This window comes from Phocoena sinus, chromosome 8 (assembly GCF_008692025.1).
Source record: "Phocoena sinus isolate mPhoSin1 chromosome 8, mPhoSin1.pri, whole genome shotgun sequence".
Classification (NCBI taxonomy): Eukaryota; Metazoa; Chordata; class Mammalia; order Artiodactyla; family Phocoenidae; genus Phocoena; species Phocoena sinus.
In genome coordinates, this window is record NC_045770.1 from 12,818,966 (window position 1) to 12,890,403 (window position 71,438).

Genomic DNA, 71,438 nt, shown 5'->3' on the forward strand with positions numbered 1-71,438 from the left:
AGATCCATCCTGGTTGGTGTCATTCAGTTATCAGTGCCAGGAAGGCGGTCTGGGCAAGTCCTTCTAATATCAGGACCCCCGGGGACGCTGGAACTAACTGAGTGTCTCAGTTATCCAGCCCGGTGCAGGAAACAACCATGACATTATTTTCAGCAATTTCTGGGATAGCTGGGCTCCGCTGGGCAGCTCTTCTGCTCCATGCGGTGTCAGGTTGGCTCATTCATGAGGCTGTAATTAGCTGGGGCTGGAACATCCAAAATGGCTTCACTGCCACATCTGGCACCTGCCATGGCTGAAGGGCTGCCCGGCTTCTCCCTGTCCACGTACCACACTGAGCTGCGTGATCTGTCGGCAGCCAATGGGCCAGCACGTCTCTGCATGGCTACTGGATCCTAGAAGGCATCGATGTATTCCATTGGCGAAAGCAAGTCTCAGGGCCAGCCCAGGTCCAGGGGAGGGGGAATAAACTTCACCTCTTGATGGAGAGGGGCGGATGTATTCAGGGATGGGAGACATTTTCGTGGCCATCTTTGCAGACAATCTACCACACTGAGGCTGCCTGAGAAAAGGGTTGGGTTTGAAGTCAGATGACTGGAGTTTGAGTCTCGTTTTCCCCCTTTCTTTTGAGAGACTTGGGCAAGTGAGGAGACCTCTGAGTTGTGGCTCCCTCTCCTGTAACTTTCCCTCCACCAGCTGTCATGAATGTGGATTTAGTGAGACCATGCATGGCAAAGCACTTGGCCAGTGACAGCCTGCTCCCAGAGGGGCAAGGGATCACTCTGGCCTTCCCCATCTCCCGCCCCATGACCCACTGTGGCCTTGGCTAATCAGTAGACTTCTCTGCTTCTGGGTCTTAAAATATACTTTTTTTTTTTTTTTTTTTTTTTTCATTTAAAATGCTTTCATTCCTCTTGGGCTGCATGGCTTCCAGTTTTGCTTTCAGGCTCTGCTTTCCAGTACTTCACCAGGATGCATCTCCATCTCACCCCTGTAGTATGCCATTTGGGGGCTAAGATTCAACTGTGCCTTGCATCCAGGGCAGAGCTGCACCTGCCTAGAGGGTTCTGCTTGCCCTAATGCTTGCAGTGGCTCTGTATGAACTAGGGGTGACTATACCTGGTGCCGGCCCTGGTACGACTTGAGAGGCCAGAAGTGGGGACCTGCCAGCCATCAGCCTGCTGAGCGCCTCCTCGCTCCGGGCTTCTTAGCCACATTCAGCTGCATGTGATGGAGCCTTCTCTGCTTAACGTCGGGGTTAAGGACTCTGCCCTGTTTATCCACCAGCAATGGCCTCCAACCTCCTCGGCTTCCTTCCTGGCCCTCTCAACCCCACGCCCAGCTGCTGCCTGTCACCCACTGTCCTCCCTGACACAGAAATGAGTTTTATAAACTCCTCCTTGACTGAAGAGCCACTTTAGAGAATTTAAAACACCACCACTCTCTCCTAATGAGAGGGGAGAAGAGACGCAAAGGCACTAAATTCTCTAGAGCTTTCTTGTTGCGTTCTGATGTCACTCCCTCTGGAAATATTTCTCTCCCCGCAACACACAAAATATTGGCTGGGGAGCGTCACTACCTATTTTAGAATCATCCCCTTGAGCACTTCTAGGATTTCCCAACTCTACACAGTGTCAATACCATCGGCTTCAAAAGTTGGGGCTGGGGATGTAAACTGGAGCTGGTGCTGGACTTCATGTGTGCCAGATACTCAACATGTCCCCACCTCTGAGCTGGGCCCTGGCGAAGGAAGTGAAACAACTCAGGACAAGGACACTGGCCATGTCAGCACACCCAGATGGAGTCACTGGTGCCCTGGTCATCAAAAAAGATGTCAGCTGGCCTAGACACATCATAAGGCCAGTTTGCCTTTCCCCATGGAGCATCCCAGGCACCCCTGAAAGTCCAAAGTTGCAACGTTTAACACTCCCTACCCTGCCTGCCTATGGTGATCCAGTTAGTCTTTGTTTTCTGGACCTACCCCTCTGGCTCCCTACTATTTGGAAACCAGCCTGCCTGGTAGCACCTTATGTCCACCTGACCAAGCAGCAGAGCTTCACCTGCAGAAGCTCCAGGCCATTGCCACTGTGCTCTAAGCATCACCCACCATCCAAACATCCGCCATCCAAACACCCGCCATGTCCCTCGCCGCCAGAGCCCCTCCTGCCTCTCCTGCACCCTCCCCATCGTCCGGAGCCAGCCTCTGTAACTGGGTCCCTTCCCTGCCCCACCCTGCCTGTCCCAGCTCCCTTCTCCTCCCCACCAGCCTGTGGGGCTGGGGTCCCCTCTAGTCTCCCTCCCAAAATGTCCTCTCATCTTTCACATCTCAGTGCATGTGAGACCTGAATTCAGGTAGCCTGCATCTCTTGCTTAGATTGAGAAAACAGCCTCTGACACATCTCCCGACTTCCAGCTATGCCCATGGAATGCACCTTTTGTAATGAAGCCAGAGGAATCTTTCTGATACCTCAGGCTGGCATGTCCTTCCCCACCCGGACCACTTAGATGCCTGTCTTTCCATGGCCTTCATGCCACCCCTGACCGGCCCACTCACCTCACTGCTCTCACCCCTTCTTGCACATGCTGGGCCAGACTGAGCCATCCCCCCTCTGCCCCTGACTTTCTCTCACCTCTGGAGTGTTAAGTACTGGGTTCAAATCCCATTACTAGCAGTGTGACCTTGTCATTGGGTGAGGTTAATCAGAAACCTAATTGACCAAACAGATGCAAGCTATTTTAGACAGAATGGATAAACAACAAGGTCCTACTGTATAGCACAGGGAACTATATTCAATAGCCCATAATAAGCCATAATGGAAAAGAATATGAAAAAGAATATATATATACATATATATATGTGTGTGTGTGTGTGTGTGTGTATATATATATCTGAATCACTTTGCTGTACAGCAGAAATTAACACAACATTGTAAATCAACTATACTTCAGTAAAATAATTTTTAGAAAAGAAACCTAATTGACCAGAAGAGGTGAATTTAGCCTTGGAGGTTGAAGATAATAATAGTGATGGTTATGATAGTAATAATGACAGCTAATGCTTAGATTGTGCAAATTAATTAAGCAAAATATTTAACCTTTCAGAGCCTCAGCTTCTTCATCTGTAGAATGGGGATGGTGGTGTTGATGTGAGGCTTAAAAGAAATAATGTCTGCAGAACCTCTATTTCACGCCTGGAAATGGCAAATATTCAATAAAAGTGAGCTATTGTTATCATCTTGCCAAATCGACTACCTGGAACTCTAGTCAGGCTCCCACTATTGCCTTGGCTGGACCTTCCCCTCCTCCACCTGCCTGGATACTTCCTGCTCATCTTTCAAGTCTTATTTTAGATGTCACTTCCTCCAGGAAGTCTTCTGGGACCCCTTTGGTGATGTACTGCTGCTCTGAGCCTGTTGTGGGATGGACCTCTTATACTAAGTCCTGATGGTAGCTTACTTGCCTGCTCCCCCTGCTAGCCTGTGAGCCCCTTGAGAGCAGGGCCTGCGTCTTCCTGGCATGGTCATCTCATACCTGGTACAATACCTGTAGCAGGTGAACAGGAAACATTGACCTAGCATGCTTCATGTCCACGCATGCTGGTCCTCAGGGCAGGACCAGCCCTGTCCTTGAGATCTTCTTCTTTTAGATGGGAAGGCAAGAATAATAAGCATCAACACTGGTGAATGGTATAAGATGGTGCACACGTGCGTTACAGAGCGAGCAGGGCGGACAATCAGCCGGCCGAGTGCTCAGGGAAGGGAGCTGTCATCACTGTCGGCATATTGAATATTGTTTGAAATAAGCGGGCCATCGACTGGGACATGGAAATTGCTTTTGTCACACAGAAAGTTTCATTGCCCTGGTACTTGATGTAACAGGATTTAACTTACTATATGAAGCACTTATAGGACCTTTGTGATTCCCAAGCACTTCCCATACATTTATGAAATGCATAGTGTAAAAAAAAAAAATCTCAATTGTTTGGAGATTGGCAGCTCCAATTTTCTGCAGCAAGTCTTCAGTGATCAACCTTCCAGTGAGGGCCTGGGATTTCAGCTTCACAGGCCCATCCAAAGTGGGTTCGGGCCTCTGGTCAGAAAGAAAGAGTGCCTGCTGGGACACAGGTGGGCCCACCTGCCTGGAACGATGCCTCTGGTTTCTCTGAGGACAGGAGAGGCCGGTACATCTCAGCACTGACTCTGGGTAAAGGTAGATTCCCATCCACCAGTTCCTCCCCCACTTGCTGAGGGATACACCATGCTCCAGGAAGAGGCTGCTACTCTTCTGTCTCCTGCAGGAAATGAACCCCATGGGCCATTTCAGCACACCTCTGCTGGGGACTTCGGGGGCACCCAAATGCAGGCAGTTCATACTCCAGATCAGCTGTCCCTGTGCCAACGGGCACTCAGTACCCAACCTTACCATTCTGTTTGGTGTGACTTGTCACATGCTGCCGGCCCAGCAACCAGGCTTTCTTGTTACCTAGCTTGGTCTCAGTGTGCTGTCACCCACAGTCCATATTCTGCCCCCTTACAGATCAGTGCCAGGCACATAGCAAAAGCACCGCCTAAGTGTGAGCCGCCACAAGCATCGTTATCATCATCACCTTCTACAAAATCCAGATCTCAACTCATCTCTTCTGAGCAGGTGTCTGAGTGACTTCCCCTAATGATAACGGATTATTCTTATTTGGAATTTTTAGTTTGCAAAGCACTTTCACGTATATTATCTTAGGTAAAGAGCTGGGACAGGGAGTGTCATTCACATTTTCCTAATGGTGACAAGAGTTTCTGAAAAGTTAAGTGCCTTTGCGTGAGTCACATGGGCCAAAGTCAGTGACTGTGCTGATCTCAAACACAGAGCTCTGACTCTTGAGGTGCACAGTCTTTTTAGACCACGGTTCACAGTAGGAAATAAATTTTATCAAGGCTCAGTACAAACACACACACACACACACACACACCAAAAAACTGAAACAAAATTTCATAAAACGATACTTCTCTTACTACATGCAAAGTACCCTCCTCCCTTCCCCCCCCCACCCCCTCCTCTCCTCTCCCCTCCCTTCCCCTCCCATCCTTCTCTGTCTATTCTCTCCCCACTAGTAGGGCAAACCTCCTGTTTTACTCCATATCTAGAGCTCTTCCCACCCCTTTCTCCCACCCCCAGGTCTGCTTCTCACCTGAATTTTTTTCCCTTCACCCACTTCCTCAACCCTGATTCACTACTTTGCATTTGTCTGTATGTTGCTTTGCAAGTATTTTAAAGCCTGGTCGTGTCACTCCCAATATAGATTATAGAGGAGGTGAGGTCAGGGACTGTTTTATACTGTCTCTGCACCCCTCTCGATGGCAGCTCGGGCCTGAGCCCACAGAGAGGGCTCCACGCTGTCTGGTGGGCTGCAGCCCCTCCTCATTCCTCAGCACGACGGTATGTGGAGAGCCCGCCCGGCCAGTCCAGCTCTCCTCCAGGGCTCTTCGAAGGACCTTGGCTAGACTCTGACAGGTGTGTATCTCACTGATTAATTTAGGCCCCTTTCAAACCTTGACACCTGCTGGTACCAAATGTTTATCGAGCAGAAGGTATTGGAAATGCAGCATCTAGCGATAGCAGGACTCTGACCGGATGGAGAAGGAGAGAAAGGACGAGGGAGGGGTGGGGGAAGGGAGGCGCCAGGCTGAGTTTCAGCTTCAGGACGACTCTCAGGGTGAGATACAGGCGGTTCCGCGTGGGACATTCACCAAGGTGATCCTCCTGTGGCCTCCTCAGCAGAGCAAACTTGGGTGCGCCCAGCGCTCAGCTTTGCCCCCATGGAAACACTCACACACCCCCGCCTTTTCCCCAGCCAGCCTCCGCTAGGAGGGTCCCAGGACCAAAGCTGCTCATCTGGGCAGGGCTTCCCAAAGACTCCACGAAGACTTGTGCACCTTCACTGCAGCCTGGTGAGGGAGGTGTTAGTACCCTCTTTGCTCAGACAGGCAAACTGAGGCTGTTCGGTGATATCAAAAAAGCAGTGAAGAGCAGAGGTCAGGTGCCCTTTGCTCTCAGAGCTACGTCTGCTTAGAGTTCTGGGTCTCAACTTGGGGCAAAGAAAATAATTCTACTGCCTGGGTCCGACCCCCAGATATTCTGACTTCACCCATGTGCGTGTGGCCTGGGAATCCGCCATGTGTAGGAACCACGAATATGCAACAAGGTTAGGAGTGATGATTTAGATGCTATTAGAAGGTGTGTGTGTGTGTGTGTAAAAGCATCTTCCCAGGCTGATACCAGCACAGGTGTAGCCAACAGATTCAGTGACCTTGGGCCCTCGGGGCACCAGGTGGACTGAGATGGCTCTGGGGTCTTGCCCCTGGAAGGGAAGGAGCTGCACCACCATAGCGCACACTGTCTCTGGAATGCCATCCTGTTTCTGTGACTGCTCTTATGTCCCCGGTGAGTCACAGTCACAGTCACGACCTGTGCAGGAGAACTACAGATCCGATGGCAAGCGTCCTTCTTAACACCTTAGCTTCTTCCTCCGGGAAACTCATAAAGACAGTAAGCTCAGTGAGGGCAGAGAACCAGTCCCAGTCATCATTGCCTGTGTCGTGGCACCAAGGAGGGGCTCTGCAGATCTTGGTGGAATGTTGAGTGGAGGAAACCCAGAGCCAAAAAACCTGCTTAGCCCTGTTTTACAAACAGGGAGATGGATCTGGAGAGGGAAGGGTAATGATGATAATAATTTGTGGAATAATTGATGGGCCAGCCACAAAGTGAGATGCTCTTCCTACATCAGCTCCCCTAATCTTCCAACTGCACTGTGCATAGGCATCATTAGCTCCCATTTTACAGATGAGGAAACTGAGGCTCAGAGAGGTCAAAATTTTGCCAGAGGTTACACAGCAAGTAAGGGGTCAGATACACTGTGCCAGGCTGCCCCAGAGCTTTTATTTTGTTATTTATTTAGTTATTTTGGCTGCTCCAGGTCATACTTGTGGCACGTAGGATCTCCATTGCGGCATGCAGGATCTTTTAGTTGTGGCACGTGACCTCTTAGCTGCAGCATGCATGCAGGATCTAGTTCCCTGACCAGGGATCGAACCCGGGCCCCCCGCATTGGGAGCGCAGAGTCTTACCCACTGGACCACCAGGGAAGCCCCTACGAGTGACTTTAAATTCTTGGTTTTCCCCTTTTCACCAGCTTCTGAATGATTAACAAATTTCAAAGCAAATCATGCAGGGATCAGCGTAGACCTCTTATTTCGATAAACAACGTCTTCTCTGGAAACAGCGGAGAGTGGTCTTCAGGGAGCAGTCGCCTGGGCTGCAGGAATAAGGGGGAGTCTATTACCGAGAAGAACCCACACGCAGCCCCTGGGGACTGGCGGCCTCTGACCTCAGCGTCCTTTTTCATCTCTAATTTCTGTGATTCTGGAATTCCGCTTAAGCCTCATGCAGTGCCCTGAATCACTCCTGAGCTGAACTTTCGCTAAAGAATGTCAAGGTGTTCAATCACGCCCGGTGGTGATTAGGAAGAAGGCGCGGAACAACCTGTTTCTGAGTCCCTGCTCTCCTGGGTGCAGGGCTGGAAAAGGATGTGAGGACATAGTCGGGTCTTGTCCAGGACCTGCGCTTGCACAGCCAGAATCCCAGCACTCTCTTGACCTCTCGGAGCCCCCGTTGACCTGGCCCAGGATGTGCTGACCAGCAAGCAGGTGGCCCCTGCCCTGGAAAAGTGTTATTTTTCACTCCCTGCTTGTTCTCTCGTTGCTTGCTTTCTCTTAGGCTCTGACTTATCTCTTGTAGGTCAAAGGCTAAGGAATTCAGATTCAGAATGAGATTACAATGTATTTTAGAAACCAGACAGGGATGGATTTAAGTTGAATTCAGGACTGTGTGGAGGGAGTAGCAATGGCATTTTCTACAACCTGGGATCCCCTTGGGCTCGCTATCCAAGCTTTGAAGGTGGGCAGTGGCCAGGCCTGCCGACTCTGCAGGAAGATTCCCGGAGTTGAGGTTGAGCCTTGAGTTCAAAGCTAGTCGTTACTCGGGTAACCTTGGAAAAATGACTTTGCATCTCTAAATCTCAGCGTAATTATCTATAAGTGGACTTAATAATAAATACTACTTCAACTAATTAACATGGGAACCGCTCAACACTAGGTATGTGACAGCACTTTGACAAGTGAAATATACTATCCAAATGTTAGTTAGGCTTTGTACTTTCAAAATGCCTCCTTTATTTAAAAAAAAAAAATGTCTTCTCCTGGAGTGGGGTGAGGACATTCCCCCATGTTGGATTCCTTCTCCCACTTTTACCAGGACCCTTGTCCGCCACGAGTGTTCAGGCAAGAATGAGGGCGTGGTAGGGACAGGGGCCAGGGGAACCCTCAGGTCATTCAGGCCTCCCTGCAACCTTAAATCGCAATCTTCCTCTTGGTGGAGGAGACTCAAATCACGTGAGAGGCCCTGGGAGAGAGGGGGCGTCCAGAGCAAGGAGGTGTGGGGTCCCAGTGCCCGCTTAGCCCCCATCCCAGTCCAGCAGAGGCCCTGGCCAGAGCCTTCGGAAGCTGCCGAAGCTCCAGGAGGGAGGCCCTCCCAGCACTGCGTAGCTGGGCCCTGAGCCCCTCTCCTGAATAAATGCCCCCCCATGAGGTTACACCTGCACCCTTGACCTTTGGAGGGTCCCAACAAGTCTGAATGGATTCCTGAGGGGCCAGTAGCCAAGGGCACCTGTGTGTACATGGGTGGGTGTACTCGGCTAATTCCAGACACTCTTGATCTCTTGTAGCTCATGCACGGGTGCCAGCTCCACACCAGGTACCAGGTGTGCTCCCGGGGCAGAGGGATGGATGGGCTAGAGGCCCATCCCAGAATGGGTTTCCACCTACAAGTAGCCTCCTTTGTGGCTGCTGGGGAGGAACGCAGAGAGAGCAGGTATAATGGGGAAACGCCAACTTATGAATGACTCCAGAGGCTGTAATTAACTGGTTCTCAGCTGCTGTATTTTAAGACACAAATATCGTCACCAGACGTTTCACAGCCACCCCAGAAGCTTGCTCCTCTCAGAAGCCCCCTCTTCCTTGAAGGTGGGACTTCCCTTCTCAGGTAGACCTAGGCGTCCAGGATGACCTGCGTCTTACAGCTCCCTCTTCTGTGCTGAAAACTGGCTGAAGAGGTATCATGGGGCTGGAGCCTGGATCCCCACCCTTCACAGACCTGCTGGGTGGCTGGAGGCACCTGGCATCCACGGGCCCCTTCTAAAGCCCAGAAACAGCCAGGATGGACTCCTTCCTGCTGCAGAGCAAGAAAGGGCGCACCTCGGTGGTGGTGAGTTCTTTTCTCAGGCAGACTGTGAATTCATGAGTCAGAGAAGTGGAAGAGTCTTTAATGCTCCTGACTCTGCTACCTCATTGTGTAGGTGGGAAAAAATAAGGCATAGAGAGAGCACTGACCTGCCTAAAGCCAGACAGCTGGTGTGGAAGAACCAGGAAGCAAACTCAGGGCCTTTGGCTGAGGGCTGGCTCTCAGGAAGCTGGGGTTCATTCCCACCTGAGGAATGTGGGACAGCCATGTAGACACACCGGGCCCAGGATAGCCTTGAACTTTGAGATTCTGGACATCACGAGAGATGTCCAGATTCATGGAGATATATGGCATGTTTATCACCCCAACAACAACTTCCTGGCTTAAAACAATTTTCTATTATCTTTCATAGTTGTGTGTGTTGACCAGGCTCAGCTGGATGGTTTCTGTTGGGGCCTCTCACACAGTGACTGTCAGATGGAGGCTGGATGGGTTTAGCCATCCCAGACGGTTTCTTCACTCACACCTGGTGCCTCAGTCGGGATGGCTGGAACAGCTGGAACAGCTGGGGACTGGCTGGGCTTCTCCACACAGCCGGCTTGGGCTTCCTCACAGCATAGCCGTCTCAGGGTACTCAGCCTACTTACATGGTGGTGGGCTTCCCCCAGAGTGAGCACTCTAGGAGGCCCAGAGGAATCGGCAAGACTGCTAGGACTCAGCTTCAGAAGTCACATGGCATCACATCCACCGCAATTCACTGGTCAAGAGCAAATTACGGGGCTAGCTTACATCCACGGGAAGGGGCCACACAAGGGCGTGAATGCCGGCAGGCATCACTGGGAACCAGCTCTTGCAATAAGAAACACACAGGCTAGAATAAATAAAAAGAGAGTGGCCTTTTGTCTCACCAGGGAAAAGGTTTTCTACATAACTTGGTTCCCTAATTGATATTTTGCTCAGGGCCTCCCTCTTTCTACTCCTAACTTCCCCTCCCCTAGCCTCCTATCTCCTTCTGCTGTCCCCAGTGCCACCTCATTTGGCTTAGTGGAAAGGAAATGGACTTTGAAATGAGACTGCTATGCTTTTGAATCTCAGTGCCATTACTTATTAGCTGTGTGACCTTGAACAGTTGAAGCCTCAGTTTATCCATCCTGAAAATGGGGAAAAAATAATTGCAGCGACCATCTTATCTTCTTAGAAAGTGGTTGAGCTAGTGAAGGGCACTCACACATGGGCACAGTCCCAGCACAGGTAAATCCCTCTGTGAGGGTCCCCTTCCTCACTGACTCATCTCAGAGGACCCAGAACCTGGAGGTAGCAGATTCGCAGATGTCCCTCACCAATGTACCCACAGCTCTTTCTTGATGGATATCAAACAGAACCTCCTCCTCCATCGGCTGCCCCTCATCCCTGCCACCAAAAGCAGCTTGAGGAAAAAGGGAAAATTCATCCTCTTCACAGGTTGTTTGCTTCCCTCCATGTCAAACAAACCGGTTTGACAGACTTCTCCCTGTCTGAAGTATCAGGCTATCTGAGAGCTGCATTAGACCCAGCTTGAGTAAACGTCATTTATTTTGGAACTACTTCCTGGTTTCTTTTCATTCAGAGGAATCTAGTCTCGGTGTCAGAAAACCTGGTTTGAGTCCTAGCTCTGCTAGCAACTTGCGCTGTGGTCCTGGCCAAATCTTAAAGCTCAGTTTCCTTATCTGAAAGGTGTGGATGCTAATAATTAACTTCTTCAGAAAAAAATGAGATAGTGTATTTGAGAGGGACTTGGGGACTACAGAGTGCTATATGAACACGTGGGATTTTTACTATCAAAACCACTGTTTGGGCCCAAGCTGATGAGAAAGAGAGGAAGGAGAGAGGGAGGGAGGGAGAAATCATCACAATAACCTTAGAAAATAAGTTACTGCGGGAATTCCCTGGTGGCGCAGTGAATACGAATCCACCTGCCAATGCAGGGGACATGGGTTCAATCTCTGGTCCGGGAAGATCCCACATGCCATGCAGCAACTAAGCCCGTGTGCCACAACTACTGAGCCTGCACTTTACAGCCCGCAAACCACAACTACTGAGCCCACATGCCACAACTACTGAAGCCCGTGCACCTAGAGCCCATGCTCCGCAACAAGAGAAGCCACCGCAATGAGAAGCCCGCGCACCACAGTGAATAGTAGCCCCCGCTCACGGCAGTTAGAGAAATCCTGTGCAGAGCAAAGAAGACCCAACACAGCCAAAAGTAAAAAAGAAGAAAGAAAGAAAATAAGTTACTGAGATTATTTCCATTTTACAGATGAGAAAACTGAGCCACAAAGGCATGCAATAGCTTCCCCAAGTTCACACAGCATGTGGTAGTGTTCCAGAGCTAGAATTCCCAATGCTGTCCCTGTGGGTCCCACCTGTGCTGGGCCCTCAAAATAGAAGACGAGAAAGACCCTGTTCTTGGTCCCAGGTAGCTTACCTCCTGGGAGAAGAGGATTCAAGCTGGAATGCTTGTCTTGGACTTGCTATTAGAGACAATTCTGGCCTCCAGGAGAGTTTTTCTTGGCAGTGACCCACTGAAAGGAGAAGTTATCAACAGAGAAAAATAGCCATTACGGATTTGACCAGAGCAGAACATTTTTAAATGTATCCATCCACAAAATTACATTTTTGGGAAGATAGTCTGTGTTTGCTAAACAGCTGAGAATCTGAAAAAAAGAATACTTCCCATGGCAAAGAAGAAAAATATTATGAATGTGTTTGCAGTGCTCTATGATTTAAAAAATGACTCCATCAATTCTCATCATGTTTCACATGAAATGGGAAGGGAAGGGAAGCTGTCTTTGCAGGACCCTCTTTGTGTAAGGAGCACAGGGGTGCTGGGTGCTTCCGCTTTACTGTTCACTGCCCCTCCTTCAGAACCGGAGCCCTGTCCTGGACCTTGAGGGTCACCCTCCTCCTACAGCCCCTCTCTGCACCCCAAGCTTCAGGTTTCTTCCCCTTCGCTTCTTATCACCGTCGTGCACACTGGCTTTAGCCAACAGAGAACAAATCACTTTTTGCACATTTCAGCCTTCCTGCTCAGACCATCCACAGGAGTGGTGGAAACAAGGGACAACCTCCCACGGGAACTAAGTCCTCCTGTGTGTCAAGCACGGTGTGATGTGCTGTGTATTCATGATTTCATTTCATCCACAATTAGTGCTATTATTATTTCCATTTTCAGATGTGGAATGGAGGCTTGTAGAGCTTAAATAATTTGCCCAAACCTACATAGCCAATCAATGGTGGCACCAGGATTCAAACCCAGGTCTGTCTGACTCCACGGCTCATGTCCTTAACCATCATGCTACACTGTCCCTACTCAGAAGAAGGAAGACTCCAATTATTTTTAAATGTTCTATTGAAGTGTAATCCACTTAACGATATTACATTGGTTTCAGGTGTCAGAATAAAACTGTTTTAGAAGGCATCCGTACATTTGTCTGGTGACGCAAGGTGTAGAGTAACTTCATTCATTCAATCATTCTTTTCATTTATTGGCTCATGAATCCATGTATTGATTCCTATGACATATAATAGCTATACATCTAGGAGTATATTTCTGCCGAGTGCCTGAAAGTGTGGGCTCTGGGGTCAGACCACAAGAGTTCAAATCCCAGCTTCACCGTTTACTAGCTCTGGGACTTCGGGCAAGTTCCTTAATCATTTTGTGCCTTAACACAGTGTTTGGCACACAGTAAATATACCAGAATGTTAGCCTTCATTTTTATTCCCCATAACAGGTACTGTGCTAGGCACTGCCAAAAACCAAAAGACTATGGCACAAGAGTGAAAAGTGACTTTATTCCCTGAGTCTTAGGGTAGCACTGAAACTTCGGAATGATGGGGTGCTGATTGGATTTTGTTTTAGGATTTTTCATCTGGATCTGGTTGTGCATAAGTTGGATCAAAGGACAGGGAGACTGGCTAAGAGACTGCAGTAATAGTGCCAGTGACAGCTCATTCCAATATGGTAGCCTAGACAGAAGACAGGACAGGACGTGGGGACTTATTGGACTAGGGCTGTCATATAGTGGGGAGCAGTGTCCTAGAAGAGTGAGGCTTCCAGCCCAGAGAAGTGGGAGAACTCAGAGGCCACCAACAGAAACAGGGAACAGAGGAGGAGAGGCCACTGGGAGGAAAGATATTGATGAAGTCTCTACCTTTGCAGAACCAGGACGGGGAGGCTGCCCTTGCCTGTTCAAGGCTCTGGACTGTTGTCTGGACTCTTTTACCTCTTGGGTATTGGTCAAAAGACGACCCCGCTCAGAGGTTGGGCCATGACCAGAGTCCCCCTGGAGCCCCCCAGGGTAGACCCAATTTGGAACTTGGCTTTCGCACCACTAACCCTGTGTTTCATCCATGTAACCCAGCTGTCATTTTCTTGCTCCTTGCTGCCCTGTCTGCCTTTCATATTTTTGGATCAGAAGCCAATAAAGGGAAAGCATTATTGGGACCTCAACCTGCCCTACTAGAGTGAGAAGCCCCTTTCAGGCCCAAGGAGGTACAGGGGCCAGGCCTAGGAAGTCCAGTAGGGAGTGAACTGCAGCTCCACCCCCTTTGCCCCCCAAAGAGAAAGGGCTCACACCCTGCTGGGAGAGGTCCGGGGTGTCACGGACAGTGGGTAGTCAGGTGTAGGGTTGGGGCTGAGGTTGGAGCCGCTGAAGGGCCAAGGGCTGAAGCTTCAGGTCCAGTGCAGGGGATGGTAGACTGAGGACACCGGGGAGAAGCAACTCTAGGTTATTGGATCCCCAGGCATGGTGAGCGAGGGAGCTAGCATCTCAAGATGCCCCTTCCACTTTCTTTATATCCCCAATCCCTAGCGCAGCCCCCGGCACCTAGTAAATGCTCGATCAATCTATTGACTGAATGAAGAAATGAATGAACAAATGCCAGATTCCCAAGCCTTTTCCACTTGTGGTGGGAGCAGGACTGACTGCCTACTTGGCCCTGAGTAGGGAGGGAGGCGTGAGAAGCAGCCTCTGCCTGTTGATGAGCTAGAAGCAGAGCCTCCATTCTGAGGGGCCCGTAACAGCGGCAGGATGCTGCAGGAGTGTCCGTGGCAGGGACGGCCGGGGTGGGGGACGCGCCAGGCTGCCTGCCAAAGAAAGTCAGCTGCTGGCCAGCTTGGCTCCCCAGCCAGAGGTTGCAGACCCTGGGATAGATGGCGGCATTGGATATGCAAATCTATGCAAATGGTGTCACAGAAATGCTCTCAGGTTCCCAGAGAAAGGCTGTTAATATCCACCACTGGGCAGCTGGCCTCTGGCAGCAAGTCATTATATCACCATCCTGTGGTAAACATCCCCAAACCTCCCTAAAATCCTGCTGGATGTGGGTCTCACTTCAGGCCACTGGAGACAGAAGGATGGAGCAGCAATGGAATTTCAAATGTGCTGTATTGTTTGATCTACGCTGATGTCGTCTGAGATGAGCCAGTGACCTCAGATCAGGGTCTGAAGAGCTGGCCATGGGCAGTGTGAGCTCTGGGCTTTTCTCTGAGGATGAATGAAGCTTGGGGCTTCGGGGTTCCGGACTCCTGAGGGAGGATGAGACAGAAGGAAAAGGCAGGGAGGCTGGGGTTGAGAGCTATCTCACCCCAAACCTAAAGAGGAGGTGGGCTTGAGGTCAGAGCCAGGACCTTGCACTTGCAGAGGCCAGAGAGGCCGAGGTGAGATGGCTGAGCTGAGGGAGTCTTAGCAGAGGAGGAGCTAGAGGCTGGAGATGGCAGAGGCCGGGAGAGGTGGGTGTGCAATGAGCCCCGCCATGTAGATAATGGGGGGCCCAGGACTCCCTCATGTGCACTCACTCCCTCATTCATTCTTTCCATGGCTGTCACTGTGCTCACTGCTGGGGAAGGTGCGGCGAACATGTTGTGGACCTGTGGGCTGGTGGGAGAATGGATGCTAAGCAAATCGCTAAGAGTACTGGGTCAAAGGAGAGGTGGGATGCCATAGAGAACAGGCATGTCCAGTCTAGTCTCAAGCGGTGAGGAGGGCTTCCTGGGGGACCTGAGGCCCAAGCTAGGACCTGGCAGATAAATCAGAGTTGACTAAATGGGAGGCTGGGATGAGGGTCGGGTGGGGAAGCATTCCAGGCAGAGAGACATAAGTGCAAAGGACCTGGGGTGGGAAGAGGCAGGAGGCTCCCTGGAAGCTGAAAGATGACGCAGGTGGCTGAGCGAGGGGGAGGGGTACAGGATGAGGGTCAAGGGTAGGCAGAGGCCAGGATACACTATAGGCGACGCTCAGGACATTGGGCTTGATCCTAAGGCAGTGGGAAGCCATTCAAGGGTTTTTTTGAATCAAGCGGGTGTTGTGATCAGATTGATGACTTCAAGATGTCCCTGTACCTGCTGGAGAATGAATAGGGGGCAGGAAAAGCTATCAAAATCGTGCCCTTGGATGACCTGTGCAATGTTGCCGTGGTCATTGTAGGATGAGGTTCTGCTGGATGTGAGACATAAGAACTTGGATCTTAGGAACAAGGTCCTGAGCAAAACCTCTTCTTCCATGTCCCCTGGTGGTGGCATAAAAAATTAACCACGGTCCCTAACCAGAAGACAAAATCCGCTGTCCTCTTCTCTTCTTCTTTGTCCCTGCTCAGGGTAGGAGGGGAGGGGGACTTGCCTGCCTGTCTGGCCCCCTGCCCTGCCTCCTGCCTGTTCTCTTCCCCAGGGCACCTCCCTGGAACTACCCCTCTGACACTCACCTATGGTGGAAATCACCCCTCCAAGTACCCGTCCCAGTGTCACGCGCAGCCGTGCCAAGAAGGACCTGGGAGGCGGGAGGTGGGGGGGGGGGAAGAAGAACCGGCCCAGATTGACCTCCATTGCCCGTGCTCCTTCTTTTGTGATTTGGGTGTTTATCCTTCCTTGGGTCAGCCCTGCTGCCCCAGGTACTTCCCACGCTCCTGCCAACAAACAGAGACTGAAGCGGGGCAAGACAGGCTTTCAAGGAAGTGCTCCCTGGCCAGCAATATCTTACTCTGTGGTTACAGACAACACAGACAGGCGTGTCTATGGGCCATATAAACAAGAGGCAACATGTGACACTAAACTCAAGATTAAAAGGAACCGTCAACTGGAGCTGACTGTGCTCATCCAGGTGTCACCAGAAACAGCTGTACGCCGTCTGCCAGTGGGTACCACCAGCTGGAGCAGCTCTCCCCAACACCCTGGTTTTGCTTTTCTCCATGGCAGGAAGGCAGCGCTGAGGTTGGAGGCCAACCCGAGTGACAGGGATGATGGAGGCCGAGGTGGCAGCTGAGGGGAGGAGGCGGTGTCACCTCTCCCTCCCCACCCCCCAGGCCTTGTTTATGCTAACAAAGGCGAGGAATGAATTACTGATAAGTGGCCTCTTTTAAAGGGAAATTATTCAAGAGAGCTGGTGAGATTCTGCAGACATTCATCTTCCCAGCTCTGTAAAGCTGGCTCGGAGATGGGGAAAGGTAAGGGAGATGATTCATGACCATGGCCCTCCATCCATCACTCGGGGTGTCCTCAGTAATGGGGAAGCAGGATTGATGGGCCCCGGGTCCCGGGTTGGCAGTGTGCTGGGAATCCACCGGCTCCATCTCATTAGCTGGGGCAACAAGACCACGAATCACTGGGACTTGAGAACCTGGCACCCAACTTGATGCCAAGGGACAGTCACCGGGAGTGGCAGGAGGAGGTGGGTTCACTTTGCCAGAAAATGCCCTCAGCCCTGTGCAGGTTGATCCTGGAGAGGGGGATGCCTGCTGAGGGACCGTGCAGGAGACCATGAGCGCTCACTGGTCTGGGAGTCAGGAGACGAGGCCCGGCTCTGCCTCTTTCCCCTCCTGACCCCAGCTTCATAAAATGAACAGATTAGAAATCACAAACCACTGGGCCCCATGGGCTATATTCAGGCTTGTTTTCTTGAACCTGCATGGCGTAGGACCATATCGTGTTTGAAATCCTATTTGGGGGAATTCCCTAGCAGTCCAGTTGTTAGGAAACCGTGTTTCTGCTGCAGGGGACACGGGTTCGATCCCTGGATGGGGAACTGAGATCCTGAACGTGTGGCATGGCAAAAAAAAACCCAACAAATCTGAATTTGTTGTCAACTTTAAAAGAAAACTCAGATAACTGGCTTTTTGGGGGGAAATATCCGATCTAGCCATTAGCTGGGGCTGAGTACAGCTGCCCCCCTGATGAGGGAGGCACCCCACCACCACCTTTGTCATCCAGCCCCCATCCCCTCATCTCTGATTCTGTACCACGGTCCATTCTCTCAGCCTCATCTGTCTCCAGTTTCTAAAGCCTTTGCTGCTCCCAGTTCCGGAGGTGGCCTCCGCCAGACTTCACTCAGGTAAAGCCAGTCAGTGCGTTGCTTGATGCCTGCCCTGTGTGCCGTGGGCCCCCTGCCCCACGTCCCTGGGCTTCCCCCTTGATGTTGAGGTGCAGACCCCACTCAGCAACCACATGTGCGCAGCCTAAAAGGGCTGGGGAGTTAATGCTCAGAGAGCCGAAACTTTGATCAGTGGAAAGTGGAGGCTAGTGGAAGATTCTTCCGTCCGTCTCCTTCCCAGGAGATGCCCCTGAGACATATAACTTCTTGAAATGCTCTTGCAGGATTGAGCAGTCAGTTGCACGTGGCAGACGCCAGCTCAGCCGTGTGTCCCCATAGTGGCTCTCCCCTTCCCTGCCTCCCTCTCCCCCCCTCCCCCAGGGCTTGCACTCCCTAATAAAGGGGACCACACGGGCCTCTGCCTCAGGCCCTGCCTGCTGGGAAGCCCAGGTGAAGACACTGGTATCAGATGGGACCCTGGACAGCAGCCCCTCTAGGTGGGATTCTAGAAGTGGATTACTGGCTGGGGTTCTGGCATTAGGAAGCCCATCGCTAGGGATCGGTAGGATGGTAATAACCCTGGCATCACAATGATGAAAGCTCTCACCTGTGGAACCCCGGGCAGAGGTGCAGGTGGAAGGTGAGACCTCAGGGTATGCAGTGACCATGGTGTCTGGACAGCGTGGTGATCATAATGATGGTGAAGCGTGAGGCTTTTGGTCGGCTGCATTTCGAAAGCCTTGAAAAGAAAGAAGAGTTAGGCTCTTGCTAGCTCGAGAATGGGCCCTGGAAACCTGGGATGGGAATGAATGTGTGGGTGAGACTGAGAATCTCAAATCCCTGGGGCCCTGGACCCTTCAGGCTGGCAGGTGCAGTCATCTTCCCCTTGACAGAGAGAGAAAAGTTCTCTGGCTTGGAGAACGTGCAGTGGCTCCCTGAGGCAGGCGCCTCCCAAAATGATTCCTGTTCCTCAAAATCTGCCCCCCCCCCCCCCCACCATTTGTTGCCTCCAGGGCAACGACCTAGATCAAGTCTCAGTACTCAGAAAGGACAGCCCTGTTTCAGAAGGAAATAGCTTATATGGGGAAGTAATTGTAGGCTGTGACCCCTGGGAGCTGCCAGAACTAGGGAAGCACAGGACACGTGGACTCGAGGGTGTAGGGCAGAGGAAGTGGGAGGGGAGAGAAGGCTTCACGGGAGAATTTACTGATATGGGAACACTCACCTTGGACTCAGGATCAAGTGTTAGGACCCAGAGCTGGTCATAACAGTATGATGGGATGGCTTCTTAGAACCTGGCCATGGCAATGGGCTATGAAAAATGAGTAGAAATGCCAGAACTTCCTCGACATAGCATTGAAGAGGGGTCGGAAGGTTCAGGAAGGTGAGGTTTTTATAATGGGCTTTCTATGTACGACCTGGGAATTTACCAGTTGACAATTGTTATAGGTTGAATTGTGTCCCCCAAAAGGTATGTTGAAACCCTAATTCCCTGCACCTGTGGATGTAATCTTGTGTGGAAATAGGATCTTTGCAGATGTAACCAAGTTAAAATGAGGTCATTAGGGTGACCCCTAATACGACTTGTGTCCCTATAAGTAAAGGAGAGGACACACAGAGAAGCAAAGGCAGAGACTGGAGTTATGTGGCCACAATCCAAGGAACTGGGAGAGGTAAAGAAGGATCCTCACCTAGGGCTTTGGAGGGAGCTTGGCCCTGCCAACACCTTGAGTTCAGACGTCTGGCCTCCAGAACTGTGAGAGAATCAATCTCTCTTGTTTAAAGCCACCCAGTTGTGGTACTTGGCTACGGCAGCCCTAGGCAAATACTACTGCTGTTTTCTCCAGGGGCCCCGAGAGGAACCTCCCTCACAAAGGCAATAATAAGGGATGCCCTGGTGGGGCAGGGGTGAGGGGGCACCAGCACTTAGAGAAAGTCCATGGTGGCTGCCCTCAACAGGCTGGGACTGATGGTGGAACTCGGCTCCCTGTTCCCAATGGGCCTGATAGGATTCTGCACCAGCAGAGGCCAGGTGGTGGCACTTCAGCATGAGAGGCACATGGGCAGCCAGGTGACAGTAGAAACCGGGGCACCTTGACGTGCAGGGGTTCTTGGCAATGGCCAATCAGCCATGGTGTGAGAAAGATGGGCAACCAGTGAGGGTGTTGCTTAACTTGTTTCATTTTTCAAAATATAAAGAAATGGTGAACAGAAGGATGACATCGAACCCTCACATGGTTTCCAGATGTAAGTTAGTTCACAGACCCAGTGTCCATTGATTGAAAGGGAAGAGGGTCCTCTTGAGGAAGGACCATACAAAGCCATCACAGTTGAGATGATAAATATTCCCCCAATCCCTTCCCAGAGGACCTACAGCCATTTGCTAAGGTAACTACATATGGAAGGAAGGACAGTACCTACATTTCCAAGGACTGTTAGTTGCAGGTGCTGACCTAACACTGACAGCAAGGGATCCGACCCGCCATCACGGGCTTCCAGCTAGCGAGGAGGCATCTTGGAGCAAAGGTGGCAAAGGTACATTGGTCCAAGTCAGTCTTCTGGAGGATCCATGGGCCAACCCTGGGGTTATTTCCCTGTCCCTGAGTGTATAACTGGAACGGCTATACCAAGGAGCTGGCAGAGACCTCACACTTGGCTTCACAAATGTGAATGAGGGCCATTATGGTAGGATGGGCCAAGTGGGGGGCCCTGAAACTTCCCTCCAGCTCAGTGCCAGCCAAGATAGTAAATCAGAAGAATTATTGCCACATTCTGGGAGAAATTGCAAAGATTAATGCCACCATTAAAAACTTAGAGGATGTCGAGTTTGTGCTCCCCGTCATAGACTCATTCAGTTCACCATTCTGGCCCTGCTCAAACCAAATTGATCACAGGGAAGGACCGTGGCCAAGCATGCACTTAACCAGGTGGCGACCCTGATTGTAGCTTCTGTGCCACATGTGGTCATTTTACTAGAGCAGGTCAAACAGCTTCTGACATTTGTATGAGGCTACCGATCAAGCAAATGCCTTCTTCTCCATTCATTTTCACGTGACGGGGACAGATTTGCTGTCTTACCTGAGGGCTGTGCTAATTCTCTTATTCTCTGTCATAGTGTAGTCCAAAGGGACTCCAATCATCTTGAATTCTGTAGAACATCACACTGGTTCACGACGTTGATCGCTTCATGCAGGTCATACCTGGTAAGCACAAGATGGAAAACGCTGAATGCCCTAGAAAGATACTTGTGAACTGGAGGTGGAAGATAACCACACGGAAATCTAGGGACCTGCCATGCCACGCTGGTGACATTTTTAGGGATCCAGCAGTCTGGAGAATTCCAGGATGTCCCCTCTAACATAAAAGACATATTGTTGCATCGCATACCTCCTGCCACTAAGAAAGGGACACAGTGCTTTGGGGGAGCCTCTTTGGATTTTTGAGGTAGATTACAGCACATTTGGAAATACTTCTCTGACCCATTTGTTGAGTGACTTGAAAACTACAAGGTGTGAGTGGGGCCCAAAGCAGAAAAGGGTTCTGCTTGGGGTTCTGCCTCTGGTGCAAGCAGCCCGGCCCTGGGACTGTATATCCCTACAGACCAGAGAGTGCGGCTGGTACATGGTTGGTAAGGATGCTGTGAGGAGTCTTGGCAAAGCACCAGGAGGAAAGCTGCAGTGCACACGCCCTGGAGCCCTGGAGTACAGCTGTGCCTTCTGAAGCTCCTTTTGGTGTGACCTTAGGCCCTGGTAGAGACCAAGGCCACGCAGTACCAGTCGCCCGTGAGACATGAGCTTCTCGCGAGGGGCCAGCTTCGTATCAGATCATGGAGTCGTGGAGTCAAGTGGGCAGAGTCCATTGTGTGGTGGAAACGGTATATTCAGGAAGGGGTCCACATAGGATCAAAGGGCACAAATAAATTAAATGAACAGTTGACCAGATCCCCATGTCATTGACCTGTAATATACCAACACACACCCCCCAACTCACACTCACGAACTCATGGTGGGTTTCCTGTCACTGACCAACAGAGGGGGAAAGAACTGGGGCCTGGATACCGATAGGCCGGCACATTGTGTTTGTGGTTACGGAAAATGGCCCTGAAGACCAGTGATGCTGGGGAATCCTATCGGTGCAGAGCCATGAGTAGTATACTGGCTTGTCCTCTTCTTACAGAGGGAAATGAGGCCTGACGTATGGATATACATGGACTCCTTGGTGTGGTGTCAAGTGGCCTGTCTGCTAAGTCCGGGGATTAGAAAGAATATTATTGAAAGATCAGAGATAAGGAAGCCCTGAGAAGAAGTCTGTGAATGGAACTACGGTGGGCACAAAGCACACAGGTCTTTATGTCTCCCATTAATACCACCAGAAGCATCTATGGCAGAGTTGGTTCTCCCCAGTCAGGTGGAAAGGATGATGCATCCACAGGATGTCAGTCAGCCTCTCTCATCAGTCACCCTGGTGCAGATGCAGAGGACGATGGTGGCAGGAATGGGGGCTATGAGGGGCCCACAGCACGGGCTCCCTCTCACCAAGGCTAACCTTGCAGCTGCCAAAGCTGGATGTGCAAACCGGCAGCAGCAGAGACTGACACTGAGCCCTTAATACGGCACCGTTCCGTAAGGAGACTAGTCAGCCTCCTGGTGGTGGGTCAGTCGCGTCAGACCCCTTCAATCCTGGAAGTGAATTGATACTACTCTGGTCTGCCCTCCCTGTCCACAGAGCCTCCACTGGTACCAGCATCTGAGAGTGTACAAAATACCTGATATCTATATGACATTGTCTCAGACCAGGAAACCCAAGTCACGCAAGGAGGTGTATAACCGATTCATGGTCATGGTCTTCTGTATGCATCACCCTATAGCAGCCAACCTAAGAGAATCGTGAAATGTCCCGTTAATCTAAGGCCCCAGCTTAGGAACAATACCCTAAGGCTTGGGGTACTGTCCTCTAGGAGGCAATATATATGCCGTAATAATGAGCTACATGTGATGCTGTGTCCCCAACAGCTAGAATGCACAGAACTGGGAATCAAGGGGTAGAAGTAAGATTGCCCCTCACACCATTACTCTTAGTGACTCACTTGAGAAATGTGTGCGTCCTTATCCTGTGCGTAGGCTCTTCTGGGTTGGAGGCCCTGGTTCCTGAGTGGCAAATGCTTCCGCGAGGGGACAAAGTAAGGGTACCACTGAACCCGAAATTGTAATTACCTAGACACTCTGGGCTCCTTGTGCCAGTGAACCAGTAAGTAAAGAAAATAGTCACTATGTGGACAGGATTACTAACTCTGGCTCCCGTGAGGAGCTAGGGGTTCTGCTACACAATGGGAGCAGGGAGAAGGATGTCTGGAACTCAGAAGATTCGTTGGGGTGTCTCTTGGTACTCCTATGATAATGACAATCATTACTCAGCAAAGTCAAGGCCATTAGGAGCCTGGACTCCTCAGGGATGAAAGGCCAGGTCCCACAAGGCAAGCAACCCAGACCAGCCAAAGTGTTGGCCACGGGTGAGGGAAACCTACAGTGGAGAGGGGAGAGAGAACATGGTGAGTGTCAGTTGCAGCCTTGGGACCAGAGCCAGCAATGAGGACTGTAGCTTGTTTCACTAATCTTCTTGCCTTACATCTCTTTAAAGTGATGTCTGGCTCCATCTTTAAGGGGACTCTGTGACTGACTGTATTTGTACCTCCCCCTTCAGAACAAAGGTGAAGTTCTCTGCTCACAAAAAAGGAGCCCTTGTTTTGTGCTTTGAGTGTCAGACACGATGGAAAGTCAGGGTGGGTCAGGCCAGGGATGGATGGTATGGACATCTCTTAGGCACCACTTCAGGTGCCCTTGGCCTGACCCACCTCTTTTCCTGTTGCAATGGTTACGGTGAGCAGCTCTGCATTGGCTCCAACAGGTACTCCCTGTGGGGGTCTTGTCTCTTGTCTGTGTCACCTGCTGCCTCCCTCTCACCTCCAGCATCATTGACACCAAGACATGGGATGCTGAGGGATCTATTTTGGCACTCATGAATTACTCCAGAAGGGAAGGGAAGTCAGTGCTCAGTGCGGCTAACCATTGACAAATGGAATATTGAATCTAGTGGCTAAATCTTCCCTCTTCCTCTGGACAGGTAGTTTTTGCAGCTTCTTGGGGGTAGTTCCACAAGGCTGAGCAATAAGTTGCCCTTGATAGTGGCCAGCTTGCTGATGCATCCTTGTATTGGATCTGTCTGTCTCACTGCGGTGACTTGTCTTGTTGCGGAGCACGGGCTCTAGAGCGCAGGTTCGTGGCGCGTGGGCTTAGTTGCTCTGCGGCATGTGGGATCTTCCAGGGCCAGTGATCAAACCCATGTTCCCTGCATTAGCAAGCAGATTCTTAACCACTGCGCCACCAGGGAAATGAGACAGAGACGTCTCTGTCCAATGATGCACCTCTCCGTCCTTCCCTGCCTCACTCTTCTTTTTTTTTTTTTTTTTTTTTTTGCGGTACGCGGGCCTCTCACCGTTTTGGCCTCCCCCGCTGTGGAGCACAGGCTCCGGACGTGCAGGCTCAGCGACCATGGCTCACGGGCCCAGCCGCTCCGCAGCATGTGGGATCTTCCCGGACCGGGGCACGAACCCGTGTCCCCTGCATCGGCAGGCGGACTCTCAACCACTGCGCCACCAGGGAAGTCCTCCTCACTCTTCTTGCCCCTTACTCTTGTACCCCCTGGTAAAATCATGGCATGCAAGCTTTGCCTCAGGCTCTGCTTCCTTGGGAATCTCCAGTATTAAAGTGGGTGTCCGTTGTCATTTACCATCCAAACCCCACATTACTCATTTATATCCTCTTCCTGGTCCTTGTGATATCTGAGTTTGGGCCCCTGAACAAGATGGTCTCTTAGATATGCTGCTCAACCGATTGACGGACTTATCTTTCCAGGAATCAAGGATACAGATTCCTCCGCAAATTCATTGGCCAAATGCTTCTGTCCCCTCGGGACTATCTCCTGCTTTGAGCTCTAAAGGATGAGAGGTTTCAGTTCGTCTTGAATTGCATTTTTAGGGCTGCCCCTTTAAGGATTCCTAGAAGTATTCTGCTCTCAGATGGGAAGCTCCTTTGTACCTAGACATCAGCTGAGAAAAGGGGCCAAAAGGAAATAGATGAGAGAGGAGAGATCTGGAGAAGAGTTATGGGAAGGACGATGGGTTAAAAGACTGTGCCACCAAGAACTTGGATGGACTCTAGGAAATCTGCTTTAAGAAATACAAGCCAGGCCCTAGAATGCTTCTGGAATCTCTGCATGGGGTCTTGGAATCAAGGCTCTGAAAACCACCCTCTGTGTTTGGAAGGCCTTCAGAGAGAAAGGGAGGCAGGCCTTATGGCACCAATGCCAGCAGCAGTCATCAGCTTTTGCCCCAAATCAAGCATTTGATCAGTACATGCTTTACTCCTGCTATATCTACAAGGTACTGACAATATCTTGGGAACGGGGAGAAGAGAGCAGAGACACAGATTTGGATGTGCTTCCCGCCAAACTTGAACTTGCAGTGTATTTTGAGGCAAAAAAACAAGACAAGGCAACGTGAACTGGTCACAGAAAGAGCGATGCGGAATGTGGGTGACACGATCGGGTAAGACAGTGTTCTAGGGTCTGTATGGGCTGGGGAAATAGAGGGCATTGTTGGTGGGGATGTAAACAAACACATTGACCTACTCTCTAGGGCCTTCTAAGCAAGGGAGTTTGGAATCAACCACGACTGGCTGTAATACCAGTCACAGGGTGTGTGGAGGGGTAAATAGCAGATGGATAATAAACATTAATAAATCTAGGAGCACATAGGATGGAAAGGGTCAGTGCCAACTTAAAGAGAGGGCATTCCCGCTGGGGTTGAAAAGAGAAATTTCCTTTGGATAGATGAGAACGGGGTGGAAGAGGGGCAGGAGAGGACAGTCCAGGCAAAGGCTGGAAAGTGTGCCGTGGGTTTGGAGAGTGGTGAGCAGGCCTTCTGATCCTTCGTCAATCATACTGTCATGTCTCCCAGGCACCAGGAGCTCTGCCAGTGCTGGTAATTGGTTTTGGTTAGGATTGTACTCAGTGGTGGATCACAGACACATCACTAGAGAAGCTTAGCCTAGTAGGAGGGACGTGTTCGTTTGTTTCCACGTCACTGGAACCCAGAGTTTAGGCTCAGAACCTCCACGATGTCATCAGTTTCCTTCTGCCCCTCTGTCGCTCTGCCTTTAGCATGCGGCTTGCTGTTCATGGTCACAAGTGGCCGTGTCCTCTCTGGCTTCATATTACGGGAAGGAAAATAGAAGTGGCTGTGGTTATCCTAGGAGAGCAAAACTTTCCCAGGAACCCTCGGCCTGCACCCCATGGTCCAGGACCGTTGGCAGGGCTACCCCTGCCCATAAAAAAGCTGAGGAGAAAGCTGGGACATTGCACCCTCAACCAAGACTGGGGTCTTGTTATAGGAGAGAACAGGGAATGGCTGGTGGGTAGGCAATACGCAGCGTCTTCCCTGAGATGCCACTGTGAGGGACAGCATCTGCCCTCGAGGAGCTCACAGTCCCTGGATGGACGTGCAAGCTGCTCGTTTCTGCGGCAGAGTCAAGCACAGGGTGTGCTGAGCTGTAGGAGGGACCTCTCCCCTCCCCTTGGGAGGGGGTGCCGAGGTCCCTGAGACCTGGAGAAGTAGGAGTAGCCAAGCAGAGGAGGAGAGGGAGGGTTGCTGGGCTCCTTGGTGGGGAGGACAACGTTCAGAGTCCGGAGGGCAGTGGCAGCGTGGTGACTTCACAGAATCCCAGGATCACGAGAGGGCAGTGGCAGCACCAGGCTGAGAGTGAGGATGGAAAATAAAGGGAAGACAAAGGGTGTGGGGCAGAGTCTAAAGGAGCTTTTCTGCCCCCATTTAAGATTGGGGACTTCATCCTCCAGACAGAAGAGAGTCACTGGAGGGCTTAAGCCAGGGAGCGCCATGTCAAGGATGTGCTCTAGGGGTCAGAGGAGATGTAAATTTGGACTTGTCACTCTATAGATTGCATTTGAAGCCAATTTAAAGCCAGGTATCTGGATGAGATTACCAAGGGGCTGTGTGTAGAGAGAAAACTTGAAGAGGTGCCCGGGCTGAGTCCTGGGGGCCTCCAATGTCAAGCAGTTGGTGAGATGAAGGGGAGCCAGCAAAGGGGACAGTGGAGAAGGACCCATTCCCAGGAGCACGTGGGGTCCCAAACTCTTGGGAAGAAAGTATTTCAATAGGAAGGGAGTGATCAGTGCAGCCCGAAGCTGCTGACAGTCAAACAAGTTGGGAGCTGAGAACTCACCACTGACCTTGGCACTCTGGAAGGCAAGGACAACCGGGATAAGAACCCCTGGGTGGAGCAGACCAGCAGATGAGACACAAATGGAGGAAAGGAATGGGATGGAGTGAAGGTGGACAGCTCTTTCCAGGACAGTTGATATAAGCTGCTGGAGGAAGAGGTGGGACACAATGTTTTTCCTTTACTTTTCCTTTTTTTAAGATGGGAGGAATCACAGCAGGTTTGCCCCCTGAGAGGAGAGGACCAGGGGAGAATGGAAAACTAATGATGTAGGAGAGATCTGGGGTGCAGCTGGGCAATGTCCCTGAGTAGGAGAGGGGTGGGCACTGGCCTTGGCAGGAGTGTGGACCGTCTGCCCACAGCACAGGAGAGAAGGAGAGAATTTGAAAACGGATGCGGTGGGAGGGCGGTTGTGGGGACGGGAGTCTGAAGGTTTACTTCAGTTCTTCCCACATTTTCAGTGAATAGGTAGCAAGGTTTTCAGTGGAGATGAGGATGCAGGGGAGGTGTTTGAGGTTTAAGGAGAGAGAGGATGGTATGAGATACTCATCGGGGAAAGGAGGAAAATGAATGGAGCAGAGAAATGATGGACGATGCCAGCCGGCAGCCAACACCCACTTCAGGTTAGGGACCATAAATTTAAAGTGAGACCGTCAGCGTACTCTGTGGGATCCTCTCCAGCTATGCTCTGCTCGCAAAGGCGCACACACTGAGTGGGGGAAGGTTGGAGGTTTTGCTAAGTGACCCGGAAGGGAGAGAGGGGTGAAGGAGTTGAGAGCACTTGCAGTGGATGACAGTGATGTTTGGTCAGGAAACTGCAGCTGGCTCAGGGGGTACACTGGGACACCAGGAAGGGGGCAAAGAGGTAACAGGACCAACGAAGTATAGGTTCGGGTGGGCCCAGAAGATGAAAGCTGAGGGGCTGCAGAATAGACGGCTTGAGATGGAGATCGTGGAGAGATGGGACCTGCTGACGGTGACAGGGTTCAGGCTGAGACTATGGGGGGCGGCTGGAGACCAGCTGACCGGAGGAGAGGAAATCAAAATGCCGACAGGCCAGACCCCCACTAATCACTCTGAGGTAGATCGGAGAGAACCACCATGATCCAGGCGCCAAAATGTTCAAGAAAGGAGAGGAGGACCAGCGGTCCGTAGATGACTCCAGCAAGGAGGGACAGAGGGAGGTAGAGTCTTGGACTCAAGATCTGAATCTGGGTGTTTTTCAGGAGGAGGGATGGATATTGGTAGGAAACTAAGCAGGGAGGACCCAGGAGGACCCTATTCCTCCTCCAGCCCCGGGCACAAGGGAAAGAAAAGAGCCTCCGACCTGTGAGTGTAGGGGAGACGTGAGGGGAGAGTGGGGTTCAGTTAGAGCAAGGGGGTAAAAAGACCATTCAGAGGAGAGGCAGGAGGGAGGCTGGTGGGGGACTGAGGCAGCTGATGGCGGCTTAGAGGCAGGAGCCCTACCTGGCACGCAGGTATTCCAGGGAGGGTGTGGCCCAGGCCCTCGTAGTTGCCCTCTTTTCTCCAGCTCTGTGGGAATCTCCTCAAAACCGCTCCTTAACCAAGTGCTGGCCACGGCTCTGTATCTGAGGAACCTCACAGATAATCATCTTGGAGGCGCTGAGGTGTTCAAACTGCAGCAGGATCAGAGTTTGCTAATATCGCAGTAACACAGCCCTGGGGAGGAGCTGTTCATTCGCCATGCCACTGAGGCCGCTTATCTTGCAATACATCGCGCTCTACAAGGGACGCCGAATGCCTACAAGATGGAAATTAAAGAGGATAAGGGTTGAGGTGGGGGCAGAGATAGTGAAAGAAAAAAGTCAGTATCCGGCCTTAGTTTTAGGTCTACTAAAGGAGAAAATATGTGCTCAGATGATGAAAAGCCAAGCACGAAGCCAACCCCACACTCAGGGAAAGGCCGGGGGTCCCTGGCTGCAGAGCCTCCCATTCATTACTTTTGATTTACTGCAGAGCAGACAAGAGGCGCTCACATGATACATAGCTTGTATGTTCTTCTATCGATTTCCAAGACTTTGTTTTCTAAACTTCCCATCCGTCAGCAGCATCTGTGCCTGCCCACCCCCAGAGATGAAACAGGGATGAACCACCCCGTCTTGCAAAGAGTGGCAAGTTTTATGAGCTTGGAAGATTGGAAACTGAGCCTAGACTGATGCTCGTTTCTGTCAACAGGTGAGGTCGCCGCCTCCCCATGAAGTTGAAAGGGCACGGTCAAGGGTGTGGCCGCTGGGAAAGGGCAAAGCACCCCTAAAGCCCAAACAAACAGGGCAGAGGAAGAGCAAGGTGGTATGGTTACGAGGAGGCATGTTCTCAGTGGTGGGCGTCCCCTGTAGAGACCGTCTTGGACGCTACTACTATGAACACTTCCCGAGCTGAGTAACCAGCGTGAACACTGCCCACATTCACCATCAGCCTCTAACCCACCACAGAAGGGTGCGAATGGTGCCCCTGCTGCCAGCCTGGGACCCTGAGAACAGACAACTGCTCCCCACTGGCTGCCGAGAGAGGTTACTGTGACCCCACCGGAAGACACGCTGTTCTGTGCATATAAGGAAAGCCGGGTACCCACATGCCACCTTCTCCTGCCAATATTCTCAGAATGGAAAAGGCAAAGCATCTGTGGTATTACATCCACCCCCAGCCCTCCCCCACCCCATTTACAAAAAAGATTCCTTCGGCTTTCACAAAGCAGATCTCAATACCTGGGGGCGCTGGGATGCAGGAGAGTGGGAAAGCTCTTCACTGCATCCCCTTGAGGCTGGAGCACAAAGGTGGGAAGAAGCAGGGCCGAGGGCTGCCAGGGCCTTTGGGAGGCAGATGCAGAGGCCTTCACTCTGCCTTCGTGGGGCACTGGGGAGTCTTCAGCTGAGCCGAGAATCTCAACCGATCCCGGAGCATCTCATAGCAGGAGGGGGAGATGTGACATCAGGAGCTGGGCGAGGAGCAAGTGTCAGCAGGCAGGGGCTGGTTCTGCTCTATGGCCTTTGGCCAACTTCCCGTTCTGTCTGTGCCTCAGTTTCCCTCGGAGAAATAGTCTTCCAGTTCCTCCACCTCTCTAAGGTATTGGAAGGCATCCAAAGAGTCTCAGAAGTGACAATATTACAAATAAAGGAATTATAGATGTGATCAATGGTTTCAATGGAGCTTTGGGGTCCCTGTTATTTAGAGGATGGATCAATAGTAATAACAACAATAAATAGAGAATAACTCAGGAGACAGTCTACAAAGGACCCTGTGGCAACGTGGGGAAGATAATGCAGAAGCAGAGGAAGCCCTCCCGTGCTGCCCACGTCGGCTCAGTCACCAGGCTTGCTCTGGGGAGCGGCTGCCCTGCTGCTCGGCCAGCCCGCCCAGGGGCCACTGCTGCTCCAAATGGCATTCCGAACGAGCCCTGGCTGTGCTAGGAGCTAGGACAGGGAGTGAGGAAATAGGGTGAGCTAAAGGGGTTCCCCAGAGATAGTGCATGGTGCCAACCAGCACAAGATGGAACCAAATGAAATACCATCCACGGGTCCACTCACCCGGCCACGCGTGTGAGCCCAGGAGGGGTGACGGAGCAACAGGTCACAGCATGCGATGGACCAGCCACAGTCAGAGCCTGTTCCTGGCAGCTTCCAGGAGACGGCAGATGTGCTGGAAAGGGCATGGGGTGTGGAATTTGAGGACCTGGTTTGAAGTCCTGGCTCTGGAACACCCTACCTGGTGATGGGCTGGTCACATGACCTCCCCAAGCCAATGACAGCTGTCTAACTTGCTGTTATAAGATGTCACCTGAGAGAAGATAGGGGAAGCTTTCTGCAAAATATTCAGCGCTTCTGTCACCCACATGGGAGGATGGACAGTATCCCAGGAATGCCTCCTTTCCCAAGATAGCTTTGCCACATCCAAGCAGCCACAGAGCCAGCACTCCTACGTTCATCCTCAGTGAGGCCGAAACACAGCTAGGGGCTGGTCCTAGGAGCGATGGGCTTGCCCACGCCCTCCCTATTCCCCACGCCAGCCTCTGCACGGGGACTGTCACATTTTTTATACTTACTGGGTTGTCTGCCGCGAATTTTCTGCTGAGTTGTAAAGCCCTCGTGTTAGTGGTAGGCACTGTCCTGACACACACTGGTGCACCGGGGATGAGTGAGTGCGCCCCATGGGTAAATCTGTGCCCCTTTAGGTACTAACTGTCCAGGACTGATTTGTCTGTCAATGGATTGGCTTCTCCTCTAGGAGGGGGGAGCTGATGTAACAAGTTGGCCTCAGGTGGATCAGAAAAAGCCTCTTAAAGGGGACAAAAAGTCTAAAAAGGGAATCAATCAATGGGGCTAAAGCCAAATTCCAGGTACTTAGAGAATGATTTTGGAAAGGCCACCCCAGGGTGGGGTCCTAAGCACAAGCTATCAAGTCCCAGCCCGCAAGCCTGACCCTCAGCAGTTGGAAAGAATCAACTTCCCCTCCAAGTACAAACATCCCAGAATCAACAATGGGTCATGTCTCTGGTGAGCAGATTTGGGCGAGGAGCTGAGATGAACGTGGACCTGGGTCACGGCAGAATCTACTTCTTATCGTGCCATCAAATGCAGTGTTCTCACACATGAGAGTTGGGTGTCTTCTGGCGGGGGGCACGGTTCGATGCAGGCACAGGCACACAGCCATCCCCATGTGTCCAAATGCACAGATATGCATAGAGTCCCACATATCTGTGGACCAGCACAGGTGTGCACAGGCACCCACGTGATGGATTTGAACAGTAATTCACACGGTGAAACTTCTGGGCCCTCGAGCCAGCGGGGAATTTCAATCCCAGTAATAGATGACTGTCCCTGACCTGACCAGAAGCATGGGCTCTTTTAATGACTTAACATCAGGGAATTAGAATTCTAAGGGGACTTAGACATCAACAATTTCAACCTCCAACCCAGAGCATAAAAATTCCCAGCGTGTTGACATATAGCCTCTGCTTGATGCCACGGTGATGGAGGACCTATTGCCCTGCTTGGAACCCCATCTAATTGTTGTTATTAATAATAAAAAGAACTATAATTTATTAAGTGCAGACTCTGTGCCTGCTGCCGTGCTAAGCACTTCCCTGGACCAGCTCAGGTAACCCAGTGAGAGATCTCCATTTAATGGAAGCTTAAACTGAGTCTCAGAAAAGCTGACTTGCCCACAGCGATACATCCAGTGTGTGGCAGAGCTGGGATTTGAACCTGGGACTGACTCCACAGCCCTTCGGTCATATGAACTTGCCCTAAATTCTACTGTATAGAAAATTCTTCCTCGGAATCAACCGAACTCTGCTTTCCTGTAACTTCCATGGACTGATCCCTGATCCGGGCTCTGGAATGTTGCAGAGGCTTCTTCCTGTCCCCCGGGCCCTTCCCTTCTCCTTCCCATGCTGTCCCTTTCCCTTGATGCCCTCTGGATGCCCTTGTTCAAATACAGGCCCCCCCCCAAACAAAATTCCATTCTCAGTGGGATATCACCTCCACGGTTTGGACACTGTGCGTCAAGTGAGCTTTGTTTAGATGCCATTGGCCTTTTGGTCAGTGACATTACATCACTGTTTTTTTTTTTTGCGGTACGCAGGCCTCTCACTGTTGTGGCCTCTCCCGTTGCGGAGCACAGGCTCCAGACGCGCAGGCTCAGCAGCCATGGCTCACGGGCCCAGCCGCTCTGCGGCATGTGCGATCTTCCCGGACCGGGGCACGAACCCGTGTCCCCCGCATCGGCAGGCGGACTCTCAACCACTGCGCCACCAGGGAAGCCCCTACATCACTGTTTTAAAGAAACTGTGGAGCTTTATTTCATTTCAGTTAGGTAGCTTATTTTTTTCTTACATCAACTACTGTAAGGTGTTTTTGCAGTTGAGATTAAAGAATATGTTTCCAGCTTATCGTTCCAGCTACTTTTAAGATCATTGTGAAGCATAGTTTGTCAGCCAGGACTTTAGCTGGCCTTGCAGCTTTGAGGTGTCTGCAAATTGGGTAAGCTGACTTTCTGTGCCAAGTAGTTGATCCAAGCCAGGCCAAGATTCGAAGGCTGAGTTTTGCATCACCCACCAGAGACCACTTATCCGGTGACACTGACATACGAAGCATTACTCTGGTTCCAATGTCAAATGCCACCCACAACTGCACATTTGGACTGAAACTAGAGATATGCTAGGGGTCACTTTGGAAAAAGTAGAGGGCAAAGGTCATTTCCAACCCAGGAGATAAGGATAAGGTCAAGGGAGAAATGCCAGTCGGTAAATATCACAGCAGTCCAGGAGGCAAGGGTACCAGGTGGAGGCATCAGGGCTGGAAACATCAGTATCTTAGCTGGAGTTTGAGACTTGCACCAAGCTTAGGAATACGCAGACACAAATGGGGCATTTCAGGCAATGTCCCAGTGAATCCCAGAAGATTGAATCCTGCTGGCCTGTGGCTCTTTTTCAAAGCCCAGCTATCCAACCTTTCTGAGTATGCACATAGCTGCCTTAAAAGTACCACCTGGCTTATACTATCTGGTTTCTGACCAACTTTTGATCCACCGGTAGTGAATCTTCTTGATGATAATAGTTAGCCCTCATTTCTCCATTTTGCCCATAAGGATGAAAACAAATGTGGTCAAATAACTTTCTGAAATGGGAGCGCATAATATGTAAGGCATTCCCTTTATATCAGTTGGATTATTTTCCCCCTGCAGGTTACAGAAACCCTAAATCAAACTGGTTTAAACAATAAGGAAACTGATGGGCTCATGTAATAAGAAGCTCAGAGACAGATGCACCTGCAGGGTTGGTTGGTTCTGTAGCTCGATGATGTCCTCTGAGGCTTAGATTCTAGCTGTCTCATCTACCGCCCATAGCATTATTAGCTCCTTAAGTCTGGTCCCCCTCATGCTCAGAAGGTGGCTGTCAGAGTAATTGGGGCAACAAACTTCTTTATTTCCATCCAGAGAGAGACTGGATTCTCTTTTTTCCAAAGCTCCAAGGAAGTCTGACTTCATGTCTCATTGGCTCAGTTCTCTTTAGCCTGCCTCCAACTGAACCAGTCCTCTGGGGGTGGAATGGGTGTTGGGAAATGTTCGTTCCATTTCTGGTCCTTTAGTCCAGCCATGCTCTCAATAAAGAAATGTGATCATTTTGGCTCGGCTTATGTTTGGTGAATCCACGTTGGTTCCTGGCATTCACCATCTCCCTAAGTGTCCACAAACCATCTATTTAATAAGCAACGTTAGAGCCTGACCAAGGACCACAGTCTCTGGGATCTTATTTTTTCCCCATTTTTGAAGCTGGAGACACCATTTACCTCTTCCATTCCCTGGGATTCATCAGAGCAGAGTTTACAGATACAAGCATGCAGGGGGCTACCTGTGGAGCTTGTTGAAAGTCTACAAGTGGCTGTATAGCCTAGTGGTTAAGAGCATGGGTTCAGGGCCCATGCTCAAGTTTAGGCTCTACCTACCACGTACCCTCACTCAATCTCTCTGGGCCTCAGTTTTCCTTATCTCTAAATAGAGGTAGCAGTAGGATCTCCCATGAGGAATTGTTATGAAGATTAAAGGAAGGGGTATGGGGCTTCCCTGGTGGCACAGTGGTTGAGAGTCCGCCTGCCGATGCGGGGGACACGGGTTCGTGTCCCGGTCCGGGAAGATTCCCACGTGCCGTGGAGCGGCTGGGCCCGTGAGCCATGGCCGCTGAGGCCTGCGCGTTCCGGAGCTTGTGCTCCGCAACGGGAGAGACCACAACAGGGAGAGGCCCGCATACTGCAAGCATACCGCAAAAAAGAAGAAAAAAAAGGAGGGATGTGTGCCAACTGTTCAGAACAGTGCCAGTGAGGGGCACACATGTCTTGGCTAAATAAATATATGTTCTCAGTCCCCACCCTCAGAGACCGGTGATTCAAGCTGGGTGCGCGAAGGCAGTGGGGGAATCTGCTCTGGACAAGCGTGTCCTGGTGGATTCCGACGCAGGTGAATCAACCACCCGGAGATGCCTGGCAACAATATGCCCACCGTCCTGCTCAAAGCTCTTCCTGAGCGTTGGGATGAAATGCAGTGCGCCCTGGCCTGGGAATAAAAATCCCAAACACATAACAGTGAGCGTGCTTTCACTACTGCCTCATCCTATTTGGGTTTCAGTTCTTTCAGCTATATTTTTCTTTCTCCAGATTTGGGAAAGTTTTCCTTGATAGGAGACAAGCAAAGTGGGAATGATGCTTGGGCCTCTCTCAGCATTATATCATCCTCCGTAAAGAATGGAGCTCACCCTCTTGTTCTTGCTTCAAAATTCTTTAATGTACCCACCGTTCCTGGCGTTCCCAACTCGCCATGGACTGTAATGCCACTGGTACCCTTCATGTGGGCCTGTGTCGTGTTCGTGTTTGCCTGTGATGTGAACCTCCCACCCCAGTTTAGGGATGCGCCCCTTTACAAATCTGAGCTCACCGCAGAGCTCACCCGTGATTCCCCGTCAGCTTCATTTGTGCTTATGGCATCAGAACTCAGCGTTCGAGAGCCTCTCAGCCCTCCTGAGCCATCTTCCCTTTCAGAGCCTCTGCCCACAGAATTATAATTGTTTTCTCTGAACCTGAACAATTCTGCCTTCTGAAATTCTAGTCTACTTGGACCATGCTCAGTTTTCCTCTTTTATCTCTTATAAACTCTAAGATGACTTTTCCCCAAGCTTCCTGTATCATCTATCTACGGCTGCATAAAAAAACCAACCCAAAACTTGGTGGCTTAAAATAGCAACCATCTATCTTCTCATGATGCTGCAATCTGGGCAGGTCTCACCTTCGTGGCTGCCATTGGAGGGATGCCTGGGGGCCGGCTTCTTCCAGGTGCCTCACTTATAAGCCTGGAAGTGTAGTGGGATGGCTGGGTTGGGTGGGGTCACCTGACCTCTGTCTCCACGTGTCTCTCAGCCTCAAGGAGGCTGGCCTGGACTTCCTTGTATGGTAGCCACAGGGCAGCTAAGAGCCAAAGAGTAGAAGCTGCAAGGACTGGGCTTGACGGTCAGGTGGCATCCCTTCTGCTGCATTCTATCGGTCAAAGCAAGTCGCATGGCCAGCTCCACCGGGCAGGGGAAATAGACTTCACCACCTGATGGGAGGAATTGTAAAGAGGCATGGCCGTTTTTCACTTACCACACTTCCTTTCATGAAACCTATTTTGAGGACCTGAACCGAGGAGACGAGGAAAAAGATGGTTCTGATCCCTGGAAAGAGCTCACAGTCTGGTGGAAGAAACAGAAAGCTAAAGAGAACATTATAACATAATGTGATAAACAGTAATGATGGCTGCCAGCCCTTGTGCATCTGCCGTGTGCCTGGCACCGTGCTGAGTGGTCCATTTGCTTTGTCTCACTGAGTCTTGACTGTAGCCCCGGGGATGGGGGCGGGGGCTGGGGGGAAGGTAAAGTTAATAATTATGCCCATTTTTCAGACAGGAAAATCAAGGCACAGAGATGTTAGGTATCAAGAACACCAGGCAGGGTGTGAACTCAGCCAATGCCCAGCTTTACAGCCCTTGCTCTTACCAGGTACTGTGACTCCCCTGCAAGCCCAGCCATCAGCATGGAGAGTATCTTGCCTGCGGTCTTAGCCACAGAAAGAGCTCCATCAATAAGCAAGTAGATGGAGGAGCAGGAGAAAGACGAGGGATCGCAGCGGATTTCTTTTCACAGAACACAAGCAAGAAGACCCCCACCCTTCATGCTCATCTCGGGGCCCCCAGCAGGTTGCTGTGACTTTCACCTGACTCCTGACTAAAACGACACACCAAGACCAAAGCCCATGGTGGCCTGGGGCTGCATGAAAGGTTTGAGAACAAAGGAGTCACCTCCTCTCCATCTGTCCCAGTGACACATGATCGGGGGAGAAACTGTTTCCAAAGCCACACAGGAAACCACGTCTCTGTAAACTCACCCATGACGTCAGCCCCGCATCCAGAAAGGCCCTTGTGCCTGCCTCCCACTCGTCCCCGCATTAACCAATTACTGAAAACAGCTCAAAATAGCACCTGCCCCTTGGCTGGGCCTGCTGCAGGAATACTGTTTATGATTCTGTGCGAGAGAGAGAGAGAGCATCTTCTGAAAATCGGTGCAGTGAGAGAATGATCTGGGCTCTTCCTCCAGCATCCGGCTTTGACTCTGACCTGCCTGGAACAGGCTGGGACGCAGAGTTCGCGTTTCCTGCAAGACATTTGTGGTGCAGTGCGGCCTCTTGTACCCAGCTGCAGTCTGGGCCTCAAGGTGGCCCTGGGGAACAGCAAGGGACCCAAGCCCATGAGACACAGGGCATCAGAGGCTCCAGGGTGGGGAGCCACCCCAGAACCCACTGGAAGCAGCTGCTCTGGAAGCTGGCTGAGGCACGGGACTCATTTGGAGGCTGTTTCGTGGCCCGGCTTCGATCACAGCTCAGTTTCTCCACACTGCAGTCTCCCCCAAGGATCCCAAGGGACTCCTGTCTCCATCAGTCACTCCTAAGCCCATTTTTAAATCTGTCAAAGCCATGAAAAGGATACTTATCATAAGTAATAAAAAAACAACAAAATGAATATCCGTTATAGTTTACAATAAAACTATTGTAACAATCGAATGGAGTGGATCTTTCCACACTGGCATGGAAATCACACCAAGAAATGTTGTCAAGTGGAAAAGGCAAACCATATAAATACCTGTCTATCTATCTGTCTCTCTCTCTCTCTATTTATCTATCTATCTATCTATCATCTATCTGTCTAGCTATCTATCATCCATCTATCTACTATCTACCTGTCTACCTGCCTACCCACCCATCTATTTAAACACCAAACTGATAATAAATGATTTCCTTCCAGGAGGGGAGAGGGATTGGAGGGGAAGATGGAGCTAGATAACGAGGACTTTTGCTTCACTTGTATTCTTTGAATTTTTACAAGGACGTATTCATGTTTTACTTATAAAATTAAAAATTAAACACATTTCCCAGCAAAGCGAAGCTAGAGAGAATGATCCACTAACAAACTATAACCCAGTTCATTCCTCAATCCCATCTTAGTCTGTCTGAATTTTTCTGCTGCCTGGGCACCGGTGCCCAGGCAGCAGAAAAACTCAGCAGAAATGGCTGGTGTGGCTCCTTGCCCCTCCCCCAGGGCCCCCTTCTCCTTCCTTGGCTGAAGGCTTTTGATTTCACCTGCATCCCAGCCTCACGCCTAGGCTCTGAAAGCCAGCAGGGAACGTGCAGGCATCTTGGTTGCCGAAGTTCTGACTTGGAGCCTTAGCCCCACAGCCCGTGCCCCTGGGGTCCACCCCCTATTGCAGACCTGGAGTCTCTTTACCTGGATCTGCCCAAGTGCCTCTCCTGATGCCCCCTCAGCTTTGGCTGTCTAGTCTGGCCCCACTGATACAACAGCACCGACCAGTGGCCCCGTGCCAGCGGCAGCGCGAAGAGTGTGAGGTCTGCTGTCCAGCAGGCTGGGCCAGGTCTGCAGAACCTCCATGCTTGGCCTCCTCACCTTGGAGCCTGAATGAGCTTTTCAAGGACGTGCCTGGGCTCAGGGGCCTCACCGACAGTGGCTTGAGTATTGGCTTTAGTCTCCTCTGAGGGACGTCATGGAAGCAGAGCCAGGGAGCACCCCAGCGGGGAGGGGGAGTCAGCCTGAGGCCCCTCACTGGGCGTCGCCGCCCCCACCTGTCTGCTCAGAGCGCTCTGAGCATCTGGTTCTTCTGGCTAAATCTGCCTCACGAGGCGCTTTGGGGAGGATTTCAGGAGTGGGGCTGCCAGCGTTGTCGTGCATGACTGCATCATCTCCTCCCGAAAACTCTAGAAGGAGGAGCGCCAACCAGCTCTCCCCGACTAGCTGGTTTCCCTCAACTAGCTTGGCTGAAAAAAGCTAGTTGAGGGAAACTAGCTATTTTATTGGTCGATGGGCCTGGAGGCAGGAGAACGGACTAAATGACTCTGATGATGAAGCCATGCCAGGACCCAGTCAGATGGGGACGGTGTTGTAGCTGTGACAAGCCTGCTTTTCCCCAGAACTTGCCCTTCCTCACCTGGCCAAGAACACCAGCTTCTCAGGACCGTGGACCTGACGCATTCAGGTCTCAGGTGCCACACCTCTCAAGGCTCCTGGGATGTCCACGAACTTAAGGAGACACCTGCTTCTCCGTGGGGTTGGGCGGGCCCCCCTCACTGAGAGCTTGCTTTAATATTGATGGAGACCACCTCCCTCCAAGACCATGATGGCTTACCTTCTCCACCGTTATCAAGGTGGGGTGTGCCTGGAATTCAAACAGACCCCTCCTCTGACACTCAGCAATGCCCATCTATTCCTCGTCCTCTCTCAAGTCCTCTGGTAGTAATGATGATCCCGTCCAAGGCTCTGAATAATCTATTAATAAATAACCATCCCTGAGGTCACACAGTCCAATGAACAGAGTCTTGTATTAAATAGCATGGTGCTGGGTGTGGGAGACGGGACATTCTTTTCCATCATTGTGCTCAGGAGGTGAAGGTGCAACATTGCAGCAGCCAAGGGCCCTTCTGAGGGGACCAGGATCCTCCTTAGAATGGAAAAAGCCTGGGACACACAAAGGCCCAAGGGAAGGATGGTAACAAAGCTGCTCTGAGAGCCAAGACATTTCTTGGGTTAGTAACAGCTGCCAATATGTTCCGTATAAGCACTGTTAGGTGGGTGTCTGGTCGAAGCCGAAGTGTGGGTGGTGGAAGAAACAGTCAAATTGACGTGAGTTAAGAACTGAGGGTTATTTTGGATTCTTTCATTTTTAATTTGAGCTTCCTCCTTTTTCTTGGGAAAAAAAAAAAAAAGGTGTTTTTCCATGGGCAGTCCAGGAAAGTGAAAAGAGGAGAGCCGGTGGGGGAGGACAAACATAGGAATGAACCTCAATTCATTCCTGACCCAGTCATGTCCCTGAAATCCTGCCTAGAGACAGGGGCAAGGTCGAGATGACCTTTTGGCATCCTTTCTTGGGACTGGAAGAATCCTGGCTGGAGGGTTCTAAGAGGCAAGGATGATGCCTATGAGGATTGAGGGAAGACTTGTAGTCATGGTAACCATGCAATCCAGAGTTTCCCCATGTGAGTAGGTGGTCCAAGTTTATGAGAATCGAAATCCGAGGTTCAGGAGACACTCAAATCCGGGTATTAAATGTCCCCGGCAAAACCAACGTGGCAACTCATGTTCTCGGTGGGAGGGTCATCCACCGTGACCCTCCTTTGGGAAAGGGAGGACCAGCACGGAGAAGGAGCTACTTAGAGGCTCCAGCATGCCAAGCGTGGGAGAGCCATGAGGACGAAGGGGAGAAAGCGGACACACTTGGTCAGAGTGGACCTAATGAACATTTCCACAAACGTCAAGGGTGGACAGCACCATCATCGCAGAGAAAATAAATCTAGTTAGCAACAGGACCTATGTAAGCAGGGTGTGAGTGTCTTGGAAGGCAGAACAACCTTGTACGTTGTTCTCAGAACCCCTGAGAATCAGATCCCTTTGTAGTCAGGGTGCATGCACAGTGCCGACCCTATTCCCCAGTGTCCCAACCCAGGCTCTCCAGCAACAACCCCTCCACACCCTCCTTGCTCCCCAGACTGTGGGAACATCCTCCAGAGGTGCCAAGCCTTGGTGTACCCCTGGTGCCCTGCGGCCCAGCCTCAGTCACGTAGGCGCCCACCTAAGCCACCATCTCACCTGGCTCGGAGCAAAGCCCTCTACTCCTTCAGAAGGCAGGGAAGGCAGGTTTTAAGTCAGACAGTGTTTAAGATGCCCAGCAACAGAGACAAGCTAATGTTTGCATAAAGGCCCTCTCACTGAACCTACTGCCTGTCCATCTGCCCCCTGGCTGTCACACAGCCGGGCCGCCTCTGTGGGTAAATAAGGCGGTCCCTGGAGAAACCCGAAGCCCGCCTCCTCCTGGCCGGCAGCCACTGCCCAGCCCGGCCTCTGCCTGCCCCTCCGCACTCGTGCTCCGGCCCCCCCCACCCCACCCTGTTTCTCATTCCCTTTATCTCCTTCCTCTCCCTTCCCATTTCTGGCCCTGGCTTAGCCCTCTATAATGACTTAATCTTGCCGACAGTGTGACAAGCGGATGAATCGAACTCCGAGGCTTTTTTCTCCACTCCAGATTCATTTGAAGATTTCTCCCAGATGCGGCACTAAAACCCCAGATTCAATTTCCCTTTGACATAATAACCGAATTAGTCTCATATTGTCATACATAAATTACTAGCCAGTCAGGGCGCCACCAGAGGGAGGGAGAGCTGGAGAGAAAGGAAGGCGTGAGCCTCCGAGGGGGTGTGACTGTGACAGCGGGGACCTGGATAACAGTGGGAGACAGAAGGGTGACAGCTAATCATATCTGACGGAAGGACGAGGAGCATCCCCAGGCGGCAGCGAAGGTAAAGATTACTTACCTTCCTCCCCACGCCCCTGGCCATTAAAACGTCACCACAGGGAGCCTTGCACCTTACAAGAGATACACAGATCTAAATATCTGCTCCATTAAGTAATGTTCTGTTAGCAAAGGCTGTTTTCAAAGAGGAAAACTTAATTTTGTGGAACACTGCTGCAGCTTCCAGGCCTGGAGACAGAGCTGAGCGGGGCAGGAGACCTGCCTGAGGCCCTGTTGGGGCAGAGATGCACATCCTGGGCCCTGTGATTGTGGAACACTGCTGCAGCTTCCAGGCCTGGAGACAGAGCTGAGCGGGGCAGGAGACCTGCCTGAGGCCCTGTTGGGGCAGAGATGCACATCCTGGGCCCTGTGAACATTGTGAGCACAGACACAGCATCCTAGCCTTCCCCACCTGGGCCGTGGGACCAGAAGTGTGGCCAGACCAGAGCCAGCTGGAATGAGGCCTCCTCACCTGCCCACCAGCCACTCGGCCCAGGCCAGAGCCCTGGGGACTCTCCTTAAGCCTTCCTCTCTATTTCCCCCAGCCCATCTGTTAGTTCTGGTCAATTCTGAAAGCTCTTGCCTCTGGCCTCGCTTCTGCATCCCATGTCTTGCTGGGATTATAACCACAGCCTCCGGACCAGATTTCCCACCTTCAGCCCTACTTAACAACCCGTGCTCCACTCGGCCACAAGACCATATCTTTCCAAAGTGCATATCTGATGGCAGCGCTTCCTTAAATTAAAACTTTCAGGTAGCGCCCAAAAGAGTACCGTCCAAATCTCTTAGCTTGGCCTGAAAAGCAGCGTGAACTGACCATTGCCTACTGCTCCAGGCTTATCCCTTGGACCAGGGCCTCACATGTACCATTTTGCAAGTAAGCTCTGGGATTTTCCTGAGCTGTTCCTTCAGCCTGGAATACCCTTCTGCTCCTTCACTGTCACCTAAACATCATCTCCATCTAAAGCATTTCCTGACCTCCCTAGACCCATCACTGCTCTTGCCAGGCTCCACTGCCTCCCAGCTTTCTTCTCGCATGGCACCTAACATGTGTTATTGCTCTTAATGGCTTACTTATCCATCTCTCTTGCTAGATGTCGAGTTCTTTGAAGGCAAAGATCTTATTCATTGTTATAGTCCCCCATACCTAGCATAGAGCAGAAATTCGAGAGATATGAAAAGAAACATGCAGGAAGGTTCATGAGGCCAGCCCAGAGCAAGCCAAGGGCTCGCACAGACCTTCACATCCCTACATAGAGGGGTATAGTTGGCGCGCATCACATCTGTGCGGTTAGATTGAAGTTCTGATCGCGTGTCTGCCATGAACACGGCGTTGGCCCGGAGCTTTGTAACATTTGTAGCATTTCAGTCCCCTCACTGGCCAGCCCAGAACTTGGCCTGTGTGGACTTTCAGTAAATGTGTAAGCGATTATCCACTGGGGATTTTGTTCTCAGGAGTTGCCTACTTCAGAGGATACAAAGGAAACAATTATGGAGCAGATATGATCCAATATCCCACTGGACCACGAGCTTCTAGAGGCAAGTATTGGGCTCATTTCTGCATCTCTGTCCAAGGCACATACATCCCCCACTAGTGCCCTGAGTAGCCCCTGCTCACTCAAAGTTGTGAGAGCTGTGGAGATGAATGTGGATTTGTTCTGCAAAACAGATGTGACCCAAGGTACAGGCAGTGACCTGTCACTTTGCCTTCAACTTTTATTGACATCACCACATGTTCTATTTCAATCTTGTGCTGGAGAACGATGTCCCTTTTATATTTTTACTTAGACTGAAGTCCTGCAGAATACCAAAGATGTAAGTGGCTTTAAAGCCAATTTACTAAATGGCTAGGCTTCGTGGGAGTGAAATCAGGAAATGGTCTTTTTTCGCCTCCCTACTGCCATTCGATCCTGCTCTCTCAGACACTCCTCTCTATGCCCCGTACACCCACCCCACCCACAGGAGGCAAATATAATTGTGTATATTTAAACTGTACAATGTCATGATTTGATAGACACATATGTTGTAGAATTATCAAGACCAAGATAATTCACACATTCATCACCTCACTAACTGTGTGTGAGCGTGTGTGCACGCGTGTGTGCGTGTGTGCATTCACACGTGTGCATGTGCGTGTGTGCGTGTGTGTGCGTGTTGGAGGAGAACACATGAGATCTATTCTCAGCAACTTCCAAGTACACAAGACTGTATAACTAATTGTAGTCACCATGCTGTGCTTTAGATCCTCAGAACTTAATTCTCCCGTATAACTGAAAATTTGTACCTTTGGCTTACATCACCCCATTTCCCCCTCCCCCCAACCCCTGGCAACTGCCATACTATGCTCTGTTTCTATGAAATTGGCTTTTTTAAAGGTCCCACATACAAGTAATACCGCACAGTATTTGCCTTTCTCTGCCTGGTTGATTTCACATAGCGTCATGCTCTCTAGACTCATCCGTGTGGTCACAAATGGCAAGATTTCCTTCTTTCCCTTGGCTGAATAATATTCCCTGTGTATATATCTACACATTTTCTATATCCATTCGTCCACTGAAAAACATGTAGGTTGTTTCCATGTCTCAGCTATTGTGAATAGTGCTGTAATGAACGCAGATACTTCTTCGAAATACCGATTTCAATCCCTTTGGCTATATACCAATTAAACCAAAGAGCATCTGCACCGCCAAGGAGACGACCAATACATTGAAAAGGCAGCCTACAGAATGAGAGACAATATTTGCAAACCCTATATACTATAAGAGGTTAATATACAAGATATATAAAGAACTCATAAAACTCAGCAAAAAAGCAAATAATCCAATTTAAAATGGGTAAAAGACTTGAATAGATGTTTTTCCAAAGAAGACATACAAATGGCCTCTAGATGTGTTAAAAGGTGCTCAACATCACTAATCATCTGGGAAACACATATCAAAACCACAATGAAATTATCACCTCACATCCGTTAGGATGGTTACTATAAAAAGACAAGAGATAACAAAGGTTGGCGAGGGTGTGGAGAAAAGGGAACTCTAGTGCACTGCAGGCAGGAATGTGAACTGGTGCAGCCACTGTGGAAAACAGTATGGAGGTTCCTCAGAAAATTAAAAATTGAAGTACCATATGATCCTACAAATTTTCAATCACTCTTCACGATTAACAAACAGTCTTTACTTTCATTTATTAAAACTTTCAGTTCAACCTAAGTCAAAACTTCTGTCTCTCATCGGTTGAAAGGTCCTCCTGATTGCCCCAGCGCCAGCGCCCCCCACCAGGCTGAGGACCCCGCCGCAGGGAAAGGAAGCAGCTTGCTGCCTGTTCTCCCCCCTGTTCTTCCTCCTCCTCCTCCTCCTCCTTTCTCCATGGTGCCTCTGGCTCCTCCAGGGTCACGGCAGGGAGAAGGTGACCTTCACACATGGGTTGAGCTGTTGGTGGTTCTCTTTGGCTGTTGAATGATCTGGTAGATATTCAAAGGCACGCCTTCTCTCTTGTGGGGGATTTTGTGGGTTCTTTGGGCCATCCTCTGGGCAACCTTCACCAGGCGGTTCCCTGATGGGGGCGATGGGCTCCCCACTGACCTCTCCTGACTCCCTCTCATCTCTGACTCTCGGGGGTACCCACACAGCCTCCTTGGTCTCCTCTTCTAGCCGGTTCCCATTGCAGCCCTTTTCAAGACAGCTCAAGCCGGGCCTACCTCTAATGGTCCATCTGCCCCTCAGCACGTAACCCGGCATCTCCAGACTCTGTCCATGCAGGCAGCTCCCAAGAGCTTTTTTGAGCTTCACTCCGGTAGAGTTAGAGACAGGTATCTGAGTTTCTATGGCTTAAGCATCTAGCAATGGGGATGTCTGTCTTCCCATTTGTAGATAACTTCCACTTTCAACATGTGATCTTCTGAAGCTTCCTTCCCTCGTCTTGGGGCAGACAGAGGAAGGGAAACACAGAGTTGTCCCCAGAAAAGATTCTCAGTCTCAGGTCTCCTCCTATCTGGACGGGGGTGGCTGGCGGCGTGAGGGCTGCAGAGCCAGTTTCCCTATCTCTTGGACAGTCCAAGGCTACGTCTGGCAATGCATCTATTGGGCAAGGTCCTGACAGGAAACACATGGCACACTCAAAGGGGTAATTAAAGAGAGTTGTAGAGACTATAAATGTATGGGGCAGGATTCAGGTAACCACAAGGGAAGAGGAACCATCTTGAGTCTAAAGGACAAAGGGAAGGAGATGTTTCTGGAACCTTGGGAGATCCAGAGCTATCAGACTGGTGCTGCAGCCTTTAGTACAGGGATTCAGCCATCCTCAAACCATGACCAGGCAGAGAAGGAACCAGGGGAATAAATACCCTGGCCTTTTTCCTCCTGCCCTTGGATCTCCTGCAGGTGCCTCCCATTGGCTGAATTCAGACCAAAGCCCAAGGGCAAGTTCAAACCACCTTGTAGAGGTCAGCCTGGCAGGACTCGGGTGGAGAAGAACGGCACTGGAGTGGTGTATTGGGGAATATGCAGTATACACCCCTCTCTTCACAATGCACAGGAACTTGCCATCCACTGTCCTCAGCTGGGGGTCCCAGTGAAACGACAGTGAGGGGCCATTTGTCAACTAATAACCCGTCGCACATTTGTCTGTCTCTGCTCCTCTCCACTACCCCGGACGGCATCTGCATCCCTGTAGAGACTGCGGAGCGGGAGTGGGAGGTCTCGGAGTGGAGATGGCAGCCTCTCATCTTCTGCTAAGAAGGGATTCGTCCTAAACTATGTCAGCACCAAGGTAACCCATGTCCAGATATAAGCTGCAAACCACACAACCACAGCGCGAAGAAGACTTGGAGTGAGTTTTTGAGGATCTGCCATTTTAGATTCTCCAGGCCACAGCACTGCCATTCTTAGCACACTTAACTAAGAGCTGGCTCAGGCTGGCTGGCCGAGGAGCCCTCTAAGAGATGGTGGCCAGGGGTGGAAAGGAAACAGTTGGGCCAGGGATGCTCAGGGTGGACACAGCATTCCAATTTGATGTGGGGACACAGGGATGAGGCCCGTGGTATGTGTCCTCTCCCTCATCTGCTTCTCCAAGGATGCTTCAGGTGGCGTCCAGCCCAGGTGGCATGGCCTTGGAAGAGCTGGCTTCTCCTGAAAGTGGGGACTAACTTTGAAAGACTCATCAATGCCAGGGCTCCTGCAGGGAGGACAAGGCCCAGTGTTGCCCAGGCTGGAAGGAGTAGACTCACCAACACATCAACTCCTTGTCACACAAACAATGGTGGATCAGACAATACCAGTGTTCGTCTTTTCCAATCCTGCAATAACGCAGGATGGAGTTGGAGGCTTGCGGGGATGGAAGATATGAAAGTCCTCAGCTCCCCGGGGAAGATGTTCATAGGTCTGTTGGGGTCCCCGGCCTTGCCAGGGACGGCTGGAAATTGTAGCCAAGTCAAGCCCATACTGCTGGCTGCTGTGTGGGATATCCAGGGCCACTGAGTACCGGCTCCATGCAGGCTAAGAGCACAGACTTTTCCATCAGACAGACCTCCATGCAAATCTTGGCTCTGCTGACCCCTTATCTTGTGGCCTTGGGCAAACCAAGGCTCGGTTTCCTGACCTGAGAAATGGTCATGACAAATTTCACAAGGCTGTGCTGAGGATTAAATGAGCTAATACATGGCAACTGCCTATCACAGTGTCCCGTACATGGTTTGCATTCAATAAATGTCAGCCATTACTGTTATGGTTGGCACTCCCCCATTATTCTTGCATGGACAAATCCCACGTGGTAACAAGTTTTAATCATTCATTTATACAAAAACTGTTTACTCAGCACCTCCCATATGGCAGTGGAGAAAAGGAGGCCTCAAGGTGCTCAAAGTCCAGTGCAAGAGACAGAGGATGGAGCTAACAGCGGTGATATGGGGTGAAGGCTGTGGGTGCACAGAGTCCAACAGCCTGGCCCAGGCTGGGATAGTCAGGGAGGCCTTCCTGGAGGAGATGGCACTCAGGCTGAGTCTTGCTGGATAAGTGGGGCTTTGTTAGGCAGTCACAATGGGGAAACTGTTCTAGGCAGAAGCAACAGCCAGCCCTGACAAATGCCAGCAACAGCTTTGGGATGGCCAAGTGTCAGTGATGAGAGCAGAGGTGGAAGATGAGCCAGAGAGGAAATCAACATGCTGGCTGGAGGCAACTGGATGGTATCCTGCAGAGCAGGGTGATCCATCAAAGGACGACCAGGAGTTTACGTCATCAAATAATTCTTCAGAACTTCATCAAGACTTTGGCTGAGGCGACTAAGGCTGCAGCCTTGGAGGCTGGGCAGGGAGAACCCAGATGTGGCCCTGCTCGACTCCTTGCTGCCTGGTATCAGGTGCTGCCTGGGAGTCAGCCCTGGGGGGCCCAGCCCACCACCTCTGTGCTACCATCCCCTGCCCCATCCTCCAAGCTGCCCCTGGCTGGGCTGATGCCTAGTGCCCTGAAGGAGAAAGGGTCCCAGCCGTCACCCTGCTTCTACCGCTTGTGGAAGCAGGAGGCTAAGCAGAGGCTGTGCCTTGGTCCAGGCTGCCAGGGACTTGTGGACCCTCCACAGGGGAGCCCCCAGGCCTTCCTGGCAGCCCCTCTCTGTTCGGGACACCCAACTTGCCCCGGCCCCTGTGACTTTGACGACTGTCATTCTTGGACGTAACAGCTGAGTCTACAATCCAAGTATATGTAAAGGGAGGAACGGAGGCTCCGTTTCCTCTGAACTTCCAGCTGCTGCTTTTAAGTGACAGGTCAGCTGTGTGCTGTCCCTGCTGCTGCAGGGACACGATGGGGGTGGGGGGAGCATCTGTAAACTGGATGTCCTGAACGGCCTCGAAGTTCCAGGCTGCTTCCGTGAGTGACAAGGGCTGCCTGCCAAATAGGAAAGAAAAATACTTTAATTGGATAGCAGGGGGAGGCATGGAGTTGTGGGACTAATCTTCATCCAAGTCCTGGATGATCTCAAAAATGTCATTTAACCTTTGTAAGCCTCAGTTTCCTCACCTGCTCTGTGGTCACGTCTGCTTTAATGGTGAAGATTAATTGTAATAATGAGTGTCAATGTTTCTCAAACAGGGAGCTCTAACCCAGGGTCTAGATGGTGATAGGGTGGGAGGTACCTATTTTCCTAAAGCATAAATTTTACCCAAAGATTTTAGAGAACAAGATTCTATTAAACAGATAAAGTAATATTCTGGAGAAGCATATGCCACTTTAATGAATTATAAAGACAAAAGAGGAACGATCAAAGCAATTCTTTGCAGCGCTATAAACTCTTTGGCTACAGCCCCAGATCTTTGGGTCCTGTTTCCTCTCTGTCAGCTGAACCAACCAAGAGCGCAGTGCAGGGGGAGGCTCTCTTTCCATGACCAGATGCACAAGACAAGTGTGGATGTGAATCCACTGCCTGATGGGTCATTCTAGGCTTTGCTTCTTTGGAGCACACTTTGCCCATGAACTTAACTTCTGCTTGTAACCACAACCATTTGGTCCATCTATCTATCTTTGATAGAACCATAGGAAAACGGTGGGCAGCCAAGGACACTTTCCACCAGACAGTAACTATACGGGAAATAACTTGGAGAGGAGGCCTGGAGGAAGCCAGACCAGTCTAGAGGAGGCAGGAGCAGATGGCAACGGCTCATACAGGGGACAGACCTGCAGAACCATGGGGCTGGGAGATGTGGGATCGGAGAGCCCAGGAGAAAGGGCTAAGGAACAATATACTGAGAATCCCCCAGGGAGGACTCAAGACCCAGGGGCAACTGCAGGCCAGGCAGGGAGCAGGAACTGCAAGGAGGGGAATGATGGCCCATCACTGAACGTGAAAGTGACCTCTTGAAGTCCCTGCCACTGACTTCTGCCTGACACGTCATTGCAGGCCCAGTCTAACAGTCAGTTCTCTGTGGTCCACTGACCAAGTTCTGCCAGGTTTATGAACGAACTAGCCCAGCCCAGCCTTCTGACCATCCTCCCTTCTCAAGCTTAACGTTGCTCAGATGTGAGGGCACAGCATTCTCCCTGCCGGCAGCACGTTAGCCCCGAGACGCCCAGGTTTTTCAGTTGCCCTCTGCCTGTAAGTACGGGCTGCATGCAGTTTTAATGAATAACAGTGGTGAAGTATATTTAAAGGTATAGATTTTTAGCAGCAACACAGATGTTGAAGGGCGAAAACAAGGCCAACACCCCATCTACTTAATTTTAGTCCCTCCGAAGTGCACAGTTTTCAGCCTGGTGCCCGTCATCGATCAGTTTTGATTAAGTGGCTGAGAATATTATTTTTTTTTAATGCCTGAAATTCTTAAAAGAACAGTGGACTGTGTTCATTTCTGCCTTCAGGTTTAAGAAGATGCTTTCCTAGAACTTGCCATTGCCCGAAGATGGGCCTCGGGGCCACAAGTTTGGGTCCACAAATTCTGGGGATCTGTGGAGCCACCAAGATTTGACATTCAGAATGTCCCTGCCATCGGACCCCAAACAATGACCCCCAAACCTGAGAGAACGCCTCCTGTTCGTCCAAATCTGTGAATCACTTTTGAAACTGACTTTATTTCTACCAAATAGCTCTGCAATTCTCTAAAATAGGGATTCTACTGAGCTGGGACATCTCATCAATGGGAAATGAGTCTCTGGTTGTCATCTGCTCCATCCTCATGGCCCGAATGAGTCTGAAAGTCTATGTGTCCTAGAACAAATCGGAATGTATCCTCCCCACTCCCCTCCCCCAAAGCTTCGAGTTCTCCATGTTCAGCTTTCTTCAGGAAAAATATTGTAATGAATCACAGGGCATCAACATGTTGGCATCTCTTGGCACTGAGAAAGTATTTCAGTGAGTCTGTTTGACAAGTGTCTTCCACCCAGCAATGGGGTAGACACAAGAATGAAGAAAAGAAACGATCTTGATAACATACTCTATATATTCTGCCATAAACCAATCCCGCAAAGTTTGCAACGCAGACTCTTCTGGTGGTTAATGCTCTTTTTTTTTTTTTTTTTTTTACGGTACGCGGGCCTCTCACTGCTGTGGCCTCTCCTGTTGCGGAGCACAGGCTCCGGACGCGCAGGCTCAGCAGCCATGGCTCATGGGCCCAGCCAATCCGCGGCATGTGGGATCTTCCCAGACCGGGGCACGAACCCACGTCCCCTGCATCGGCAGGCGGACTCTCAACCACTGCGCCACCAGGGAAGCCCCGGTTAATGCTCTTTTGACTTGAATAACTGTTGAAGCCTCCTTCCCCCTTCTTTCCCTGCAGGTACATCATCCCAAAAAGGCCTTAGCTTTTCACATTTCAACAAAGATTCTCACACTCTTTACTGGTAGGGGACAAGGCCCTATGAGACTAAACACACAAGATCATTAAATAAAACAAAATGCTTGATTAAAAATGTCAAGTGGACAGCTGAGGTCAGGTGGGACCTATCTGGCCTGAAAGCTCTATGTACACACTTATAAAAAAGAATCCATAAAGAGCCCAGCTGGGGAATTGAAAACATACGTAATGTAGATTGCAAATTTCAGCCACTGCATGAATTTCTTTAAGCTTGTTTGATGTCTTTCAGACCCGAGATGCAGGCATTAGGACCAGTACTTCTTTTCAATGCCTGGTCCAACCTCAACTAACATTCAGACCTCTGGGCCCCAGGCACTCTGTTTAGAACTTCCCTTTAATCAGCAAGCAACCCTCTGAGGAAGCGATTATTAATCCCTCCCCCCTTTCTTTTTCCAGGTAGTTTTAAGCTTTAATCTTCTTTGTAGGTAACAGAAGTAATGAGTTTTGAAACAGAAGAGAATTTTTTTTAAATGTTTAATATGTTCTATACAATAGCAGAGGTTGAGTGTTTATTTATCCCCGAAAATCTTACTGTTCATTTTTCTCTTATGATTTTTCTGATTGCCGCAAAGGACAAAATCACCTGCCGATTTCACATTTGCTCACATCTATGGGTAAGGCCGCTTTGCATGGTGCGTAGTGCTATTGGGACAGACACTTAATTCCCTTTTACTGATGAATAGGTTGGGGGATGGAAGTGTGTTTCAGCTTCAAGACCCGCATCCTTTTTTTTTAAACCTCAGTACCTCCTACTACCGCCAGCTGACATTGTTTAGATACGTACAGTCTTGGGGAGAAAGTTTCCTCATAGCTTAGTTCTCAAACTTCAGTGTGCCTAAGAGTGGTTCGAGAAACATGACAAGCGGGCTGGGGTTCCCACCACCCAGGAGTCTGACCCAAGGGGACTGCAGACAGGGCCCTCGGTGGTGCTTTGGGTTCTTCAGACCTGAGATCTCCCGGCAGCCATTCCTCTGCCCCACAGGCAGACGTGCCTCACCTCCCCCCCAAACCCTGTTTCGGAAGCTCCTTCCGGGATCTTCTGATCCAGTGTGAGGGAACCCGGAGACAACCCTCACAACTTTCCAGGCCCGGCAAGAGAGAGAAAAAAAGAGAATAAAGAGCAAGCAGAACTCCTCCGCTCCTTCCACATCCAACGCGGCAGGATTGACCTTTGCAAGCCTCGCCTGTAACGCGGCCCATTCCCACCCTCTCTGCCGATAGGAGCGGGAGTGGCCGGGCTTAGCGCTCCCCAGCAGGAGCAGCTGTGGCCATAATCCTCCAAGAAGGAGAGTTTACGAGTCTGTCTCTGGCATTTAAAATTAATATACTTATTAAGAGAGCAGGAGAGTGCTTGCAGGGTAAATGTCTTTTTATTTTTTTTCCCCAGGGCGAAGGCTACTTAACGCAAACTCAAAGTCAGCTGACTTCAAGGGGCCTTGGCGTATTCGGGGCTTAACTGTACAGGATGAATGTGCTCACCATGCAGCCGGGCTGCATTTTCTCACAGTGGGTTCTGGCTCCTCCCCTGAGGGTCTCAGGGGAGAGGGCTGCTGAGCCCTTGCTGACCAGGAATCCAGCCTCTTTCAGCCATGCTCTCCTTGCTTCTGCTCTACCTGGTCACTCATCCACCCAGTCACCTCCAGCCATTCCTCTATCCTTCCACTCTTCATTTATCCAGTCAGCCATAGTGTTCATGCTTTCGTTCATCAAACATTTATCGAGCCCTTTCAGCATACCAGGCATTGGGGAGCCACAGATGAATAATATACCTCCAGCTGTTAAAAGCTCACATTTCAGGAAATCTGCTTCAAAGGCAGAGGGAGATAACATGCTAAAACTCTGGTTGAGATTTTACTCCCTTGTCCAGCTATCAAACTCCTATGCATCAGTCAAAACCCTATTTAAATATGCTCAACAGGGCTTCCCTGGTGGCGCAGTGGTTGGGAGTCCGCCTGCCAATGCAGGGGATTGCAGGTTCATGCCCCCGGTCCAGGAGGATCCCACATGCCGTGGAGTGGCTGGGCCCATGAGCCATGGCCACTGAGCCTGTGCGTCCGGAGGCTGTGCTCTGCAGCGGGAGAGGCCACAGCAGTGAGAGAGGCCCACGTACCGCAAAAAAAAAAAGTTCAACTTACAAAACTCCTGCCCACTGGCCCCCACAGATTATACATTTCCCCTGTGCTCTTACAGCACGTGGCTGTATTTTATGGCTCTATTTCAGCTCTTGTCATTACTGTTAGTATCTTCTCCTCCTCTCCCCTGGGAGGGTTTTCTAAGTGTGTGTCCTGTGCTGAGCCCAGCACCTGCTGTAGAGCAGGTTAGTGACTTCCCAACTTTTACAAACCTAAGAACCTCCTGGGAAAGCTGTTAAAAAATACAGACTCCCCAGCTCCACCCCTAGGCGACTGGATTTAGTAAGTATGAAATTGAGGCTCAGGGATTTGGGTTTTTAATAAGTGTCTCAGGTGATTCTGATGCAGCTGATCTACAGACCACACTTTGATAAATCCTATGCCAGCACCTCAATAAAAGTTTTCTGAATAAATGAATGAAAACCCCCAAATTTAAAGGTCAACAAAAAGTCTGTGATTTTTTTTTTTTTTTTTTTTTTTTGTGGTACGCGGGCCTCTCACTGTTGTGGCCTCTCCCATTGCGGAGCACAGGCTCCGGACGCGCAGGCTCAGCGGCCATGGATCACGGGCCCAGCCGCTCCGCGGCATGTGGGATCTTCCCGGACCGGGGCACGAACCTGTGTCCCCTGCATCGGCAGGCGGACTCTCAACCACTGTGCCACCAGGGAAGCCCAAAGTCTGTGATTTTAATAAGGCCTGTGGATTTTACCAAAGAGAATTTCCTAGTTTTGAAATTGTATACAGGTATGTAAAGTGTTAGCATTGGGGGGAACTGGGTAATGGGTACGTGGGACCTCCCTGTACTACTTTTGTAACTTCCTGTGAATCCATGATTATTTCAAAGTAAAAAGTTTTTTTAAAAGTCACCTGGTTTTCCAAAACCTCAAGGATATACAGTTGTAATTTGCTTCAAATCCCTTATCTCTCGATCTTTAATCTTCCCCTCTGGAGATATCAACAATGGTCAGCTGTCTGTTGAGTACAATTAATCATACACCTAATTAGTATACAATTAATCCTCTATTATTAACAAAAGGTACTTCATTCTTCGCTTAATTTCTCAATATCCTCCAAAATAATCTTATAATTCCTTTTACTTACTTTTTAAGTAAGTCATGCTAAAACTACTGGGGGAAGTTGAGGACAATGTTTGAGATAATGGGGAGGACAGCACAAAGCCATAATCCAGAACCCTTGCTGTCTTTATGTGCCTGTGGACCCCAGTGGGTCTTACTGTCGCCCAGGGAGCTTTTAAAAATCTCAGGGCTTCCCTGGTGGCGCAGTGGTTGAGAGTCCGCCTGCCGATGCAGGGGACACGGGTTCGTGCCCCGGTCCGGGAAGATCCCACGTACTGCGGAGTGGCTGGGCCCACGAGCCATGGCCCGCTGAGCCTGCGCATCCTGAACCTGTGCTCCGCAACGGGAGAGGCCACAGCAGTGAGAAGGCCCGCGTACCGCAAATAAATAAATAAAAAAAAAAAAAAAAAAAAAAAAAAAAAAAAAATCTCAGTCCCCAGGCCACACCCCATTCGCATTAAAATGAGAATTTCTAGGGTGGGGCCTGGTGATTCCAACCAGTGACACAGGCAATAGGTGGAGGCTGGCCCCTGGATGCAGCTGTGGGCCTTGCTCAGGTGGAGAGCACCTCTGGAGCACTTTCTGAACTGCTGGCTCTAAATTCAGCTCCATGAGAACCACAGCCCTATCCAGGGGAGGGTGGGCCTATGACCTCTTCTCTGCCTTTTCTCATTCCTCAGAGCCAAGGCCTGGAGGCAGGCAGGACTCACACCTGCTCACCTTCCAATGGAGGCCTTTGTTTTATCTCCCTGCTCTCCACAGGCACAGGTACCTTCTTGTCTGTGTGGCTGAAAGACTCCTTTCAAAGCAGATCGGCATTTCACATGATTTGGGTGACCCTCCATGTTCCCTGGAAGTTCCCCAGGCCTGACTGACTCATTTAGTTTCTGCCCAGGTCAGCATCCTTTCTCAAGAGGGTCTGCCAGGTCCACGCTGGTCTCCTGACAGGGTGAAGGGTCCACTCTGAGGACCCTCGTGCTAGAAAGAAAACAGGCCTTTGCTCAGGTCTGGGGCAGAGCTCCAGGCTGAGGCGCTGATGGGATCCTGTCGGGTCACAGCAGGGATGCAGGATCCCTTTGGGGAGAGTCTGTTATCCACCGCTGATAGGTCTTCGGTGTTCCACTGAGGGGACGATTTTCCAGGTCAGGGTTCTGGTTCTGGAGACAGCGGAGCAGGGTCACGGTGCCTGGTGGCTTGCAGACAGCCCAGGTTGCTTCTTCAGTCCCTGAGGGCTCCCCACACCTGCTCCTCTCCAGCAGCTGGGGGCGGGGGTGGAGGAGGGGTCCAGCACAGACAGTCGGCGAACTGCCACGTAGGACAAGAGTCACGTGCCTGTGTCTCCAGGATGCCATTCACTCTGACCGGGCAGTGCAGGCCTCTGGAAGCCCCGTCAGCGATGGCCTAGTTAGCTAGCGGGGCCTGGCTTGCTGCCAGGGAAGCAAAGGCTTCTAACAAGCTCTGGTCTCCGCAGAGTCACCTGAAGATGGCTGAACATCTTCGCTCCAAGGACATCTTCCCTGTCTGTACCCAGGCCTGCCCGCTCACTCCAGGCCCCTCGTCCCTCCCACTGTCCCTCTCTTGCTTGGCATAGAGTTGCTGGCCAAGCTGGGAGATAAAGGCCTCACATGTTCAATGCACTGAACTTTATGACTGTTTGGAACAGAAATGTGAACTTTCCTGAGGATGAATCGAGTGACCCAAACAGGAAAGCAAAGGCAATTTTAAATCTTGAGCCTGGCTGCTGTAATTGCCAAAGTTTACTTAACCTGTGTGCCAGATCCTGCATTTTGCACATTAAATCTTCCCAATCTCCTAATAAGCACTATTATTTCTCATGCCCATTTTACAGATGAGGAAGTTAAGGTCCTGGCACGGCAAACATTGACTTGAGTCAAGAACCTGCCTGTTTCATCACTGTGTTCTTCTGTGTCACCTCCAGAATCCTCCACACTAAGACCAGACAGAGTTCCAATGCCTGGGGAAGGCACCAGAGCCCCTGTTCCTGGGGGATGGACACTCTCCATGAGGAGCAGTGCCTCTAGAGTGGGAGACTGGGGAAGAGGTGACTTGGCCATGTCTTCCTGACCTGTTGGATGAAAATGGCCTAGTGGACAGAGCCCCGGTTTGGAGCAAGGAGGTGGGATATATAGACCCAGTCCAACCCTTTCTTTGAGGCCTTCCCCACTCCACCAGGACATTTGAGGAATGTCCCAGATGGGGTGGCCCAACTTCTCTTCAAATCTGAAAACGGGTCGGGCCTCCCCATTTGAGGAGCATTTGAGGGGATGGCAGGTGAAGCAGAGCTGAGACACCCCCCGCGCTGATCCCCCAAAAAGGGAAAAGCTCATGAATCAGTTGATTCCATTTAGGATAAGCATCTTACAGTGCCTCTCTGTTAACATTTTTCCACACTTTCTTATCCCATTCCACTCACCAGCTATGTGACTTTGGGCATTTTCTGTTCCTCAGTTTTTTTCATCTGTAAAATGGGGATAATAAGAGTCCCCTGCACGTAGGGTCATAGTGAGGCTTAAATAGTTGAATGTGGAAAATAGGGAATAAGGAGTAAGGAAATCCTTAGTGCCTGGCACCTTGTCAGAACTCTATCAGTTTTAGTTAGGAGGAGGAGTAAGTCTCTTTTGAGACCAGAATAACTAACAAGTTCTTTTTCCACAGGAGAGGCTGTGGTTAGATAAAAGAGCTTCTTGACTGTAAGTCATATGAGAATATTCTATAAAGAAATGCAGTAACACTTTCTTCCCTAGACCATTGTAAGAACTACTCTGGCTGAGGTGAAAAATAATAATAAACATTGTTTGAGTGTCTACTGGGCCCTTTTGAGTGCATCACCTCATTCATTCCTTACGTCAGCTCTGAGGGTATTTCCATTTCTGGAGGAGGATGCCAGGGCTCAGAGAGGTTAAGTACCTTGCCCTTGATTCCAAGCACTGTCTGAGCCTCCACGCCATTGCCTCTACCAGTGACAGAAGACAGACTGGCATATGACCTTCAGAAAAGCCTTGCAGCCCAAGGAGTCTCACTTGGGCTTGCTCAAGCCATCAACCAAACGGAGATCAGAAAATCATCGTGCAAAGTGTTTCTCTTCTCTCATGGTGATAAATTCTCCCGACATTAGCAGAAGCTGGGGCCGGGTAGCACGGGATGCTGACTGACAGCTCTCCAGCGGGGCTGGCGGTGGACGGAGGGAGACTGGCATCCGCGTGCGAGGCCGTGGGCAGGGTGATTGCTGGGCTCCCGTGAGAGCAGGCGGTCCGTGAGGCTTTGACTCACACTTTGTAAATTGGTTTCATGCATGGGCTATCAATGGGGGCCTGGCTAGATAACAGGATTTTCCAGCACACTTCTTCCCCCCCTCCTCTGCAGCCGTCCAAATCTCCACGCAGAGCGCCTGGAGGGGATGTGATGTGCTTGGCAGCGCACTCCCTGGTCAGGCTCCGCAGCTCCGGCCGGGGCGATGCAAATCTAAGAGGCCATGGTTCAGGGCAGCCTCAGAGAGAGGCTTACGTGCTCCATAAGTGGGAGTTGGAACCAGGGTCCCAGGCAGCCCCTTCCTGGCAGGCTACGAGTTCAGGCACTCTCAGCCACGCCTGTCCATTATGGGGGGACAGGGTCCTCAGGAAGTGCCCACGGGGCCACAGTGACTACTCCTGGCTTGACTGAATGGTGCTGCCAGCCTTGACTGGCCACGGTGAGTCTCTGCCATGCCCAGCCCAACCCCAGAGGAGGTTCCCCAGAAACCCAAGCATCCCACATGTACCCGTTCCCTAGAGGCAGACCCTGGGAAAGCGAATTACTGGGCAAGCACTCCCAGGAGAGATGAGGTGAGGAAACTAAGCAGGGATGTGGTTTGGGCCGAGGCCAGCTTCAGCCTGGTCCCACTGGGAGCCCAGGAGCATGGGTTACAGCACAAAGTCGGGCGCACCTTGTGGCAAGGGGCCTGGTCTTTTGTGCCCCTGTGTCAGTCATCGGTTGTTGGCTTAGGGCAAGGGGACTCAGGCAGGTGGCTGCCCTCCGGGGTCATCTGAGGCTCATTCTCTAGAGAAGGCGGACAGCGGTGAGCTTTAGTAGCCAATAATCACAGCAGCTAGGGGATGGGTGCATCAGACCAGGCATGCGGATCTGGGCAGGTCACCAAGAGCATCACTGCGCCATGCCCATGGGATACAGCCAGGACACAGCTCAGCCGGAACCCCATGAATAGCCAGCCTGGTGACTCTGACTTCCAGAAGGCCAGAGGGCCGAGGAGCCAGACGGTACTACAACGAGCAGTGTCTGTGACAGCCTAGCCATCACCCCGACACCCATACTCTGAAACTACAAAGGCATTGTTTGTACATCTTCCCTCCTATCTCCTCCCAGCAGGGACACAGACCTGCAGGTTCCATCAAGGGTAGTGCTGGGGACTTCTGCCCAGACCCCCTGAAGCCAGAGCCAGTCTACTGTCTGCACATAGACACACAGCGCACCTACCGGAGCTGTTCTGTGACAATCCACAGCCTCCTCCCCCAGAGCCTTTAATACAAGTTTGCTGCCGAAACACAAATACCCGCCTCCAATGCGGAAGAGAGATTAAATTAGGAACAATCTTAATTCTTTCTGGCAGAGGGAAGCGAGTGAGAGCTGTCAGTTCCCCCATGATATATTGTTAAGGAAATCCAGGTTTAAAGGTATTTCGTAAGTTTGCCTTCGCCTGCTAATAAAGAGAGTCAGCTAACAGAATCCGATCACCAGGCGAGACTGTAATGAGATAATATGGTGTACTCCACAGAGACCCAGCCAGCTCCTTGAAATTCCTCCGAGAGAGTTTCTGAAGTGCCACATTATGACGAGGAAGGGAGAGGAAGAGGGAGAGAGAAAAGGGAAAATGGGCATGATTAGCTGGGCAGATTAGGTGATTCAACAAAGATCATACGGTCTCAGCAGGCTGAGTGGCTGCGGTGTTTATCAACACACCTCACCTTTGCCTCTCAGTCTCCAGGCCTTTCTGTTTTCTCAGTGAGATAAGCAAGCTCGGAACCATCTTCCGGAATATCCAGGGAGTAAAGGCTTTATCATAAGCAAATAAGCAGGTTTGCCTGGGGTCCTCCCCAGCTGGCTGGCAGTGGGCCTCAGCTGGGTCTCCCCCAAGCCCACAGACCTCGGGGAAAGAGGCTGTGTTCACAGGAACCCTAGGCCTAGGACTGAGCTCACTCTGGCGGGTGTCCAGTCTGGTTACCCACTGTGCGCTGGGTACTCGGGTTCGGTGAGCTATGATGGGGTTTATGCTCCACTTTGCTGGTATTTGGCCCCTTCCTTGATTGTTCCAGGGCTGAATTGTTTATTTGGGCTGTGATCTGGGGAGGGCTCATTCTGTACATGCACCTGTATGAGAAACCTGTCTGGGTGCAAATGATCAACCCATTTAGCACATCAGAAAACGGGACGCCCCACCCCAGCCCGACACGCACACCCATGCAAAGAAAATGTGATTCAGGGCTTAAAGCAATAAAAAACTTCAAAACTCCTATTTACTATTTAAGCCAGCTCAGCCCCTCTGCCCACTCTGCCCTCAAGCCCACCCTCACAGGGATAGGCAGATTTTTTTGTTCTAAAGGGCTTTGGGAAACTGATGAAGGCTCTGAAAACTCTTTCCAGAAAAAGTACAGACACACCCACACGCACCCGAGTTGTGGTGCGATTTCAAGGGTTCACAGATCCCGACGGTGAACCCCAGGTTTCAAAACTCTGAAAAAGAGGTGGTGTTGAGGGGAGGACTTACTTTGTTAGACTGGTCCTGGGTGCACCCCATGGAGACAGATACTGCCTGGGCAGGAAGCCGTCCAGAAGCTGATCAGCCCCTGGAGACATGTGGGCTCCGGAACGGGCTTTAGTTTTTATTTCCTGTGCTCCGCTAGTTATGTTTTCCAGCGTCTGGGTCTCTGGGCAAAAGGGAAGCCGGGGGTGGGCAGGCAGGCCTTCGTAACGGCGTGAGAGGAGAGGCAGGAGAGAGGCCAGGATCCACAGGGGAGTCTGCACAATCACCTCCTGTCCTGTGGGACCTTTGTCATCTCTGCTCTGTCCCCCAAATGGCCCAGCAGATGATCTTTTGGGAGGAAAGGGGATTTCGTGCTGGCTTTGGAAGGCATCAAAGAGGGGGAGCTGGGGAGACTACAGGCCCTGCTGCAATACTGCCAGGCTAGAGAGAGAACCCCAAGGGACAGAGTGGTGGTGGCTGTCTCAGAGAGGAAGGGAAGGAGCTGAGGCTCTGGGGCCTGGAGGGAGAGACAGGAGCCACGTGACTGCTGTCAGCAGAAGACGCTGGGCCGGGAAAGATTCTGAGATCGGGAGAAAATTCTTCTCCGTGTGACTCCCCACTTTCTTCTGGTAGCATCTGAGCACCCCCTGACTCCACCCAGTCCCCTCAGAGTGTGTGATAGATGTTCTGCCAGGGAGGGAGGGTTCAATCTGGATTTCTAATCTCCTCTGGCTGCACCACCGCCAAAATACAACACGCAATTATGGGGACACGGTACATCAGTGATCACTGAGGGAAAGAAACCCCATTTGGACAGCAAAGCCAATGGGTGGTATCTAAATGTATGACTACAGTCAGCTCAGAGACCCTCGGGTTCTCTTGCAGGCAGCCAGCAACCATCCACTGATAACAATCCAGCTCTCCTTCTCAAGCCCCAGCCTTTTCCTGTCGTCTGCTGACAGCACTTACATGGCTCCTATGTCCAGGCCCTGCAGAAAGAGGGCAGGGCATCATGCCAGGAGGCCGGGGATCACAGGGGCCCAGGCCCGTTTGTTCATTCATTCACTGGTATTTTTGGAGCACCTTTCACCTGCCAGGCACTGTTCTAGGCTGTGGAGTATAGCGGTGAACAGGACAGACTGCCCTGGGGAGTGGACATTCTAAGGAGGGCTCTGGGGGGGCATATTTGTGGTTAGATACTGCTCCTTCCTGATGAGCTCCCCAGGCTCATCCTCTTGCAGGGTGATAGAGCAGACCGTTTCAAAAGCTGGTCCAGGGGGACAGCTTCAGGGGCCTTGGATCCTACCCTCCTGCTTCCCATCTCCTTGAGCTAAGAAGGCAGATACCAGAGTCCATCTCTTCCTCCTCCTACCTCCTGTGGTTCCGGGCCTGGCTTTGGTAGGGTTATCTGAGTGATCTAGGGTAAATCACTTCCCTTCCCAGCTCCTGGTTATTCTCAACTATAAAATGAGGCTAATGACACTAGCTCCAGTCATATCACGGGGATTTTCTTAGGATGGTAGAACCCACAGAAGGTCCAGATGGAGAAGAGACCTCAGGAATCACTGAGCCCAAAGCACTCATTTCACAGAAGAAGAAACTGAGGTTCCAAGTGGTACCTAGTAAAAGTGTCTGAGAAAGCTCTTGGTGAATGGAAAGCTCTCTGTCGATACAAGGGATTGTTATATTGTTATTTTCCCTTTGAGCGCACTGGCTGGTCTCCCGTGACCCAGGCAGGGAAGGGAGGCACGAGTGAAGAGTCCTTCCCTGCAGGTCCCTGAGTCCTTCACTTGTCCTCAAAGACCTCACTGGTCCCGAGCCCCATGTGGCTCCCCCTGCTGTGGCTTCCCAGCCCCACTAAGAGGATGGAAGCTGTTTATTGCTTTCCTGCATGGTGGGGGAGGCTGGAGTTATAGGCTAATTAAACCACAGACAGATTCCTCAGCAGTTGGCTGGGACCGTAAGTGCTGTTACAACAGTAAAAGGCCAGAGATGACAGATGGAGCTTTTTCAAGATTATATCACCGTCGCCCCAGAACACGACTTCCACTCAACCCCTCAGCTTCGGGGCCATGCTCCATGGGGTGATTGCTCCGCATCGGGGAAGTCTACAGACAATTAGCGGGGAAAGCGAGAACAAAGAAGAAAAGGACGGGCTCAGTCTAACCACAATGGCAAGAAGTAACAACCTAACCCACACCGTGGTCTCCTTGGAAGACTATAAATTGCCCAAGATGCTTCTCAATGGAAGAATGGGAAAGTCCTTCCTAAAGTCTAATTGAAATCCCTTCTGCTGCCAAGACAGCAAAGGGCTGGGGGAAAGAAAAACGACGACTGTGCCGTGGGACAGAAGCAGTGAGCTGGGGAAGGGATGAGCAAGGACCACACGGGGGCAGGTCTCCGACCTCAGGATGGGTGTTTCTCTTTGTGCTCCAATCAACAGAGAGGATTACTCTCCTTTGTACCTCCTTCCTTCCACCTCTTCCAGGAAGTTGACCTAGATAAGATTTGGCCAAAATCGGGACGTAACTTTGGTTTCCATGCTACCCATGACCAATGAGCTGGAGGGAGGAAGAAAGAGGAAGGCAAATGAATGATCTCGTGATTTAAAATAACCTGTAGGAAAAGACTTCATCTGGTTGTGGAGTCAGCCAAGTTGGGTTTGAGTCCCCTCCCTGCCTCTTGGACAGTTCCTTTAACCTCCTCTGGGCTTCCGGTTCCTCCACTGTAGTAAATACAGCTAAATATTCCTGCCTTACGGGGTGTTCTGAAGTTCAAGAGGGATCGTGCATTTAAAACCTCATGGTGCTTGGTAGACTGAATCGTGGTTATTCAGTCGCTCCTCAGAGGGCATGGTCTCCAAGAGGAGTTAGATCCTTCTCTGCCCTGAAGAAGAAATCTCCACTTTCCTTGATAACCAATTATTCATAACCTTTAGACTCAGAAAGGTCACCCTAAAGTCTAGCCTGACTCCCACCTGCTGCAGGGCCCCCCAAAGTACAGATCCAGACAAGTAATCCTGAGCTGGAGAGCTGGTGTTCAGGGAAGGCCTGGCTGCCACCTCCCTGCAGCTGGGAAGATGCTGTAAGTCCAGCCAGGTTGTTTACCTCCTTCCTGTCCCTCATATTCCTCAAAACGCACAAGGTCACTTGGCCCAGCTAGAGTCCCAGCTCAGACACTGACGTGATGCGATCTGACAGCCCCGTGTCCCGCTGCCAGGCCACTGCTGGGGCAGGGTGGGGCCAGAGGGGCAGCTGTGTCTCTCGGCCTGGTCGCGGCCTGGAGGAAACCGGGGGACCTGGGAGCTGTGAAGTGCCATCAGATAGAAAAGCTGAAGAGCAGGTTTGTGGGACGCCTCTTCCGCTCTCCCCGTCCCCGCCTGCCACCTACACCCCCTCTCCACCCCATGCACTGCAGGCTCTGGGACCAGCTAGTGTCTGGGAGCTCCCACCACTCGGGCTTCAGGTGGGGAGGCCGAGGGGACCCGAGCCCCGCTGACCCTGCCCCGAGCAGCAGCCATCTCTCTTCTGCATGGCTTCATCACCCAGCAGAGCCCAGCATCTCCCCACTGAGGACCCACCTCTCACATATGCCTTTCGACAGCCCCTTCCAGTTCTCCCAGAAGGAAAGAAGAGGAACCAACATTTGGAGAGCCCCTACTTTGTGCCAAGGGCTGTGTCAGGCACTTCTGTTATCTCACTGGATTCTTCAATCCATAATGTCAGGGGGGACCCTGGGGGCAGGGAAGGGCGGGGGGGTGGGCAGGAACAAAGACACACTCAAACTCCATACTACAAAGAGAGTTGGGAACTGTTTACAAAGGTGTGGGCAGGGTTTAAGGAAACTAACCACAGGTGGCGCAGTGTCCTCAGACTAGCAGTAGCAGGGTCCCTCGCCTCCCCTGGGCCTGAAGCGACAAGGGCAGAAGCAGTTAGTTACTGGCATTGGGGGAGAGTCATGTTCACAGCAGTGGGTAGGGGGCTACCTGATAGGAGCTGTGGCTCTTGATGGAGGGACACAACCAGCTGATGGGGATCCTGCGGATAAGGAGTCAGAGGACCAAATCCCAGCCTACTGTTCTCCTCTCCTCTGCTATTCTGCTGGTGCCGCCCACTGGCCCAACCCAATCGGGAAGCTCGTGATGCTGTGCGCTTGGGAAAACTTGGGGGCAGGGGCAAGAGCAGGTGGGGAAGGGTGGAGAGCGGACCTGGAGAGACAAAGAGCAGGTGGTCGGCACGCACAAGATAGGAACGATCCCTGTTTACAAGTGCCCAGAGTCAACAGCCGATTACAAAGCCAGATCCCGGGCCCATGTTCTCTGTCATTTCTTCTAACGTCTCCTCCGCAAGAAAGTAGGACAGGAGGTAAGGACGGACAGGTTGCAGAGTCCTCATCTCACCTGGTCTGAGCTTCCAGCTCCTCACAGCTCCCCAGCCTGGCTCCTCTGATGGTACCTCAGGTCTGCAGAAGGCACAGAATCCAACTCAACTCAACCCTCAACTGCCTCCTGACCTTGAGAAATCCCTCAGGCTCTCTGGGCTTCAGTTTTTGCATCTGTGAAAAAAAGAGTGTAATTCTGTCCCTGTTTCCATTACAAATATTTTGAAAGGATGAAAGTGAGATATATGTGTACAATGTTTTGGCATTAAAGTCGAGCCACAAATGCTAGAGAAGAATCATTCTTTAATTGAATAAATGTTTATGAGACAACCTACTACGTGCAGGCATTGTTCCTGGTGCTGAGGGTACAACAGCAAACAAATAGGCAGTGTCTGCCTTCTTGGGGGAGACAGACAATGAACAAACACATGAATGCATAGTATGTCAAATGGAGAATAAGGGCTATCTGGGGGAAAAGAAGCAGGACAGGCAGGTAGGGAGAGCTGGAAGGGAGGTTTGCTATTATATTTAGCGTGGCTGCAGAAAACCCTGAGATAATAAGTCATTTGAGGGACTTCCCTGGTAGTGCAGTGGTTAAGAATCCACCTGCCAATGCAGGGGACACAGGTTTGAGCCCTGGTCCAGGAAGATCCCACATGCTGCGGAGCAACTAAGCCAGTGCGCCACAACTACTGAGCCTGCGTGCCACAACTACTGAAACCCATGCACCTAGAGCCTGTGCTCTGCAACAAGAGGAGCCACTGCAGTGAGAAGCCCACGCACTGCAACGAAGAGTAGCCCCCGCTCGCCGCAACTAGAGAAAGCCCATGTGCAGCAGCGAGGACCCAACGCAGCCAAAAATTAATTAATTTTTTTAAAAAAAGTCATTTGAACACAGGCTTGAAGAAAGTAAGGAAGAAAGACTTATGGAGATCCAGGGGGAGGAAACAGCAGGTATAAAGGCCCTGAGGCTAAAGAACATTGGGCACATTTGAGGGAAAGCACGGAGGCCAGCATGGATAGAAATGAGTGACCAAGGTGGAGAGATTAAGGGCCACACCACCATGTTAATAAACTGAAGGAGAGTAAGGGTGGAAGTAGGGAGAACTGTTAGAGGCTATTGCAATCGTCTAGTAAGAGATGATAGCTTGGACTAGCCGGAGGTTATAGGAGTGGTCAGATACCAGCAAAACCAAAGGATTGTTGATGGATTGGATGTGAGTTATGAAAGACAAAGAGAAGTTAAGATGGATCCCAAAGTTTTTGGCCTGAGCAGCTAGACAAGGGTGTTGCCATTGGCGGAGCTGGAAAGATTGCGGGTGGAACAGCTTTAAGGGGAAATCTTGTTCTGGACATGTAAAGTAGATATAAATGGATCTGCAATATGGGGCAGGACTGGACTGAAGTCATACATCTGGGAGCTGTCAACATGCAGATGGTATTAAACCCACAGGTCTGGGGGAGATCACCCGAAAGTGGATCTAGGAGGGCCAAGGCCTGAGCCCTTGGGCCAGGTCAGGCGCCAGCAGGAGAACTTGAGTGGCAGTGGCCAGTGAGGGAGAGGGAGGACCAGGCAAGGAGAGCACCGCCACCAACAAAAAAAACCCTGAAGACTCATCTCACTTTTGGATTTTGCTGTCCAAATCCAAAATAAAATTGAGCAGCGATTGAAAGACTAGTCCCTCGTGACCAGCTTGAGTTCATCCCAGTCATTACAGACCGATTCGACATTAGAAAGTGTGCTAACATAGTTCACTGCATAATAAAGGAAAATTCTATGTGGTTTTCTCGCTACACACCAAGGAAACATTTGATAAAAGTCTATACATTTTCCTCATTTTAAAAAAACCTCAATAGAGATGGAAGAAAATTAAACTTCCTTAATCACACAGCTTCCAAAGAACGTTCGAAATATTTCCACTCTGTCTGGAAAGAATATACGGACGTCTGTCTTGTTCAACATGTTTCTGGAGGTAGTGGCCACTGCATCAAATGAAGAGAAAGAAGTATGGAGGATGAATAAAAGAAGGATGAAAGACAAAAGTATTATTTTCAGATGATATGATCATCTACCTAGGAAATCCAAAAGAATGAAATGATATACTGTTAGATAGTAAGATTCCAGCACATTAGTAGAGTATCAGGACAACAAACAAAAATCAAAGCTTCCCTCCATGCCACCAATTTAAAAAAAAAGACCCCCAAAATAGAAAAAAAAGAAAACAACAAATGCCTCTAAGGTTCCAAGGAATGGACCCAGTAAGATATGAACAAGACAGTAACGCAATAACTATAAAACTTGACTGAGTATTATAGAAGAAGATCTAAATAAATGGAGAGACATCTAATGTTCCTGGATGGGAAGTCTCAGCCTCGTGAAGATGTTGATTCTCCCCAGATTCAAAGCAAGCCTTGTCAAAATCCCAACAGAGTTTTATGGAACTTGATCACCTTAATTTAAATTCACCTGCAAGAGAAAAAGAAGAAAAGTCAGGTAGCTGTTGAAAGAGAAGTATGTTGAAGAGGGATCTACCCTATCAGTATAAAACGTATAATAATGACATAAGCCATAGTCATTAAAACAGCAAGATGTGAGCCTAAGAATGGACAGATAATAAACAGATTGTGTAGGTGCGGGAGCATATGATAATAGCATCTCTAATTAATCGTCCTGGGATGGACCGATTGTTCATAGGTAGTCCTGGTACAGCTGCTTGTTGTATCAGTTTGAGGTACTGCCTGCTGCCCATGACAGAGAACTTGACATAACCGGGCTTCAGTAATAAGGAAATGTATTGCTGGCATGAGGAAGTCCAGAGGTAGATAAGGTAGTAGCGAGACCTCCAGGTTGGCCAAACCCAGTGGCCCCGACTCTGTTCTCTAGGCTTCCTTTATAGCTATGGCTCTTTCCGAATGTTGCCCTCGTCCTCTGGCCGGCTTCTCTCATGGTGACAAAGATCCCTAGCAGCTCCTGGATCCATAGCCACAAACCATGATGTCCGAAGGAAGAAAGGGTTTTTTTTTTTTTTTTTTTTTTTAAAAATTTTTACTATTTATTTGGTTGCGCTGGGTCTTAGTTGCGGCAGGCAGTCTCCGTAGTTGCAGCTCACCAGCTCCTTAGTTGCAGCATCCGGGCTCCTTAGTCACGGCATGCATGTGGGATCTAGTTCCCTGAACAGGGATCGAACCCGGGCCCCCTGCATTGGGAGTGCGGAGTCTTATCCACTGCGCCACCAGGGAAGTCCCGAAAGGGTTTTTTTTTTTTTTTTTTTCTCCCAGTGCAGACTTTGAGAAGTGAGCAAACTATCTTCCCCAGACACACTCAGTAAACTTCCTCTCACTTTAGCTCGGTCACATGCTCATCCTGAACTAACCACCGTGACCGACATAACGCCATACTCTGATGTTTAGGCCAGGTGTATGCGATTACCCTTAAACCAATGAGGCCTGGCCCCAAAGCCAAGGGATAATGGCGATGGGGTAGAATGCCTACATGAAAATCTAGGGAAAGTGGAAATGAACACTAGGTGGGCCAATAATAATGGCCAACGAAGCTAGCCATTTGGAAAAAATTAAATTAAAACTTACTTCCCACCATAACAAAATAAATTTCAAGTTGACTAAAGAGCTTCATAAGCAAGGGGAGCGCTATAAAAATATTAGAAGAAAATGTACTATAACCTTGGGGTAGGGAAGACCTTCTCAGGGAAATACAATAAAATCAAAACCATTAAAAAAAATGATAAGTTGACTATATCAAAACTAACTGGGGCTTCCCTGGTGGCGCAGTGGTTGAGAGTCTGCCTGCTGATGCAGGGGACACGGGTTCAAGCCCTGGTCTGGGAAGATCCCACATGCCACGGAGCGGCTGAGCCCGTGAGCCATGGCCGCTGAGCCTGCACGTCTGGAGCCTGTGCTCCGCAACGGGAGAGGCCACAACAGTGAGAGGCCCGAGTACCAAAAAAAAAAAAAAAAAAAAAAAAAAAAACTGTTTCTGTCTGATGAAAAAATTCATAAGGAAAGTTAAAAGGTAATTGACAGACTGGGAGAGATATGTGAACCATGCATAGCAGATATGAATTAATATCCAGGACATGTAAAGAGCGTCACAAAAATGATAAGACTAAGCAAAAAATAGGAAGAAGCAATTCGTAGAAGAGGAAAGGTAAATAAGCAGTGAACATATTAAAAACATTTACAGAAATCAGAGAAATTCAAATCAAATGAAATGAAATACTTTGGCAAAAAAGTATAATATTGACAATATCTAGCATTCAAGGGGGTGCAGGGAAATGGGAAGTCTACTACCCCACTGTTGGGAGTGTAAACTGGCAAAGAATATTTATTCAAATTAAATATATGCACTTGTCAGGAATTTCACTTCTAGGTATCACTCCTAGAGAATTACTCATTTTTGTATAAATGAGTAATATAGACATAGACAAAGATGGCCTTTGTTATGTTGTTTCCAGTAGTGAAAAAATGTGTCTCCAATGTCCAAGAGGGGAAAATAAATGTATATACAAATATATATAATATATACATTCATAATGCAATATTATAATATTTCATTGTTTAAAAAATGAGGTAGTTCCATAGGTAGTGAAATTGAAATCTGTCCAAGCCATATTATTAAGCGAAAAAGTGAAAAGAGCAAATTGCAAGCCATAGTACCACATTTTACCATTTATGTAAAATCAAAAGGTCCAGGATTTTTCTAGTTGTGTGTATGTGTAAAATGCTCAGGAGGCGGTCTATAAGGACGCACACCAATCCCCTAGTTACCGCCAGGAAAGGACTGGGAATTGGGGTCAGGGAGGGGCACTTAGGGTTGATCCTACTGTGTGGATCTTTTAAATGTAACTATATATCACTTGTATTATTAAAAATAAATTGAAACATTTGATTTGTCCTCCGCGCATTTGAGGACAGGCTATGTGCACCCCCTGGCTGACCCACCGTTATTCTACTGCTCAGACTAAGGAAGGATCAGCTTCCAGCTCCTCTCTGCTGGGGCTTCCCAGGGAACTTGGGGGAAGGCTGTGAACTTCCAGAAGCCTCTAAAGGTTGGGCATGGTTTGGTTTCAAATCACACAGACTTTGGAGTCAGAAGACCTCAAAGTCTGAACTGTGCCTCTCCTCCTTGCTAAATACACAACTGAGGCTCTGTGCCTCAGGGTTTCCATCTGTAAAGAAGGTTGATGAAAAGAATACCTACCTCTCAGGGCTCCTGGGAGGACAGAATGGGCATGAAAACTAACAGGCATTTAAAAAATGTTTTTAAGTATTTTAAATATTTATGCGAATCTAACTCCAGGTTTAGGGGCTGTTCTTCCCTAAAACCTGCCCCGCTCCCCTTCGTAAACAGGAGGAGCAGAGCGGGGTCTTGGTTCCCTGGTCCGGCCTCTCCTCTTCCCTTCTCACCCTCTATTTGTGCTCACCGCAGCTGTGCTCTCAGGCACAGTGACCCCTGGTTAATCCCTTTGAGTAACTCCAGGTCTCTCCAAATCCCCACTCACACACCTGTTAGCAAATAGCAAAGGCTGTACTGCCTCTGGGCAGTGGCAGTCCACTGGGGCTGAGTTGGTCCTTCCCCCTCCATCTTTTGTTAGCATGGGATCAGCTGCTTCCTAGAAGCCAGCTGTGAAATGTCTTCTGAACCAAACCAAAAAGAGCAGATGTTTAGCCGTGAGGCTTTGCTCCCCACTCCTCCCTGGGCCCAGGCCTTCATTCACACCTGCTCCTGGGGGCAGAGCAAACCACCAGATATACCCTCCTCCACTCCCAGGTCCTGCTTCCGGAGGGGAGACAGTGAGGGAGGGGGAGGAAAACCACTTCTGGCTGCTCCCAGTCTATTGGCCAGCCAGGTCACTGTCCCCGGCCTCTGGAGATGCAGCTGTGGGCGGAGACTGGAGACAGGGAAGCAATATCCTGCCCAAATGGCTTCTCGCTGCTCTCCACTCCACTTATTAGCCTGTCACTCTCCGCTGAAGCCCCAAGCTCTTCTCTGTCTCTGCCTGGGACCAAGGGAAACAGGAGGCCAGAGAATACTGAACCCAAGGCCTCTCCGTTTTCTCCATCCCCCCTCCCCTGTCTGCTCCCCAAGACACACATAAAGCACGCTGCCCGCAGTGTGTGCAAACAAGCATGCACACATCCCCGGACTCACCTGCAAAGTCAGGTGCTCCAAAATCCTGTTCTAGGATCTGGTCAGGAGGGCATCTGAACCCCTCCCTCCCTTCGTTTTAAAGACATCCAAGAAAATAGATTCTATCACCTTTAGTTATCCTTTCAGTCCTGGCTCAAGCATCACAGCCTCTATGAAGCCCACCAGAGTCCCCCACTCCTTCCCTAGAGTGCCTCATCCCTTGTGCCTCCAATCGTACCATGAAGGCATCAATTCCAGAACTTACTTCACAGTATTTCACTTTATGTCACACACCTATCTCCTGCACCAAACTGTGCCATTTGTATCTAAACCTCTACACCTACCACAGTGTTGGAGCATATTAGATACTCATTGATGGGGGATGGAGGGGTGGAGGGATGGAAGGAAAGCCTCCCTAGTCCATTCTTCCCAGCTTCTAAGAAGTAATAATCTCACTCCCTCAACATTCTGTTGGTCTATATATTTATATGTAACAGAGTATCTTCATATCTTAGGGTACTTGATAGGCCGGTACTTTTCTCCTTTTAATAGAGCCCAAGCATCTTTGAGGGTAGAAAGAAAATTGAGAATTTCAGAAAAATGTACAAAAGCACAGTTTTCTCACTAGGAGGCTGGCAGACACTCCAGAAGGGCCCGCCTGGAATCTCCTGGGCATCCCAGGTTCAGAATCCTGTCTTGCTGGTCTAGACAGAGACCAGTACTTTTGCCTCTGCAGACATAGCCCTGGGTTCATCACGGTGGTGGGAAATGGGTGGGCATCTGCCCTGTGTTGACTCTTACGGGCTTTGGCCATTTCTGAGGATCTCTCACTCCATTCTTGTCCAAAACACACACTTGTTGCTCACAAACCAAGTGGATATGGGCCGCAAATTTTATGCGGATAATAAACGGGTCCCTATTTTGGGAAGCTATTCTGTCTTGAAAACAGGGTGTCTCATGGAGCTTAGGGTTCTCTGGACAGCACCCGCCCCATAGGAAGTCCTGGGATGGAACCTATCCTGTACCTCAGCAAGAGTGGCAGAAATGCTGTGTCTGCCCTTCTTTGCCTCAGGGAGAGCTCTCCTCGGACTTAGTGAATTCCGTGCTCAAGTCTGACGGTCTCCTCAGCTGAATGCACCAACACAGTCTGCAGCCCGAGGCCTGGTGGGGGAACAGGCGGGGCTCAGCCTTTCTCAGCATCAAAAAAGCAATGAGGTTGAACTTTATATTTATTGATCACAGCTTCTCTAGACCTTTACTATCATCATTTAACTCTCGCTTCTAACCAAATCCCCTTTATCTCTTTT

General features: G+C 50.5%; 1 long non-coding RNA gene across 2 annotated transcripts; it reads right to left on the reverse strand.

Moving 5' to 3' along the window:
- Positions 1 to 9,022: 9,022 nt before the first annotated feature.
- LOC116758123 lies at positions 9,023 to 39,222 on the reverse strand. 2 transcript variants are annotated; one of them, XR_004351146.1, is made up of 5 exons: positions 39,150 to 39,222; positions 20,703 to 20,824; positions 18,232 to 18,363; positions 11,750 to 11,846; positions 9,023 to 10,156 (listed from the first exon to the last, which is right to left on the reverse strand). It is a non-coding gene; the product is annotated as an uncharacterized LOC116758123 (long non-coding RNA). The 2 variants fall into 2 exon arrangements; XR_004351147.1 differs by lacking the exons at positions 20,703 to 20,824; positions 39,150 to 39,222 and adding an exon at positions 18,850 to 18,922.
- Positions 39,223 to 71,438: the final 32,216 nt, after the last annotated feature.